Source organism: Elephas maximus, chromosome 1, assembly GCF_024166365.1.
Source record: "Elephas maximus indicus isolate mEleMax1 chromosome 1, mEleMax1 primary haplotype, whole genome shotgun sequence".
Lineage (NCBI taxonomy): Eukaryota > Metazoa > Chordata > Mammalia > Proboscidea > Elephantidae > Elephas > Elephas maximus.
Window position 1 is genome coordinate 89,808,233 of NC_064819.1, and position 56,846 is coordinate 89,865,078.

At 43.6% G+C, this 56,846-nt stretch overlaps 3 protein-coding genes across 3 annotated transcripts; 2 read left to right on the forward strand and 1 right to left on the reverse strand.

Moving 5' to 3' along the window:
• The first annotated feature begins 1,123 nt into the window (after nt 1-1,123).
• TRIM40 (tripartite motif containing 40) lies at nt 1,124-12,465 on the forward strand. The gene is given in 6 exon segments (XM_049886308.1): nt 1,124-1,462; nt 10,706-10,801; nt 11,464-11,688; nt 11,990-12,012; nt 12,188-12,419; nt 12,421-12,465. Coding segments are annotated over 6 exon segments (960 nt in total).
• A 4,391-nt stretch (nt 12,466-16,856) lies between these two features.
• TRIM10 (tripartite motif containing 10) lies at nt 16,857-25,960 on the reverse strand. The gene is made up of 7 exons (XM_049879147.1): nt 25,343-25,960; nt 23,827-23,922; nt 22,964-23,194; nt 22,206-22,228; nt 21,679-21,794; nt 19,828-19,860; nt 16,857-18,622 (listed from the first exon to the last, which is right to left on the reverse strand). Exons 1-7 carry the CDS (start codon nt 25,769-25,771, stop codon nt 18,105-18,107), a joined length of 1,446 nt encoding a protein of 481 aa, XP_049735104.1. The 5' UTR covers nt 25,772-25,960; the 3' UTR covers nt 16,857-18,104.
• A 2,466-nt stretch (nt 25,961-28,426) lies between these two features.
• On the forward strand, nt 28,427-36,274 carry TRIM15 (tripartite motif containing 15). The gene is made up of 7 exons (XM_049879280.1): nt 28,427-28,807; nt 30,811-30,906; nt 31,907-32,137; nt 32,880-32,902; nt 34,231-34,346; nt 34,709-34,741; nt 35,573-36,274. Exons 1-7 carry the CDS (start codon nt 28,427-28,429, stop codon nt 36,181-36,183), a joined length of 1,491 nt encoding a protein of 496 aa, XP_049735237.1. The 3' UTR covers nt 36,184-36,274.
• The last annotated feature ends 20,572 nt before the right edge of the window (nt 36,275-56,846 follow it).

Here is a 56,846-nt window from a genome sequence, read left to right on the forward strand (position 1 = left end):
CGCCAAGACTTTCCTCCTCCCCATGAGCAAGCAAGCCACACCCTGCCCTAACCAAAGTCCACCTCACTCTCCAGCTACTTTAGCCAGTCCAGTCAATGGGAAGTTTTATTTTCCTGGTAATTCAGTGCTTCTCGGAGAGGGTGGGCCTCTTCACCTGTCCCCCAGTTTTTTACTGACATGTGAGCATATATGACTAGCACAGTTTAAAAGAACCATTCACCTGCTGGCCATCTCCCCAGGTCTGAAGCCTGTGAAAATGGCCTGAAATTGCGGCAACAGAAATGGAGGTAGGATACTAAGTGAGATTTTCACGGGGAAACTAGGCAAGATGTGTAAGGTGAGGGAATGGGAGTGACTGGCCGGTCTTTATGGGAAGTAGGGGGTACTTTCTTCTTTGGATCATCTTTGGAGGTGGTTTGAAAAGCAGGGACAAGGTGGCTTCATCCTCTACACACATCTCTGGTTTGCTCTATGTCCTGTTCTCTTTTCCTTTCCCTCTCATTGTGAAATTCATGCAGCCCTGGAAAGAATGTTGGTTGGGAAAATGACTAGCTAACAGAGATGCTGATGCAAATGTTTGGTAGTAATAATTGATAGCAATTAGCCAAATTCTCAGAGTGTGACTACAAGCCATCTAGTATCACAGTTTGGGAGAGGACACTTGAAACTCCTTCCAAATTCTCTCGACAGAGAGCAAATCAGAGAAGCCTTTCAACTTGTAGGTTTATGATACTCTGACATTTGAATTTCGAGCTGTAAAAATACGAAAACTCTTGAACAGAAAATACCATTGATTTTTAATCAACTGCTTCCTCCAGATCTATGAAAAATGAAGAGTAATTTCAAGTTTAGCAAATACAAGGAAACCAGAGGGCACATTTCAAGGCTGATGAGATATTTTTGAAACTTGTACAGAATTGGGGTTTGGATGGACCATGCTACGGCTCCATTGATGGAGAGTGGGCAGTTGCCTGAAGTTAGCAGACTGAGCCATGTCCTCTCAGCTGCTCCAGGGCTGCCTCCTTCCAGTTGAGCTATCTTATCCGGGACTGTCTGGTGTGGTGAGGTCCCAGCGGGGAAGGAGGCCCTGCAGGCAGGAGGCTGGTGGGGTGGGGTGGAGGCCATGGTTCCTTTGCAGGAGGACAGTCGAGAGGAGGGCCTTTGCTCCATCTGCCAGGAGCACTTGAAGGAGGCAGTGAGGACTGACTGTGGACACCTCTTCTGTCGAGTGTGCTTGGCCCTTTACCTGAAGGACTGCGCCCTAAAAGCTGTCTGCCCTGTCTGCCGGGCCCCCTGTTCTGAGAAGGTGCTGGGGGAAGGCTACATCTGCCAGAGCCACCAGGAGAGGGTGAGCTTGTTCTGCGAAGAGAGCTGCCTTCTTCTGTGTGTGAAATGCCAGGAATGCCCTGAACACCAGTCTCATCGGGAGTTGGCCATTGAAGAGGCCATCAGTCACTACAAGGTAAGGCCAGGTCATTGTGGCCATCACCCTTCCACCACCTCCCTGAGTTATCCCCTTCTAACCCTGCTCATTATGCCTGGCACATCATAGAGGCTCAAAAACTGGTACCTTTCTTTGTTTCTTCTGCTTTACCCCATTTTGGACTCTTGTCTTTGCTTTTCTGTATTAATATGAGTCTATTTAAAAAGGGGATAATGTCACTGTGAGGAATTCCTAGGTAGCACTAACGGTTAGGCGCTCGACTACTATCCGAAAGGTTGGCAGTTTGAATCCACCGAGAGGCACACTTGGAAGACAGGCCTGGTGATCTGCTTCCAAAAGGCCACAGCCTTGAAAACTCTATGGAGCAGTTCTACTCTGCACACATGGGATTGCCATGAGTTGAAATCTTCTCGACAGCAACCAACAATGACGTCGGATTCCCAGGAAAAATGGTTATTCTTGTTTGCTCATCTGTAGAATAAAGGAGTTGGACTAGATAATGCAAAACCCTATCAGTTCTGAAACATTCCAAAAATTCCATAGCTTCTATAGATTTTATTTTAAAAGTTCAGGGGCGGGGGGGAAAAAACCCCTATCTATATGAAAACTACATGGCTCTCTGGTTGATAGCACTAGTAATTTGGTTAGAAATATAATCAGGTTATGCCTAAACTTATAATTATCCTGCAAATACACTGAAGCTTGGAAATTAGTACATGACTCTTTCTCTTCTCCACTTCCTCTGCTTTTTCTTTCCTTCCTCTCTTCCCCTTTCCCTCCCTCTTTTCCTCTCTTCATTCCTTTCTTCTTATTATGATTATTTTTATCCTATTTTACTTACTTTTTTGTCATAAAAGTTACATACTCTTGATAATAAATTCAGACAACACTGAAGGGCATAAAGTTAAAACTAGAAATCTTTCTCTTTGCTTCCTTCAATTCGCAGTCCTGAGGGAAAGCTAACATTGTTAAATTTTTGTGTATCCTTCTAGAAAACTTAATGTATGTATACACTCTTAAAACAACAACCACACAAAAGGAGTATATCTTTCGCAATGTGTTTTCATGTTGGATAGGTCTTATAACCCTCACGATACTCTTATTTTTTTTTTAGAATTTTTGTGGCTACTTGTACACATTTATTTTGCCAATTAGCTATAGAGTTATTTCTTACCTTCCAATCTATTTAGTATTCAACTGGATGGAAAATTGACATATTTTCACTATGGTGTCTTCCTATCCAATAATGAGGTATGGATTTCTAAAGTCTTCTTTTAAATGCTTGACTTTATGAGATCATGTTATGATACAGAATGGGAAACTGAAGAGTCCGGATTGGGGATGACTATAAAAACAGTAGAGAAACACTTTAGAAACATCTTTCCCCCTTCCCACAGGGGGGAAGGGTTTCCCACCCACTGTTGAGGCCAGAGATACTTAAGGAACCACACTGTTTCCCAGGCCTGGAGTGGAGAAATCCATTCACTCATTCAATGTTTACTCAGGTCCGTACTTTGTATAGGATGTTGTGCTAGGCATTGTAGAAAATACAAAGGTGATTCATAATCCTTATCCTTAGGTGTACCTTTAGACTTGACAGAATTATTATCATTATCCTGTTTTATGACAGGGAACCTAAAACAAACAAATAACAATGACATTTGCTCATTTAAGAAAGATTTAATAAATTCCTTTTGTGTGTTAGGAACTGTAATATGTGCGAGGAATACAGTGATGAACAAGACGGATGCCATCCCTACTGCCCGGGAGTTTACAGTTTAGTAAGGGAGACAAATAAGAAATCAGATAAACCACAAGTTTTTTTATGAGCTAGGAAGAAAACAAACAAGGGTCTGAGATGGAGAATAATAAGCAAAGTATGGAGTCCCTGGGTGGTGCAAACAGTTAACACGTTTGGCCACTAACTGAAAGGTTGGAGGTTCGAGTCCAGCCAGATGTGCCTTGGAAGAAAATCTTGGCAATCTACTTCCAAAATATCAGCCATTGAAAACCCTGTGGAGCACAGTTCTATTGTGGCACACATGGAGTTGCCATTAGTCAGAACTGACTCCACAGCAATTGGTAATTTTTATGTTTAAATAGTATGGTCAGTGAGGGCCTTTTGGAGGAAATGACATTGAAATTGAGACCTAAAGGAAGAGAAGCTGACCAAGGCAAAGACTGGGAGAAGGGAGAGCACATGCAGAAGCCTCAAGATGGGAAAAATCTTGATACATTTGAAGAATTTATAATTAGAGTTCGAATTGACAGGATTCATTGGTAGGTTTGAAGCGGGTCACGGGAACGAGAGAAATCAAAGATGACTGCATGAATTTCTGGTTTGAAAAACTGGATGGATGATGTGAAAGTTAAGAACAGGGGAGAACAGGTTTGAATGAAACATCATGAGTTTCATTTAGGACAAGTTGAGTCCAAGTTGAGACACGTCTAAGTAGGATCTTTGATAGACCGTTGGATAGCAAGTCTGGATCTACAAAGAGAGTCTAGAGCAGTATTCCCAGCACTTAAGAGAGGAGCCATCAGAATAAAGATGATATTTAAATCCAAGGGAATTAGACTCCTCAGGAAAGAGTCTAGAGAGAAAAGAAAAAAGAAAGGCTGTTATCTAGATTAAAGGAGGAACAAGCAAAGGAAACTTACAATGAGTCACCAGAAAGGCAGGAGAAAAACCAGGGGCATGGCATCTCACATGCTAAGTGAGAAGAGTGTTTTGAGGAAGGATGATAGATAGTCTTGAATGATGCTGGGCAGTTTATGGTGGCAGAGAAGTAAACACTGGGTGGGGGTGTCTATTTTAACAGTAGGAACAAAATGTGTCTGCAAGTGCAGGCAGTTTTGGAGGTGGCTTGGATGATAGACTTTATGTCATCAATAATATGGTTCAAGATGCTGCTTGAAGAGGGCCAAGAAAAAGGTGATGGTAGAGTTTATCCAACAATAAGGAGTTGCCTGAAAAGGTACTATAGACAGGGAGAAGCAAGAGGTTGAGGGTATTTTCAAAGGAGTGATTATAAGTCAACCCTGAAACACAAGGTAGGCCAGGAGGGACTTGCGTTCTTCTAGATGTTGATAGCACAATTTTGAAATACAGTTTTCTTCTGGTTTTTCGCCATTTCTCTGTTTCTTTGAATTCAGTTCACCCAGATGTAGCTTGTGTCCTTTTCAAAGGAATTACGTAATCTCTGACTGCACTCCAGACTGAAAAAATTTGCAATGCTACAAAATCTTATTTGTACACCTGTTTCTCCACTGCCTTACCAATGTTGGGATCTATCATTTAATACATTTTGCTATTTTAATTAGTGCATAAGAATGACTTAAACTGTTTTACTTTGCTTGATAATGAATGCTGCTGGTGAGGCTTTTATCTATACGAAGACTCTTTGTCTATATTTTCCCCTAGGATCAGGGCATAAATTCTACATGATTGCATCAAAGTAATTTATCTTTTGGATAATAAGCTATATTAGTTATGTTTAACCTACTTTTTAAAATTACCTTGTTTCTTTTCTTTTTTATTGCATTTTGGTGCAAATACTTTTGAAATTTATATCTAATCTCATTCTATTCTTTTGAAAAATATAATCTCCATGTTTTAAATACTGGCATTTGTCTAATATATTATGTTGTACAATTTTATTTTTAAAGGTTTATTAATTTCTGACTTAACTGGAATCTAACATATTGTGTTGTGTGAAAGATTGATTCCATGTTAATTTTTCTTTATTCTGGTACCCGGTTGTCCCCCAAATATTTCTATAGTAAGTGAGTTCTTTCTACATCTATGTGTTGTTTCTGGTTGGCATAATTTAAGTTCTTATAATAGTGGAATATTTTTAAACTCTCTCCTCCCTAGTAGCATAGTGGTTAAGTGCTTGGTTGTTAACCAAAAGGTCAGCAGTTCGAGCCTGTCTGGTGCTCTGTGGGAGAAAAACATGACAGTCTGCTTCCGTAAAGGTTTACAGCATTGGAAACCCAATGGGGCAGTTCTACTCTGTCCTGTAGGGTACCTACGAGTCAGAATCGACTCGACGGCAGTGGGTTTGGTTTTGTTTTAGTCCCTTGATTATTTTTTCTGTTCTAAAGTTGTTATTACATAGCTTTATGGTTTATGTTTAAATCTAGCAGCATCTTTGCAATTTAGTATTTTTTTTGTAACCTAATGTTCTTGCCCACTGTTTTTTCAGAGGAAAGTATCTACGCAATTTTCCTAAGTTTTATAAAGCATTTTGGCATTGCATTAAATTTGTTAATTAATTTAAGAATTATGACTTCTGGGAGCTTATTTAGTCTTCTCAACCAGCAGCCAGATATATCACTAAGCATTTTTCTTTATGTTTCTGAATCAGATGTTAAACTGTGTTTATTCGTACCTCACGTGCCTTGACTCTTACTGAGGGTAGTTATATGTTTTATAAGGTTAGCTTTTTGGTAATTGGTACTTTCAAATTCAAATGAGAGTCTTTGCCGAGCTCATATATCTTTTAAGTTAATTTCCTGACATTTTTAGATGCATAATCATGTGGACGTTATCAGATTTAGTGATCAACACCATTTTTTTCCTCATAAGATGTAATAACGGATGACATATTACTCTTCTCTGTTTTGGAAGACCGTTCTATAAGGAGCGTGCTTTTTGAAAGTTTGTGTGTGTGTGCGTGATTGTATCAGAGCAAGGTGCCTTTTTGTCTATTAACCATTTTTTCTTTTACATATTTTGTTGGCAAGCTGTTTGAGACTGAATTTCAATGTTGCTAGGTTCTCACATTTCACCACTATTTAAAGCCTTTTTTTTTTTGTTTTTTTTGCTGTGAAGTCACATTTTATCTGATATCTGATAGGATCACAAGCTTTTAAAAATATCCATTAAGATAAGACAGGATTTAATATATATAGAGACCATTGCCTATATTTCAATTTGCCCTTTTTTACCCTAAGGAAGATTCCTGGTAGATAAACTTTTGTCGATTTTGCTTTTTAATTCTAATGAGTGCCTTTTGCATATGATATGTGTCCACTAAATATTATTTTAATAAATGAAGTATGAATAAGTAAATTTTTAAAATGCAGGACTTTAACCTATTTGTTTTGAATATTGTGAACGACACATATGTATTATCTTCAGTTGTTCCACACATTTATCTTTATGGCTGTTATCTTTGCGCTCTTCTTTCATTTATACAGTGCCTATAGTTGACTTTAAACTCTTTATTAAATTTTAAACGACGCCAGAAGACAGAACCAGGGCTCTTTGAACCGTAGCTGAAGAACGGGCCTGATTTTGACAGGCAGAAATAGGTGGAGGGCATTCCTGGCAGAGGAAGTAAAAGATAAGTAAGGCATGAGGAGGTGTGGCTGCATGGGGTGTGCTCAGGGAAGCAGAAAGCCACCCTGTTTGGCTAGAGTGTAGAAGGCATTTAGAGAAGTAGAGAGAGGTAACAGTGGAAATGTAAATTCGGGTTAGGTCATGAAGAGCCTGGGATGTTGGGTTAAGGAGTTTGGATTTATCTTAGTTAAAGAGGAGCCATTTTGAAGAGATAAAAGAAGAAATATGATTGACATTTCAAACTGGATGACCGGCCAAATGGTGGGTCCAATGACGGAAATATGGAGGTCAAGAGGGGTGGGTTGCAAGAGAGGGTGGGGAAGGTGTTGGTAAGTTTGATTTCTCCACATTAATTCTGAACTGCCAACAAGGCAATAGGAGATACTTAGCTCTCAGTTGGAAAAGTGAGATTGGCTATTAGGAAAAAGAACTGGCGTGGGAATTATGATAGAATCTGAAGTCACCAGGGTTGACAGCTAAGGACACAGTCTGGAGATAAAAACAAATTAAGTAGATAATTAGGGGAAGACCTCCATTTATGGGAACAACAAAGCAGCCAAGGAGCAGTGGTGGGAGGGACAAGGTCAAGGAAGCAGGAAGGAGAGGAATAAGGGAAGGGTTACATCAAGAAAAGGATGCCTGAGAAGAAGGCATCACCACATTTTATCACTGGAGATCACTCATGACCTTGAAGAGAGAGGTTTCAGAAGAGTGATGAGAAACAACCCAGATGGATGAGGAAATGAAGAGGAGATGAGGATGTAAAGACAGTGAGAACAGACTACTCCTTCTAGAAGTTCAAGGGAAGAGAGTGAGAGAGAAAGTAGTAGACTGATGGAACAGCAAGATGAAGTCTTTTTGTTTGAGCTTTGTGACACCTGAACTCTTGTGTTCACACAAACATTTCCCCAGCCCAACCAGACTGCCACCTTCACCAAGAAGACCATGAGTAAAATCTATGTTGCCCATTTACCACCTCCCATTCCTTCTAGGAGTTTTAGGTTTTTAAATATATATATATATACATATATATATTTATATATATATATATATATTACACATATTGCAATTCTTTTTGCACTTAACAATGTGCAAACCTCTGGTAATTAACACCTCAGACTTCTTTCCATTTGCTTTATTCATTTTTAACAGAGCATGCTACATTAGAATATACTAAAATTTTGTTATTAATATCACTGTTGATGAACACTTAAATTGTTTATAATTTTCTCCTACCACAAACATTACTGCAATGAACCCTTCTGTGAGCTTTTTATTCCTTCTCTGCTGGCATGTGTCTGCAGGTAACACCCAGTGAGTGGAGACAATTTTTTAATAACTTCCTAGTGACATCATTGTCTCCTCTGCTTACTTAAACTTTTTGTTTGCCCGAATGCCTTTGGTGACCTCTCACCCACAGTCCCTTCACCTGGATTTCATCAACAGAATCTCAGGGCCAGAAAGGTGACTTTCAAAGTCATTTTCTCCAACCCCATCCTCTACCTGCTCATCTCCAGTGATACAGTAGTCTTCTTTTCCTAAGGCAATACGTTAGTTTACCAGAGAGAATGAAGCAAATGACAAAAATCGAAAGCATTTCCCATAAATAGCTAACAACAACAAAATTTCCTCAAACACCTTGTTTGCTTTTTTTATCTCAAGTGGGAAAGATTTAGTTAATCAAGCACACACTCTTCAGCTAATATCACTTCCTTATATTTAGTCCATATATCCCTTTCTTTTATTTACTCCATTTTATCACCATCCCTCACTTCATTCCCCCCTCCCATATGCAGCCATTCTAAAGTGTTTATTGTATTTTTATGTTTGGACAGTTTGGTAAAACTCAGATTGCTGTATTATGTGTTTGTATATTTAGTTTACAAAGTGACATTGTGTTATAGGCCTCATTCCATTTCTTGCTTTTCCACCTTGGATCATATTTTTAAGATCAATCTATATTTTGTGTGTCATACAGTCTATTGTTTCTGACAGCCTCACAGTATTCCATAGTGGGCATCTGGCACATTTGACTTATCCATTTCCCCCTTAATAGACGTTAGATAACTCCAACCCATTGATACCACAAACATCTCCTTACGACTCAAGTGAGGAATTCTCTTGGATGTTTATCCAGAAACAGAGTCCCTGAGTGGTGCAAATGGTTAATATGCTTGGCTGCTAACCCAAAAGTTGAAGGTTCAATTCCACCCAGAGGTGCCTCAGAAGAAAGACTTGGTAATCTTCCAAAAATATCAGCCATTAAAAACCCTGTGGAGCACAGTTCTACTCTGATACACATGGGGTTGCCATGAGTCAGAGTTGACTCTATGGCTTCCGTCTTTTTTGTTTGTTTGCTTTTTAACCCAGAAACAGGACCACTGGGTCAGAAAGGAAAGGGCACTAAAGTGGTCTAGACCCTCACCAGAATGGTTGTGCCAGTGTACACCTAACCACCATGTGTTAGGATTCTTACATCCCCATCCCACCCCCATACCAGGCATTATCCATGTGTACAATTTTTATCCATCTGTGAAGCATGTCAAATAATATTTCATAGTTGTGTTAATTTCCATTTCTCTAATCATCAATGAGTTTGGTCATTGATTCACATGCCATTTGTGTCCCCTCTTCTGTAACTTGACTTTATATTCTTCATGGTTTTTCTGTAGGCTTTCCTTTCTGTATTCTACATATACTTCTCTTGTTGGTTTTGACATTGCAGCTATCATTTCCCAATCTGCCATTTCTGTTAATTTTGTCCATGGTGTCATCATTAAACAGGGTACTTAATTCTGATGTACTCAAATTAAACAACTCCCTCATGGTTTGTGCTTTTGAGTGTTTGTTTAAGGCATATTTCCCTACTCCTGGGTCATAAATTTATTCTCTAACATTATATTAACTTTATAGTTTTATCTTTCATGATTAGGTCTTTAATCCATCTGTCATCTACTTTCACATATGGTTCTAGACAGGGATCCAGTTCTATTTTTCTCTATTGTTGTAAGCCAGTTTTCTCAACACCATTTTCTACAGATTCTGCCCCTTCCTGCTGACTTACATAATATCCTTTCTTTTTAAATTCCTTTATAAACATGGGTCTGTCCTTGAACTCTCTCTTCTTTTTAGTTTTCTATTTGTTCTTGCGCCATTGCCATACAGTTTTTATTACTATGGCTTTGTATGCTTTATATGGCAGAGCAAGTTCATTTTGTAACTAATCTAATAAGATTTCAAGAGGGATGTTTCCAGAGCCTTGTGTTGACATCCTCCTCCAGCCTTTCTTCCACATTGATTCATTAGTAACAGCTTATGCTGATATCATTACCAGCTTTGTTTATCTTTGCTTCCCTCATAATTTATCAAAAATCATTCTTTATATCCTTAGCTTCAGGGAACCAGTGACCCATGCAGACACTCATTAAGATTTAGAGAGAGGGCACATGCCTGCATGGGCTGCAGGTCTGCATCTAATAGAGGGCTCTTCTACCTCCCAGCCAGGAGCCTGTAGGAGTGGACCAGAGCCTTTGCATTGCCTCTTAAGGCAATTCTCTCCAGCCTGACTTCATTTGCTAATGTAAATGTAAAGCAATAAGAATTTCCAGGAGATCAGTATATAATTTTTAAATATTTGGAGACAAGCACCCTGAAGTCAAGTAGAAATGCTTCTGTTATTTTTTGTGGTTCAGGCTTAAAAAAAAAACCCATTGCTTTCCGCCCATCGTTACCCATTTAATAAATTCTCACGTTCCTTACCTCAAGCATGATGCTTCAAGGGCTGCCTATTTTTAGGCAGAATTATACTTTAGTCTCATCCTGGGATCAGGACCCCACTGTGTTCCATTGAGCTCCTTGCAGTGAGTGACACTCCACATCCCAAGTCTGACAGGTGGGCCTGTCTGTCTCTTTAGGAACGACTCAGCCGCCGGTGCAGGAAGCTCAGAAAGGACCTCGGGGAACTTCAGCGGCTCAAAGCTCAGGAGGAGGACAAGCAGCAAATTCCACAGGTAAGTTTCTCAGATTCGTGGGAAGAACAACCTCAGAGTGCCCTTGGGGGCCCTTTTTTCCATAGGTCATCTGTCTCTGTCTTGGAAGCAGCCTGATGTGGTAGGAAAGGTCTCTAACGAGGTTGAAGACCTACCTAGATGCGGGGCTCAGCCTTGGGGATTGCTAGTTGAGTGACCTGGGCTAGTTAAGCCCTCTGACCTTCATGTGACTTACATGTTAAATGAAAATCAATCCTTCTCCACCTGGCTCACTGTGAGCATCAAAGAAGACGGGTGTCTCATCAATTAAAAATTACTCCACAAACCATAGGTCTCCATCTGTCTCTGACCGTCTACCTTTTTCTTTTTCTTGCTCATTGTTTGGACCTTCTTCTCACCCTATGACTCAAAGGGTCCTAACAGCAGGCAGGAAGAGTATATAATTGAGTGGTGTGTATATGTGTGTGTTCCCACCATGGTATAACACGGCATCTGTGGATGTTCATAACAGTGTGAGGTAGAAGGAGAGACATCCCTGCATTTAGGAGAAACACACCTGCCTCTGCAATACCTGACACACAGGCCATGCCATGAGAGGAAGTGGACTGAGTAAAATTCAGGCTATTCAGAGACTTGGAAGTGCCAGGAAAGAGACATCTGACATTGACTCTTAGGGTCTGGAGTTTCGGGTAGACTGTAGGAATCACAGGCTGGAGGCTGAGCTGGAAAGCCAGCACCAAGCCAGTTAACAGTTGAATGCCCTTCCTCAGCAGCAGCTGGACCAGCTAGAGGACAAGCCAGCAGAGAAGGCCAGAATCTTAGACATCTCCAGGGCAATAACACAGCACAGCAACCTGATCACTGATCTGGAGAGGATGGCCAAGCAGCTGGGGGCCAACATGCTGAAGGTGCATGCCCTGAGGCACCTCCCAAAGACCAGGGTTCTCCCAGAATAGTAAACACACTTCCTGCAACACCCCTTTGGGAGGCATCAGTGGGAGAGGCTTCTTCCATGATGTATGTGGACAGGGGCTTGTCCAAGGTCACACAGTATTCCTCCAGCAGAGTGGGGTACAGAAGAGGGGTGCTATCCCCCCACCCAGTTCTCAGGGTGACACTCAAGACAACTTCCAAGAGTGAGTTGGGGAGGGAGTTTGGAGGTGACAGGAACCTGAAAACCAATTGTGATTCTTACTTTCTCTCTCCTAGGACATCAGAGACTTATTGAACAGGTATGATTAGTTCCTTCTTCCCTCCCCCTGTGCACACACACAATCTGTTCAAAGACATGTGCACGTGCTTTATCAAGGTCAAGGAAATCCACTGATCTGGTAACTTTCGTATCTTCATGTTAGATGGCCAGTGGAAGACTCAACAGAATATACTGAGAGATCTCTTTGTCTCTAGGAGTGCTCCACAGAAATTAGAGGGTATTTACCCTGAGTCGGAGAAAAGAGCCAATGGATCACCTCCTCATCCATCCTCAGCAGCTCTGACCTGCTCATCCCTGGGCCAGCTCATCTCAGACTCACCTCGGCCTCCTCTCTCTCCTTCCCCCACCCTGCCTAGCTCCCCATTAGGTCTACTTGGTGCTTCTTCAGGCCTGTCATCTCCTGAACATGTCCCCCTTTCAGCATCCCCACAGCCACGACCTGACACTTAACCCTCTGACACTCGGACAGTAGCCACAGCCTCTTTCCTAAGCCTGGCTCATGCTGGTGATTCCCCCTGCAGAGGTTGGGACCCCTGATCTCTAGGGCCATTTGTGAGATCTCTGTCTGTGAACTGACTGTGGTGTGTATCTCTCACAATCTCATATTAAAACAGGAATTCCCAGATATCTGGATAGCAGGAGCTCACCAGTGGTGGTGCCACCTCAGCACATGTTGGGAGGAATACTCCTTCTGAGCTCTTGTAGCACCTGTTGTCTGTTCCACTCAGTTGGCACTTAATTTATTATTGTTGAGAAACTCTAGGGTGCCCCCATGATCCTTGCCTCCTGGTGTTCATGGTCTTGTATAATCCCCTCCCCTTGAATTTGGGCAGGACTTGCTTCCAACCAATGTTGTTGTTGTTGGTTGTCGTCGAGTCGATTCTGACTCATGATGACCCCATTTCTGCAGAGTAGAACTGCACTTCAAAGGATTTTCAAGGCTGTGACTTTTTGGAAGCACACTGCCAGGCCTGTCTTCTGAGGGAAACTCTGGGTGGGTCTGAATTGCCAATCTTTTGTCTAGTAGTCAAGTGCTTAACCATTTGTGCCACTGAGGAACTCTGTTTAGAATACAGCGACATAATTCGGTTATGTTATATGGGAAGGGTAATGGAATGTACCTCCTGTGATTGTGTTACGTTAAATGACTCCATCTTGCTAGCCGACTCACTCTAGAAACTCTCCTTGCTGGTTTGATGAAGTAATTGGCTATGTGTCAAGGACCTGCTGGCAGCCTCTGGGAACTAGAGCAGCCTCCAGCCTCTAGTCAACAAGAAGCTGGGGCCCTCAGTCTTGCAGCCACAAGGAAATGAATTCTGCCAACAACCTAAGTGATTTTGGAAGCAAATTCTTCCCCATTTGAGCCCCCAGATGAGAATCCAGACCAACCAACTCCTTGTTTGGTGACACCCTAAACAGAGGACCCAGCTAAGTCATGCTCAAACTTCTGACCCACAGAAACTGTGAGATAATAAATGTGTCTTGTTTTAAGCTGTTAAATTTGAGGTAATTTTTACACAGCAGTGAATAATATAATTGTATATTAATTATTTATGCATATGTCCTATTTCTTTGGACGAGCAGGGAATGTATCCTATCTTTGTGTCTCCCGGGTCTTGGACAGTACCTGGATCACAGTTGGTGTCCAATAAAATTTATAAAATGGATGTGTGAATGAATTAATAAAAAGTATAAAGGCCTCTGTTGATCCTCAGTGTTTAAGAAAGGGAGCCATTAATGTGTAGCCAGTTAGCCAATATTTGTTGAGCCCTTGCTAATATATTCAATGCTAGTCTAGTCACTGAGGGATATAAAGAATAAAACATAGCCACAAGTAAAATCCCAGAGTCAGACTTGAGTTTAAGTTCCAGTTCTGACACCTAATACTTTTCTGAGCTTGGGCAAGTTACTTAGCCTTTCTGAACCTCAGTATTACCCATTTAAAATGGGAATAATGATACCTGTGGCCTGGGGTTGTTGTAAGAATTAAATGTTATTATAAATGGGGATAATGGTACCTGTGGCCTGCAGTTGTTGAAAGAATTAAATGTTATTATACATGCTAGGTGCAGGGCCTAACAGACTGTAAACATTTAAACATGTTAATTTCACTTTCTTATTCCATTTCCTCATCCAGAAGCTTATAATCTAGCTGCTGTGGAGCCAGAACAAACACAAAGGGAATAAAAGAGTGCGGGTGGGCTAAATTAAGTGGTATAGATGCTACGTGCTGTGAGCATTCAGGGGAGAAATGAGTGAAACTGGGAAAGCTTTGTAGGGGAGGTGGAGATTTGGTAGGCGCGAGAGAAAGGTGAGAACATTTCAGGTCAGAATAACTAAACAAATGGAAGTTTGGAGGCAGGAATAAGCCACAGCATGTTTGTGGGAGTATGAGGAGGCTGATCTGGTTAGTCTGGAATGTTCAGGAATGGGGAAGACTGAGAGTCAAGCAGAGGGTTAGATGGATGACTCCAGGACATAGGGAGCCATCAAGGTTTTGAGGCAGGGTAAAGGGACCAAGCGGTGTTTGAGGAAAACCAGTCTGGCCCCTTGTGCAGGATGGACTGGAGGTGGGTGACTGTGGGCAGGGGGCGGGGGGTGGAGGAACAGCTTAGTAGTGTAGATGTTCAAAAAAGAAAGGTGTAGTTAGTAGGCAGGAAGCTGTGGGTATCAGAAACATGAGACTCAAAATCTAAGAACAAGACATTCAGCTGGAAGTGAACACCCTGAAGGTGGCAGCTAACGATTCCCTCATCCTAGATGGGGTTAATGTCACACAGAGAACTTGTCCAGAAGTATCCTGCCAGGAGTGGGAGGAAAATGATGAGTTCAGAGGGTCTCTCTATCCCAGAGAGAAGTCAGTTACATTGAGGTGACTGCCAGGTCCTCTGGCCTCTTCTGAAGTGGCCACAGATGCCTGGACCAGGGCTGGGCATCTGGCCCAGAGCAGCCTAACTACAGGCTGGGCAGCAGAGACTATGCCCTGCCAAGAAAGACAGTATCAGATTCTCTCGGAAATTCAAAATGGCTGTACGATGAATGTGTCATTAATAGGTAGGTACAGCAGAAGGAGAGGGAGTCAGAACTGCACTCACGGCAGCGTACTGGAGTATACACCGCCCATGCTGCTGAGTGGGTGATTCTGTCTCTAGAGCTTCCTTAGACCTCGAGCCCTCTTCCTGCCAGTTCTTGAACACACAAAGGCAGTGTTGCTTAACGGCCATGAGCTCGTACTTGGAAGCCAAACCACCTAAAATCAAATTCTTGCTCTGCTTTTATAATCTGTTGATTTGAGATCACTCAACCTCCACATCTCAGTTCCCTCATACATAAAAATTAATAATAGCATCTACTTCATAGGATTGTTGCAAACATAAAGTGAATATATAAAATATTTATTAGAATGTCTGACCAAAGTGAGAGGTATATATGTTTGTTATCATTATTAGCATTTTGTGACTCTCCAGCCCTTCTTGTGTGTCCAGGTTGTGTGCCACCCTCCCCCCATAGCCTCCCAAGTTGCTGTTGTTAGCTGCCATTGAGTCGGCCCCCAACTCATGGTGACCTCATGCACAACGGAACAAAATGCTGCCTGGTGATTGGTTGTAGATTGGACCTATGATCCATAGGGTTTTCACTGGCTGATTTTTGGAAGTATGTAGATTGCCAGGCCTTTCTTACTAGTCCATCTTAGTCTGGAAGCTCCTCTGAAACCTGTTCAGCATCATAGCAACAGATTATGATTGATGGCTTTGCGTGAGGTGCATTGGCTGGGAATTGAACTCCTGTCTCCCGCATGGTAGGCGAAAATTCTACCACTGAACCACCACTGCCCTCACAGCTTCTTCCCATGAGGCCTGGCAAAATGGTGGAAAGTCCTTTTTTCCTTATTTCCATGTCTGTTCTTATAATAAACTTTCCCATATTTGAACTAACTTGAGTGGGTCTCTATTCTTTGTAATAGAAGGAGCTGCTACAACGTAAGCTGTGAAAAAAATTAGATGAAAGTTGTGGATGTTAGAGCAAATGCATGACACTCCTTTGGAGTCTTGGAAAAGGAGTTAGAGGCATCAGGGCCCCAATCATCAGAAACTGGAGTCCTAACTCTGGGGCAAGCAGAGCAGGGAGGTTCACGGAGCTGCCTTATCTTTAAGTCATTGTGTTTTAGGATCCATCCACTTCTTCTGCTCTGGCTCCACACTCCAGGAGCAAGTAAACATCAAGTGCTGAAAGGCCAAGATGAGTATTTTCTCTCACCAGCTGTTTTATTTTCTCAGCGTAAAAAATAAAAATTGTCTTTCTGAATCCAAGTCACTTGTGGGGAGTGTGACCAGCATTAAAGTATTTATCAGGACCCACCCAGGGGCCGATTTCCAAACAAAGCCATTCAGTGTAGCGGTTAAGAGCTCTTCAGTTGGGCATGGATTAAAATCTTTGGCTGATCAAATAGCCAAAACTCACTAGTCCTCAGCTTTGTCACCTTTGAAATGGGGATAATAATAGGATCTATTTTTTATCTCATAGAATTACCAAGATTAAATGACATAAGGCATGTAAAGGGCTTAACCTGGCACATAATAAGCACATAAATCATGATAGCTATCAAAATGATGGTGATAATGGCAGTGATAATAATGATATTGATGATCATTAATTCAAATTTTTGAATCTGCGCATATGAGGACCAGGTAGCCCTTCATAGGCCCCTGGCAGGCTGGGATCTTCATACACATTTACTTTAGAGCCCCAAAGACCAACATAAAACTAGTAAGAACAAACAGAAAAATACAATTTACTTTTTGGTGGAATCCCAGACACATTTTGAGTTAATTTTCATATATGGTATAAAGTAGGGGTCCCATATGTCACTCTTTGTCCAGTTCCAGAGCAGTCTCAACTCCTTGGACTAAAAGTCAAAGCTCATCCAATTTATCACCCTGCCCCTACCTGGAATTCTTTTACCCAGCACAAGTGTGCAGATGGTGCCATTTCTGCTCCCGCAATTGAGCTATTTATGGCTCATTCCTTTCCACCATCTCATTTCTTAACCTCAGATGGAGATCTAAGGATTTTTCCCAGGGGCTGAGTGTGGTCCTACACAGAGGTGAGTGGTGGTGGTAGTAAATTAAATGGAGAACAGCCCTTCGGTTATGGTTTATGGCCATACCTCCTCCTGCCCTCCTCCCCAGAAGGCCCTCCATCTTCATCTCAGCCAGAACTGATCCCACCAGGAGAAGGGAGACAGTTAGTGGTGTCAGGAATGGGAGTGGCCTCACATCTTCAGATAATGCAGCTATGCTCTCCTGAAGACCATGAAGATGACCCGGTGTCCCAGGAGTCACAGGTCATCCAGCCAGTTCTCCTCTGTTCTCTCTTCCTAAGATGCTTCCTCATCTCTTTTCCTCATTCACTCTACTCATCCTCTAAACTCACATCTCTGGAAAGCCTTCTCTGACCCACACCCACCCTCCGTACTGGGTTATGCCCCCTCCTCTGAGCTTCCATAACACCCAGTTCATTCCCCTAGCATAGCGCCCATCACACTGTGCTGTAATTTCCTCCTATCTCACTGTCTCTTCCTGCAAGCTCCTTCAGAGACAGTTTTTTTTTTTTTTCATTTTCTTTTTTTTAATCACTAGTGGCTATGATACTGCTCGGAATATAATGGTCACACAATAAATGTTTCTTGAGGGTATGAAGGAATGAACCTCAATATTTTTGGAAGACACTAAGATGAAGAGAGGTGAGGTTCCTTGCTTAAGATCACACAATTGATTGATGACAAGGCTTGGTCTGGAACCCAGGTATTCTGGCTCCAAATTCAGTACTTCCTCTATACAGCTACTTCTGTGTCTGGTGGAGATGGTGGTGAGGAGGACTGGAAGTGGCCTGAGTCCCCAGATACCCTGACCACTCACTGGGCATTGGGAGAAGGGTTTGAACACTGGGTTGAAGATCATCTCACCTTGTCCTTTGCCAAAATCCTAACTCCCAGCTCATCATTTAAAGCAGTAATTTCTATTCCAAGTCTTCCAGGGGACCCAGCCAAGGGTCAAGTCCACGTGGAACTCTATTTAAGCCTTGTACTTAAAGGAAGGTAATACCACCCTCTCAGGAGCTCAGGCAGAAGTTGGACCCTCGGCCCCAGAGCCCAAAGAAGGGAAAGACCTTCCCAGTGAAGGAGGCCGTGAAGGTGTAGATGGGCTCATGAGTGACATCATTGGTGAAGGTCACCCAGCCCACCTCGTAGTCCAGAGACACCCGCACCTGCCGGGGCTGCTCCTCTAGGGCCAGCCGTGTGGGGAAGGAGCCCAGAGCCGAGACAAAGCCCCAAGCCAGCCTCACCGCCCACACCCCCTCCTCTGGTCGCAGCCGCAGCTCCCCCTTCCGCCGCACATCCTCACTCACCACACCCACAGTACAGCTGCCCCCGTGGGCCAAGTCTATGCTCACCACCCATGTGTGTCTCCCCCCTGTGAAGCCTCTATGGGCCAGGACACAGGTGGCGCGGTCAAAACGCTGGGGGTTGTCTGGTGAGTTCTGCCATTTGTAGGAGAACCGAGCCCGCTGGTGGTCCTCAGACAAGAGGAGTTTGGGGTGAGAAGTCTGGGGGTCTAGAGAAACGTGAGCTGTGGGGAAAACCAAAGGGACAGAGACATCAGCAGGCATGTTATTACCTTCAAGGAAGACCTAAAAACTTCATTGGCATGCACCTGCTAGTGTTATTATTACCCACAACCTGAGTAGTGCTTATGCAGACCAACAGCCTGGGCATCACCTAGGAACATGTTAGAAATGCAGAATCTCAGGCTCCACCCCAGACCCACTGAATCATAATCTTCATTTTAACAAGGTCCCCAGGTGATATGTGTGCATGTTAAAGTCTGAGAAGGCTGCCTTAGAAGACACAGAGAGCTCGGATATCCATGCTGTCACTTGATTCTGTGCAGTCTTCTGGAAAGAGGTTCTGCTCACCTTAAAATGGTTGACTTCCAAAGCTGTAGGTGCCTGCTCTGATCTCCTCCTCCCTGCTGACACACCACATCCTTCCCTTCTCATATCTCAAGGGCTGCAGACATTCTTCCTTTAGACCAAACTTCCTAATTCGTCACTTCTTACCTCCCAGAGACCCTTCTGACCTGTTTATACACAGTCTTTGCTCCCAGCAGACTTTCTGGCTTACCCACAGGTTACTCATTCTGCCTCAGGTATTCTAACACCATCATAGTCTGAGGACCACATTTTAACACCAAAAACATCTACATACCCTGCCTCATGTAACTTTTAGTACCCACAAATTGAGAAAAATCCATAAATTCAGATATATACATGGGTTAGAGGACCCTTCCAACAACTCCATGACTCACAAGGGTCTTCGGTTGATAGACAGGGAGCAACATCCTTGAATAGGGTCCATTCTGTTCATTCCTTTCCCATCCACAGGTCACACTCCTTCTATCATTTATGAAACTACATCTGAGAGGGAGTATGGGGTCCCGACAGCACTAAGAATGCGATTGTCAACCCCAGACCAACGTTTCTCTCATCCAGGAAGACTTCTCTGATAGACCTTATCCCATTCTGATTTAATCTTTCAACTTTTTCAACATATTCAGATTCAGAAAGTCAGCTTCATGCCAGGTATGCAGTATGTGGGCATGCCTGTCCTCTCTTCATGGTTCTACAGACAGTCTTACAAAGGCATATTAATATATATATTAACATCACACACACACACACACATTACACTGTCCAGTGCAGAACCCTGCAAAATTGTCTCTCTTTTTCAATTTTGGACACCTCACTCACTCCTATCCTGACATACGCTGCTTACCTGGCTCATAGTCCAACTCGAAGCAGAGTTTTTCTGTAAAGAGGATATAAATCAGGATGAGATTTCATTAGTCTCACAAAACCATAGAACGTTTAGTGATGAGGCAACCCAGCCCAGGAGATGGCAAGGGACAAAGAGAAGAATCAAAGCTGGAACCCACTAGACCAGTGGGCTCCCACTAAACTTGAGCATGCATCAGAATCACCTGGAGTACTTGCTAAAACACAAGCATTTCTGATTCTGTGTGTCTGGGTGGGGCTGAGAATCTGTGCTTCTAAGCAGTTCCCTAGGGAATGCTGATGTAGCCTGAGTCACACCTGGAGAATCACTGCGCCAGCTCTGAGCTGGCAGAGACCACCCCTGTCTTGCTTACCTCTGTATCCTCAGTGTCCAGCACAGTGCCCCAGACATAATAAATGCTTCAGAAACCTCTGCTTACTGAATGGATGTTGTTGTTAGGTGTCGTTGAGTCGGTTCCAACTCATAGCGAGCCAGTGTACAACAGAACGAAATTCTGCTGGGTCCCTGGGTCATCCTCACAATTGTTGCTATGTTTGAGGCCACTATTGCAGCCACTGTGTCAATCTATCTCATCGAATGGTCTTCCTCTTTTTTGCTGACCCTCTGCTTTACCGAGCATGATGTGCTACTCCAGGGACTGATCCATCTTGATAACATGTCCAAAGCGTGTGAGGCGAAATCTCACTAACCTCGCTTCTAAGGGGCATTCTGACTGTACTTCCAAGACAGATTTATTCATTCTTCTGGCAGTCCACAGTATATTCCATATTCTTTGCCAATACCATAATTCAAATGTATCAATTCTTCTTCAGTCTTCCTCATTCATTGTCCAACTTTCCCATGCATATGAGGTAATTGAAAATACTATGGCTTGGGTCAGGCGCACCTTAGTTCTCAAAGTGACATCTTTGATTTTAACATCTTGAAGGGGTCCTTTGCAACAGATTTGCCCAATGCAATACATCATTTGATTTCTTGACTGCTGCTTCCACGGGCATTGATTGTGGATCCAAGTAAAATGGGTGGATCCAAACCCACTGCTGCTGAGTTGATTCCAACTCACAGTGACCCTATAGGGTGGATAACCCTAAAGGGTGGATAGGTGGGCTAATTTATCTCTCATTCTTCTTGGGAATAGTTTTGGGGGTAGTCAAAGTGCAAGCTTTGATTACAATAAGATTTCCTTCACTACCAGGCCACTGGGAGTAATGGCAGAAGTGGGCTTCTGGGGCAAGTTCTTCTAGATACTTCTGTGGGTGGGTCATTTTGAAACAGGAAGCACCATCCATGATGTCAGTGCAGCAGGGAGGGTATTGGCAGAGTGCCACATCCTGACTCCCATTTCAAACCCTCTACACCTTCTCCTGCAACCGCTCCCTGTTCTGGAAAAGAAGGGCACAGTCCCTACAGGGCAACTCTACTCTGAGAACCAGGCTAACAGGGAGAAAGTAAGGGAAAGAGGGAGGAGGAAACAGTCAGCCACTACAAGATCAAGATAAATACTGTCACTGGCTATTGACTGACCATGTTGATTATGAAAACCTTGTCATGTATTATAAATGTAGATTTTTTAAATTATTAAGAATGGCAAATTTTCTTTCCAGAAATCTTTACCTTTGTTATCTCTCTTCGTTGTTACATCATCCTGATTGGCAGATTTAATTTTTTTTTAATCTGCAAATAAGGAAACCAAGGCACAAAGAGGTAGCCTCACCAAAGCTCACGTAGTACCACTCAGCAGTGGGACATTGAGGCCATTCCTAAACTTGGGCTTCATTCTATGCTCAAGTGGGCTTCATGCCCACCTGTGGAGGCCTAGGGTCCTCTTACCCAGAAATGTCTTCATCTCCCTCTGTAGTGGGAGGGCCTGCTGGGGGAAGTTCCGAATTCTCTGGCCCAGCTCAGGCGACACAGCCTCTGGTTTCCGGCACTTTCTGGTTTCACATCTAGGGACACAGAAATGGTGGGGTCCATCCATAAGCCACCCACAGATCAACAGGTAATGGCTGTGTTCATTAGTCTGCTGGTTCATACGCTCTGAGACAAAGGGGGACCTGGAGAAGATCCTTACTGTCAATGTCTCCAGACTCAGCTGGTGGCCTTCTCCTAATTGAGCATGGATGTGCCAGTTCCCACAGGTAGACATACTTCCACTAGAATGGACCCATTGCCTATTCTGAGGTGCTCTGTGGGGGTGTGTATGGCTGTACACAAGAATGCGTTTGGGTATGTGAAAGCTTACGTGTGAATTTATGGCCTTAAAGTGAGAATGCTATATATTTGCATGGCAATAACTAGGCACATGTGTATATATATATTTATGCAGGAAAAGAGAAGAGAAGAATTGTATCACTTACCTTATTAGAGTGCTTCTGATATCCTAGGGGAGAGAGAGAAAGAGAGCAGGGATTCAGTTTCTACCTCTCCCACTTTCTGTAACTAGAAGAGACAAAATACCACATTCCCAGCCCTGGGCAGAAAAAGGACACCATATTGACAGAGTCATAAGTTGTAGAGCTTTGGACTCTTCCCAGGAATCATTGAGTCTAACCCCTTGATTTCATAGACCTAGAATGGTGATGTGACCAGCACCTGCTAGTTAGAGGCAAAGGTAAATCTCACACTGAGGGGTCATGTTTCAGTCCCCACATCTTGTCTTTCTGATCCCTTGTGGGGACCCCAATATCTATTCCTCCTCCAGTGCGAAGGAGTGAAATTAGACTGGAAGAACTTCCTGACACACTGTGGTTACAGAGAATAGTATGCATTGAAAATAGCCCCTGACATTTGTTTGCATAGCACTCAGAGTGTTTCAAAGTGCTACTTTCACTTCCATTTTACTGTAGGATTCTCACAGTTTCCCTATGAGGTAGTTAAGGAAAGCATTATTCCTATTTGATGGGTGGTGGGATGGAGAGACAGAGACCACGGAAAAAAGTGGCTGGGGAGCTCTTAGTGAAGCATGGACTAGAATTCAGACCTCTGGCCCTGTGACCCATATTCCATTTGGGGTACAGAGATGGTTGAGTAAAGGAGAGGTGGCTTGGAAAAGTCCAGATCAATAAGTCATATCGGAGCAAGGGAAAGCACAGGTGGGGGTGGGTTTAGGTCTCACCGTCAGGAGTTCCCTTGATGACCTCTCATTCTTCTCCTCCAGCTCTGCAATCAGAGTACTGAACCGGCAGATTTCATCAGTGACCAGAAAATCAAACTCTTCTCGTTGCTTCAAGATGTCCCCGTCCAGCCTCTCCAGCTGGGCTAAGAGGATGTTCTGTTGTTCCTCCAGGAACTGGCTCAGATGTGCAAACTCGGAAACTACCTTTTGTCTCTTGGTGGCCACTTGAGTCTGAGGAGGGAGAAGAAGACCCCAGAAGGAAGTTAGTTACCCTCCTCTCCCTCCTCCTCATCGTCTTCTTTTTTGTTTTCCTCCTCTTCCTTTTTCTTCTTTTTCCTTAATTCACTCCCCTCTCTCTCCTGGCCCAGATTCACATCCCCCAGGGGCAATGGTAGAATAAGAGTCCTCCCCTGGTCCCAGATAGATTTGGAACTGCTGACTGTTTTCCTTTCCCCCTACCATCCCATTTCTGGGAGACAGACTGTCTGGCATTGACTCAGCACCATCTTCTAGAACTTCTAAGGGGATAGGACGTAGAGAAGGGGTAGGGGGAGGTGGTGGGGACACCTTTTATGAAGTACGCACTATACGCACAGAGCTAAGCTACTTTACAGGTATATCCTCATTTAATCCTTACAGCAATTCAATGCAGTGACCACTTTTAATCTCCATTTTACAGATAAGCAAACTGAAGTTAGAGAGTTGCTTGAAGTTACATGCCTAGTTAGTGTCAGAGTCAGGATTCAAACTGAGAATGACTCAAAGCCCTATATACTCTTTTGCCTCAGTTTTCAGGGAGACAATGGGCCCTGGGGAAGAGATGGAGTCAAGGAAAGTGGTCCAGAGAAGGAGTGGCGACTTACAAGGAGGACTTGTATCCTTTGGTTTTCTCTTGACTGGATCCCTTGAATCTCCTCTCTCTCTTTCCTTAGGCACACAAGACATTTCTGTATTTGTTCCTGGGGATAAGGAGCATAAAATATTTAAGATGGAAAAAAGTCATTTGTTAAGGGGTATCATTTCATTCAACCCTCTGTCTCCAAGAAGAAAATGGCCCAAGGAAGACAGCCACTCCCTTAGCTGACAATGCCTGGGCCTTAATCATCCTTGATAGTATACTCTCTTTAGGTCTTGTTCCTCTTGCTTTGTCCTTCAAGAATTTTGACCAGGGCTCTTCCTCTTTGTCATGTGCCAGCAGAGGCTATGACTCAGTTTTCCCACTTGAGCTTTCCTTTCTCCAGGTTAAACACCCTAGTTTTTGTTTGCCTTTGGTAAGTGGTTATCTGAGACCTGTCTTGAGCTTTTGAACATGTGATAACCATCTCAAAATTATCCCAAGTTTCTCATATGACCACATATGAAACAGGTCCACATAACAACCCTCCCTTGTGAATGGAATCATTTATCTGTATGATTCTGAAGGGAAGATACTTGAGTAATATAAAAACAATCAATGAATTGCTTTAAAAAATTGTTTGGTCTACAGTAGAGTTAGGAACATAAATGGCCAGGTACATACACATAAATGTACTTTCAAAATACATCTAGAACTCTCAAATGCTAATTAACTATTTAACACATCCACACACACCCAGATGCCCACTTGTACTAAAACACAACACGCAAATAAAAAAGTACATACTTATTTAATAACAGATAAAATTATACACCACATATATTTACCCAACCTACACATGTAAACAATAATTTATTCATGAAAACGAGCACTCAATTACACTTACACACTCAAATACACACATACCCAGACCCCTAACATGCTGTACACACTCATAAACATGCAAACATTAACACATATACACATCATTCATACAACCATTCCCTGAAAACAAACCCAGACACACTCAGACACATCTGCCTGATACATCACCAAAACGCACATTCATATTGTGTTCATTCGTTCATTCAAGTACTTAAAGAACAACCAAACCAGTTGCCATGGTGTGGATTCCAATTCATGGCAACTCCCTGTGTTTCAGAGTAGAACTGTGTTCCATAGGGTTTTAAAGGCTGTGATCTTTTGGAAGCAGATCACCAGGCCTTTCTTCAGAGGTACCTCTGGGTGGGTTCCATCTGTTAGTAGCCCAGTGCTTAATCCACCACCCAGAGACTCCCAACAAGTACTTGTTGAGCTTCCATTATGTGTTGGCCAAAAGTAAACAACAGAACACACTCAAAAACACAAAACATAAACACACCATTGTCCATGACTGGGCTTATTGCCTGGGTGATCATTTAAATAGGGAGAAAGAAACTGGCTTCAGGGTGGCCCAAATAATCCACAAATCTGCCCTGATTCTCTTAGTTCAGCCCAATTGCAGAAGGCCCACCCTGGGAAGCCCCGGCTCGGCTCCTTCCTACCCTGTATGGCCCCGCAGCGTCCTCCAGGAAGCGCACGGTGTGGGCCCGGTGCTCCCCGGCCTCCCGGCACATCACGCACAGATGCATCTCGTCATCCTCGCAGAAGAAGTAGATCTTCTCCCCGTGCTCCTGGCAGGCGTCCTCCTCTGCCAAGCCGGGCGAGGACACCATCTTGAGGCGTTCAATATTGTCCACCACGCTGGCCAGCTGCCAGTTGGGCCGGAAGCCCCCTGGGCGGAAGGGCTCCTTGCAGAGCGGGCAGGTGGGGGGCTCCTCCGGGTCCTGGCCTGGGATCTCGCAGTAGCGGGTGAGGCAGCAGCGGCAGAAATTGTGGCCACAGTCGATGGTGACTGGCTCCCTCAGGGTGCCTTGGCAGATGGGGCAGTTGACCTCATCGACCAGGCTGGTGACGGAGGCGGCTGCCGCCATGTTGGTGCTGCCATGCGGAGTCAGGATTCAAACTTGATCCTCAAGGTCGCCCTCCCTGCTTGGCTGAGGGAGGAGGGCTGGAAAAGCAGCGAGGACTCACACCACACACTCACACAGCTGCCTGTGCACATGGCCAGACACAGGTGCATCTCAAATACGCACCAGCACCCACACAGCCACACACATGGGTATGGTCACAGGGAAGGCCACCCACAAGGACAAAGCTCCCATTTGCCTCCCTTGCAGCTGGTGTTGTTTGGTCCTGGTCTTTTAAAGGAAGAGACAAACACCCGCCAACAGTAGAAGATAGAAAAACAGCAGAGAAAGGTGAGGAAGAAGGGGTCACAGCTTTCCAGGGTGGCCTCATAGACCTGGGCCCATGGCCTGGGGCTCACTGGTCCTTTTCGTTAGAGACACTCACGGTAGCAGGGAAGTGGCGATATCTCAACTGTCTGCTGTTGAAAGAGATATTTCTTCTTTTGGGGGACAGCAGGGAGAAGGGAGAATGGGTCCCGGAGTGGTGATGCCACCCAGCCTCCCTGCAATATGACCAGCTGTCTTGAGGGAGATTGGGGTATCAGCCAGCGCAGGGCTCTCTCGTCAGTATGGGCACTCAGATAAGGTCCTAGTGCCAGGCAACTTCAACGGTGATGCCCCAACTGGCCTATCACAGTCTCTAAATGAGGTTGAGATGTATCCTGGGTGGAGAAGGTGAAAGAAGAAAAATAGTAACAGCATGTATTTATGATGACTGTGACACCGATATAATGAACTTAATCAGATGATCTTACTTGTCCCTCCTGCCAGCTCTATAAAGTAGATGCTATTAGGATCTCCGTTTTATAAATGAGGAAGCTGAGGCTCAGCGAGGTTATTTAACTTGCCCAAGGTTACAGAGCAGGAAGGTGGGTGCCAGTAATTTTCAGGCAAGTCTGTGCATCTCCAGTGCTGTCCAGTAGAAAGATAATGTGAGCCAGATATGCAATTTAAAATGTTCAAGTGGCCACATTTTAAAAAGAAACAGGTGAAATTAATTTTAATAATTATTTTGCTTAGGCCAATATATCCAAAATATTATCATTTCAACAGGTAATCAGCATGAAAATTATTAATGAGTTTTTACATTCTTTTTCATTTGTGCTAAGTTTTTGAAATCCAGGGTGTATTTTACGCTTACAGCACATCTCACATTGGTCTCCCCACCTTTCAACGCTCAGTAGCCACATGTGGCTGGTGGCTCACGTTTTAAACAGCACAGTCCCAGAACTGCCCTCTTGGCAAGACTGTAGGTAGAGTGTCGTCCCTGTTACCATCAAGTTGACCCCAGCTCATGATGTCCCCATGTGTGTCAGGGTAGAACTGTGCTCCATAAGGTTTTCAATGGCTGATTTTTTTGAAAGTCGATTGCCAGGCCTTTCTTCAGAGATGCCTCTGGGTGGACTTGAACCTCCAGCCTTTCACTTAGCAGCCAAGTATGTTAACTATTATCACCACAGTAGTTGGAATGAAAAGGGAGAGAAAACGATGTGCCAGGCTGATCATTTAGTGGGGAACTGGAAGGAGGTATGTTTTTCTCCATGGATCCGGGGTGGCAGGTGAGTGAAGAACCGTGCTGGAAGTGGCGAGTGGATGAAGACCATTGTCGTGGCTTGGAGTGTGATGCCAGCACAGGGATTGAAGCAAGGAGATTTGGATTGTCTCCAGCCTTGGTGCTTTCTAGTTCTGTGGCCTTGGAAACATCACTTTACCTTTCAGTTTACATGTCTTTCTCTGTAAAATGAAGGTAATGATACCTGCTCCAAGGTTGCTGTCAGACTTGTATATAAAAAAACAAACCCACTGCCATCAAGTCAATTCCAACTCATAGCAACCCTATAGTAATATGAAAACACTAAGCCCTAGATAAACGTGGTTGAATCTGTTTGTCTTTTGACTAATTGAGTCTTCTAAACTTTATTAGCATGAATCTATTGCATTATGGTTCCTTGCCTTTGTCTACCGGCAGTTTAGATAAAATCGAAGTCCAATGTGACCCAAACTCTTGTGAGGACAGTGGCGCCTGGGGAGATGAGATGAGGCAAGGAAAGAAGGGCAGAGTAGAGCATCCAGTGAGCAACTCTGAGTACCCCCAGAGTCTCTGGAAGTCAGTCACACCTACTGCAGCTTGGACTTTGCTGCCGTGGGCACGCCTCATTGCCAGAAGTTTATGGCTCTCACCTGCTCAATCTGACAGGAACTGTCCACTCCTTAATCCTTCCCACCCAACTGTGGTAAAGGGAGGGATTCCAGGAAACCTCTTCTCCTTGTGGCCTCACGTCATGCTTTGCTCCCCACCCCTGGGACCGGAAGGAGCCATTATAAAACTGCACGGAAATCAGGCTCCCTTGGCTGCCATTGGTAATGCTGGGTAATTCTAAATACCCTGGAATTTGGACCCACTTAGCTGATGGGTGGTGGCCCAGGAAGGGTGGGCCTTGAGAAGGCACAAGAGGTAGAGCCAGGTGCTTTCCCGTCCTGACGTTCCTGCCTTTCTCTCTTGGCCTCTTATTCCTTTCCTTTGGAGATGCATTTAAAAGTGAGTCAATTTCAGGGAAAGTGAATTCCTGTGGGGAAGGAGCCAGAGGCCTGAAGGGACGGGCTAGGCAAGGAACTGTGATGTCCTCAACCCCCTCCCTGCAGACACTCCGAGAGGGGGCCACCTGTCCTGCCTGCACAGGGCCCCTGAAGGATGCAGTGACTGCCACCTGTGGACACACCTTCTGCCGGCCCTGCCTCCCTGTGCCCTTCCAGATGGGGGCCCACCCCTCCAGCAGGGTTCTGCTCTGCCCCCTCTGCCAGCAGAAGGAGCAGCCAGAGAACCTCATGGTCCCTTTGCCCCTGGGCCCTCTGGGAGAAACCTACTGTGAGGAGCATGGCGAGAAGATTTATTTCTTCTGTGAGAACGATGCGGAGTTCCTCTGTGTGTTCTGCAGGGAGGGTCCCTCCCACCAGGCCCACTCTGTGGGGCTCCTTGACGAGGCCATTCAACCCTACCGGGTAAGCAGTGTGACTTTACCTCGGACATGTTTGGTGCAGGTCAGTGTCCTGCCGGGGGGTGCAGGGAACCGGGTGGGGATCGGGGTGAAGAGAATCCCGAGACTGTAGATATATTTTTATTAGCTGCTGTGGAGTCGGCCCCCAGCTCATAGAAACCCCATGTGTTACAGAGCAGAACTGTCCATAGGGTTTTCCCAGCTGTGATCTTTATGAAAGCAGATCGCCAGACCATTCACCTACAGAGCTGCTGAATGGGTTTGAACCTCCAACCTTTAGGTTGGTAGCTGATTGCAAATGGCACACACTACCCAGGCTCCCCCCTAGACTGTAGGGACACTCAAGAAACTCCCAGGCTGATGGGGGGACATGGTTCCACTTGGACATGTGGGAGTTCATGGTCTTAGGGAGAAATTCAGTCCCAGCCCTGAGAGGACTCCCATCGTGATGGAGCTGATTCAGCCACTTTCCTGTGGGCCCCACAGTGACGCAAAGAATTTCAGCCCTGACTGCACTCACTATGGAAAGAGAGTCCAGTGCAGAACACAAGCCTCTGCAGGCTATGAGCAGGATGCACGTGGTCTTCCCACATTCACCTGAGATACAGGATTTACCCAAACCACTGGGGCTCAGAGGAAAGTGAGGGAAGATGAAGGGTAACCTGTAATCACTGCTCATCTTTGAGAGAAAGAGAGGCACGGCAGCAGCCCAGTATTACAAGAATTTCCCATCTGGTCTTGGGACATTATTCATTTCTCTTTGCCTCTCAGATCTTTCTCTTGTTATCCAGTCACCAGGTCTTGAAGTGGTTTCCTTAGAAACATCTCTTAATGTTTCTCTCTTGAATCTTTAACTTTGCCTTATCGCCACAAAAAAAAAAAAAGCTTGTTGTCATTGAGTTGATTCCAACTCGTGGCGACCCCATGTGTTACAGAATAGAACTGCTCCATAGGGTTTTCTTGGCTGTGATCTTTATGGGAGCAGAATACCAGGCCTTTCTTTCATAGTGCCACTGGGCAGATTCGAACCACTAACCTTTAAGGTTAGTAGTCCATCACAAACCAACCACTGATAAATCCAGGCCCACAGCATCCCTCACCCAGACTTTGTATAATCTCTAATGTGCTCTCTGTCTCCCTTCTCAGCCTTTCCAAGCACCCTCCAATCTGCTGTGAGGCAGAGCTTCCAGCTAGTCCTGTCACTCCCCTGTTTAAAATCCTTCCGTGGATTCGTAATGTCCAAAGAAGGCCCAAAATCTTTAACAAGGCATTCAAGCTCTTCGCACTTGGGTTACTGCTTTCCTTTGCAGTCTCATCTCTTAGCTGCCCTCCCCAAGGCACCACGTGCCCAGCCACACTGAGCTGTACTTGCTGTTTCCTTACTTACCTGTGGGACTCTTTCTTGCTTCTAGTGCTTTCCGTATGTAGTTCCTTCCTCCTAGAATGCTCTTCTCTCCCTCTCTTATCCAACTTCAAATTTATCTTCGCAGGTCCCCTTTACGTGCTTTCTGCTTTCTAAAACCTTCCCTCAGCCCTACAGGCAGAATTGTCACCTCCTCTGCCTCCCATCTCACTGAGTGCTCACCTCTATGATTGCATTCGTCTTTTTGTATTTTAACCACTTATGATTGACTCCTTCCTCAGATGATGATCTCTTTAGGGACAAGGACTGGGCCTTTTTCACTTCAAATCCCCCAGCACCTAACAGTGTGCCTGGAACTTGGTACTCAAAACCAAACATGTTCCCATTAATTCCAACTCATGGCTACCTCATGTGTTACAGAGTAGAACTGTTTCATGGCTGTAATATTTATAGAAGCAGATCACCAGGACGAGGCCTTTCTTCCAGGGTACTGCTGCGTGGTTGGAACCACCAACCTTTCAGTTAGTAGCCAAGAGCAAACCATTTGTACCACCCAGGGACCTTCTGGAAATTGGTAGATGGTTAATATTTGTAAGTTGGATTATTAATTCAGCCACCTCTTCTGCCCGTTATTCTCCCCATAGGAACGTCTCAGGAGTCGGTTGGAAGCTCTGAGCATGGAGAGAGATGAGATTGAAGACATAAAGTGTCGGGAAGACCAGAAGCTCCAAGTGCTTCTGGTAAAAGCCACGTTGTTGGCCACCTTCTCCCTGAGGAAGTTTCCTAACAGATCTGGGGAAGCCTGTTGTCTGGTATTTTTGCCAGACTGGGAAGAACTGGCAAACTCTTTTTATTCACCTCGGAGCAGGAAAATTGTTCTGACATCTTCTAATTTAAGACAAGTCATATCACCCTTTTTTTACAGAGCAGAAAACTGAGCTTCAGAGAAATGATGCTCTGCAGGCTACACGGCCAAACCCAAGTTCATGATGAAATGACTAGAACCCGGGTCTCTTGACGCTTAGCCAATTGCTCTTCTCATCCCAGCCTGCCTGCAAGCATCACCTTTGGATGGGAAGCTGGGGACCAGAAAGTGTATATTAGTTCCTGAGTCCTAGTGCTGACCACAAGACTGACCCTGAGGACAGTGGGCTAATAGTGTGGTTATTTATGGGCCCCTCCCACTTCTTTTTTCAAGCTGCAAAATTATCAGGAAGAAGTCCACAGTGAAGGAATTTCTGGTGCCTTGACTAGGGAGACAGAGTTTGGGGACAGGAAGATCTCTCCAGGACCCCCTAACTCCCATGAAAGTATGCCCTGCAATGGCCACCTTAGTGGCTAAAACAAACACCATGCCCTCTGCTGCTAAGCTGTGTTGGCTCTAACCACAACTTCCTTTCACCTCAATTTCTCTGTAAGAAATTAATATAATAAGGGAAGGTATGGTAGGACTAGGATGGTATCATCAATGTAGAAGGATTTTTGAAAAATTTGGTATGACCCTGAGAGCATAGAATGGCATTATTATTAGAAACTCTCGGTAGGAGAATAGCACAGCCCTCATCATTGATGAGTAATCCTGAGACCCACCTACTTCTATCATAGTATTATTGGGAGAATGAGTCTTGAAACTAGTTACTTGCTACCCTTCTTAATCTATATGAAATATGTAGGTGATCCTCCTGGAACCCAGCTCTGTGACCACCTCCCTAATCATGTCTGTCTTTCTAACCCTCGCAGACTCAGATCGAAACCAAGAAGCACCAGGTGGAAGCAGCTTTTGAGAAGCTGCAGCAGGAGCTGGGGGAACAGCAGCGACTCCTGTTGGCCGGGCTGAGGGAGCTGGAGCGGCAGATCTGGAAGGAGCGGGATGAGTACATCGCAAAGGTCTCAGAGGAGGTGGCCCGGCTTGGAGGTCACATCAAGGAGCTGGAGGAAAAGTGTCAGCAGCCAGCAAGTGAGCTGCTGAAAGTGAGAAACACCCCACCACTTTATGGGATGGGAGAGGGATTCCACAGAAAGGGAACCCTGGGCTGTGGGCTGGAAGATGCTGGGGAGAAGGAAAGGGAAGTAGAAATTACCTTTAATGGGAGGGACTGATGGTTATCTGGTTCCTTTGGCCCAGAGAGATTAAGGAGATACAGACCTGGAGAGGCTGGGTGACTCGACCAAGTCACATACTGTGGTCATGTCACAGGCTTGGAGTCAGACAGTCTTGGGTTTGAGTGTCAGCTCTCCCAGTTGTGTGACTTTGGCAAGACTCTTAACCCCTCTAAACAGGGGGGTAATAATAATACTTTCATCATAGGACTGTTGCAAAGATGATAAGAAAAGGTCTATGTAAAATGCTTAGCCTGGTCCCTGGCACACAGCAAGAACTCAATAAACCGTTGTGATGATCATTATTCATATTACCCATTTTCACAGCAGGTCTGGCTGATAACTGAAACCCTGGCCTCTGCTCTCTACAATCTTAATCGTTGGAGTTAGAACACACTCAGGATAAGGCTGAGACAGAGAAACCAGCAAAATGAACTGACTACAGAGTCCCAAATTAGTTAGGAAGCATGATGTAAAAGAACTATCTAATGAGTAGGTAATTAAACAGGTAGAACTCTCTGAAGCCGATATTTTAAGAAAGGAAGGACGTGCAGAATCCCTAAGGGGAAGGATGTGTGGAAACTAAGTGCATGTTCTTGTCTTTCTTTTGTAGGATGTCAGAGTCAACCACAGCAGGTAGGGTCCACCCCCTAGTCCTTGGTCCTATATGCATTGAGACTGAAGGGGCAAACTCATGGCCCGCACACAGAGATGGGGGCACTCTGATAGCCAACTATCTCATTCACTTCCACAAAAACACCCAAACTCACTAAAGGTTTGTGTTCTAAAGGGTCATTCTTAAGCTGACTATTTGGTATTTGGGACCCATTCCCCCCTCTAGAAATGAAGTTGTAAATAATACTCATGTTTTTAAGTTGGCCCTGAAACACTGATTTCATTTATGAAATTATTAGTATTCAAGTCCTTGTCTAACACATTTGAAATGTTACTCTAAGGGGGAAATGGAGCCCTAGTGGTGCAGAGGTTAAGAGTTTGGCTGCTAACCAAAAGGTCAGCAGTTCAAATCCACCAGTTGCTCCTGGGAAATCCCATGGGGGCAGTTCTACTCTGTCCTATAGGGCCACTATGAGTTGGAATTGACTTGACGGCAACAGGTTTGGTTTGGGGTTTTGGTATGGTATACATGGAACCTGGGAGAAATGGTCTCCATTCATCTCTCCCACTCAGTGCCCTCTTTTTCCGCCCAGGAACTTGGGAGCATTGTAAATATATGTTACTTTCCTCCCTGCTGTAAGCATTAGCAGTCAGCCCTGGGGTGAGGAAAGTCATAATGACTAGGAATACTTGTCATATGCCGTATGCCCATTCACGTGGACAGGGCGTTAAATCCAGGTGTCCTTGAATCAGGAATGTCTCTAAACATGCTTTTCAAAGAATCTTAGACATTTAGATCTAGAAGGGCCTGAGAGGTCTTCTAATTTGATGAAGAAATGGAGGCCTAGAGGGTGCAGTGTTTGCTCAGGTTCACACGGCCAGTGGCTTATGAAGAGCTGAGCTGGGACCAGAACCTGGGCCTTTTTTTTACACAACGTGTGTCTTCTTTCATCTGTTTTTCTTCCCACCTGTGCGGTTTCTCCTTATACAGAACAGAGCTCGTGTTATTAACGTAAGGCTGTTTTTCAAATTATGCCATATTGCCCTCTAGAGGCCAATAGGGATAATGATCTTTGCCCCTTTAGGTCACACAGGCCTAAATGTTCTCTTGTAGAACCTGCATCAATTCTTGATCAATAGCTACCGTTAGTTCCTCTTAGGTCTAACGGAAATGCCTCTTGGTTTAATAGCTATACATTTCCAGCAAAGGTAAAGAGATGATGCTCAATCTAATCATCCGCCACAGCCCCCAAGACCATTCTTTAGTCTGAGTTTACCCTCACTTGGTCGGTAACGCCCAAACCTTATTTTTGGAATTTGGACCTAACAGGTTACCAACCTGTCTGCAGGTGTGAGATGAAGACTTTTGTGAGTCCAGAGGCCATTTCTCCTGACCTTGTCAACAAGATTCGCAATCTCCACAGAAAAATACTCCCTCTCCCAGGGATGATAAGAAAGTTCTCAGGTAAAAGGGAAGGAGCCACAGCTTTCCCCATCCCCATTAGCTGCCCTTCTGCTTTCCATCCATCCCTACATGCCCTGCCTTCAAAACCCAGCTCAAGACATCTCCCTCAGGTAAGCCTTCCCTTAGTGATCCCACACCACTCAGGGGACCATTCCCTATAGCATCTCCTCCACTCCACAAGGGCAGGAGCTCTGTGTCCTAACATTGGACTGACTGTTCAGGAAGGTGAGGCCCTGTTCTTTCCCATTAGAACCTAGAAGACACCTTCTCCTGTCCCTATCCTCACCCTGTACCTAGGACACAGTGCCCTCGGGGGTGTCTGTAAGGAACAAGTTACAGATCTTTCTTTCTGCTTCCCTCAGAAAACTTGGTGCTTCATCTGGAAACAGATTCAGGTAAACAGTTGGAGGGGGAGGGGTTGAGAGCCATTCATTCGTTCATCCATTCATTAATTCATCCATTCAACTCAAGGCAGCAAACGGCAGTTATATACATGAACTCTGAAGCCCCTTTGTGTGGGTTCTCTATTCTAACTCTTCCTAGCTAGGAAATACTGGACAAGTTATTTAACCCATTGGTCCCAATTTTTTTTTAACCTATAAAATTGAAAAAATATATAGTAGCTATCCCATAAGTAGCTGTGAGGAATAAATAAGCTTAGGATAGTATCTGGCACATAGCAAGTGCTCAATAAATGTTAGAGATTTGTATAGATATTATCATTCAGAAATATTGATCAAGCCCTTGTTTTATGCCTAGTACTGTGCCGGATTCTTTGTTGAATTGAATATTGTACAATTTTCAAAAGATAAAAAAGCTTTTTACTTTTAAATGGTTGCGCAATTTCGAAACTGCTTTCACAAGCATTGTCTCATTCTGGTGCTTACATCAGTGCTTCTCAGATTTAACATGCGGACAAATCACCTGGAGATTTTGTTAAGCACAAGTTCTGAATCAGTATGTCTGGGATGGGGTCACAAATTCTGCGTTTCCAACATGCTCCCAAGCAATGCGATCTGGAAAAGGTCTTACAGCACTATTTGTGGGGCAGGGTGAAAAGCTGTGGTCCTATGTCCTCATGTGACAAAAGGCGAAACAGATTTGGAGAAGCCGGGCCAACGGCCAGCTGAACGAGGTCAATGCACTTTCTGCCTCCCATGAGCACTGTCGTCCGCAATACGGACATTTGCGGTTGCCGATTGATGCCGATTCTCTCCTTCCTCTAGGGGGCGTCACCCTGGACCCTCAGACCGCCAGCCGGAGTCTGGTCCTCTCAGAGGACAGGAAGTCAGTGAGGTACACCCGGCAGAAGCAGAACCTGCCCGACAGCCCACTGCGCTTCGAGGGGCTCCCAGTGGCGCTTGGTTCCCCGGGCTTCTCCTCGGGCCGCCACTGCTGGCAGGTGGATGTGCAGCTGGCGGACGGCGGCGGCTGCATGGTGGGAGTGGCCCGGGAGACGGTGAGGAGGAAGGGGGACATGGGCCTGAGCGCCGAGGAGGGCGTCTGGGCCGTGATCCTCTCGCACCAGCAGTGCTGGGCCAGCACCTACCCGGGCACCGACCTGCCGCTGGGCGAGATCCCGCGCCGCGTGGGTGTCTCCCTGGACTATGAGGCGGGCCGGGTGACCCTCCACAATGCCGAGACGCGGGCTCCCATCTTCACCTTCGCCGCCTCTTTCTCGGGCAAAGTCTTTCCTTTATTTGCCGTCTGGAAAAAAGGCTCCTGCCTTACTTTGAAAGGGTCCAAGGAGTGGTGTAGCGAAGAAAGCAGAGCCCTGGGATCCAGCTCTGGCCCTGTCCAGCCGCGTGACTTTGGGAGCCTCCTTGTCCCCAAGTGAAGCTGGAGGACAGCTGATCTCAGAGTCACGTGCAGCTTTGTTTTGGTTTTTATTTTACTTCATGTCCTTGAAATCTCTGACATCTGGGTCCTCCCTGTGATGCCTTGGCCTTTTCTGCACCTCTGGGTGGGGAGCTAGAGGCAGGCTAGGCTGTGCCTAGGACACCAGAAAAGCCAGGAGCCAGCGAGTTGTTGGGCAAAGTAAATCTAAATTATAAAACAAAACAAAGAAACAAAAAAAGCCGTCAAAATAATCACCATGGGAGAAATCAGAACTTAGTTGGACTTGCACTAATGTTAAAGTTACTGTTTATATTTTTATGGAGATAACCTCATGGAGGGCTTAGGGCCTTTTCATCTAGCCCTGGTTGGACTTTGGTCCCCTTCCTAATTCCCTTCAGGTCATTTCTCTAGATTTGTGGAAAATGTCCTAATAAAGTGTGCAACCCAAACAGATTTTCTGCGTTTCACGTGTCTAATCAGCGCTGATGGGGCTGTAGGAAAGGCCTAAACCCAGTGGAATCTCTCCATGGTAACAATTTGGTGCTGAGGTGGGTGGGAGCAGGAGAAGGTGCAGAGGGAATGGGTCCTAACCCCTCTGTGATCAAGACACCATTCTATCCTCCCTTTATTATTATTTTTAAATAATTTTTGTTGTTGCTGAAAATACACACAGCAAAACATATACCAACTCAACAATTTCAACATGTACAATTCAGCGACATTGATTACATTCTTCAAGTTGTGCAACTATTCTCACCCTCCTTTTCCAAATTTTTCCTCCACCATTTGTTAGCATAAATTCACTGTCCCCTAACCTTCCTATTTAACCTTTTGAGTTACTGTTGTCAATTTGATCCCTTATAGATAGTTCTAAAAGAGCACAATGCTCAAGGCAGACATTCTTTCTAATTAAACTAACTATTGGTTGGTTTAAAGAAGACATCAGGGGATATTTTTGGTTTAAGGTTTAAAAATTATCTCAGGGCAATAGTTTCTGGGGTTCATACAGTATGAATGCCTTCAGAAAGTTTGAATTCCGTGAGAATTTTAAATTCTGTTCTGCATTTCTCCCTCCCTGTCTTTTGATCAGGATTCTTCTATAGAATTTTTAATCAAAACTTTCCATAATCCTGGCTGGGCACCAGTCAGTTCTTCTGGTCTCAAGGCAAAGGAGGCAGCTGTCCAGGGAGGCAATTAGCCACACATTCCATTTCCTCCTGACTCTCCTTTTTCCTCTGTTGCTCTAGGCGAATAGAAACCAATTGTTGTTCCTTGGATGGCCACAGGCAAGCTTTTAAAACCCCAGGTAATATGCAACAAATTAGGAGGTAGAATCCTGTCCTTTCTTTTACTCAGGCTTTCCTGATGAAGTGGAACAATCACCAGACCCATTATTGAATAAAATGAGGCTTTTGTTCAGGCCTAACTTCCCAAATATTTATTATTATTATTATTTGGGCACAGAAACAGACCGCGTTAAAATATGAAACACTGCAACAGTAATGGTCCCCCACTAGCCCTTTCTGGTTCTAGCTCTCCTCTTGGTTTAACACTCATATTCCCACCCTCCCACCCTAGTCCCTGAAGAAATCTACCTTCATCACCAATCGAGCTCCCCTCTAGTGTAAGACAATACTGTATGTACAAGAGCACCTTTTTTTGTCTTATGAACCCCGTTACTGAAGCCTAGGTTCAGATGTTTTAAATATACCCTAAGTGCTTGTACCATATGTGAATCTCATTACAGAATAGTAATACAAATGATGGTAATGTAAATACCAAATCCAAAACCAAGCCCATTGCTGTCAAGTCGATTCTGACTCATAGCAATCCCATGTGTGTCAGAGTAGAACCGTGCTCCGTAGTGTTTTCAGTGGTTAACTTTTCGGAAGTAGATTGCCAGGCTTTTCTTTCCTGGTGCTGTTGGAAGGGTAGATTCAAACTGCCAACCTCTCAGGTAGTAGCCAAGCTCAAACCGTTTGTGCCGCCCAGGAGCCTATGTGATGTAAATAATTACCCCAATTTACCTCTTGGGTAAATAGAAGTCCTTGATATAAAAGAAGCCAAAGAACTTGGGATTTCTTTTGTCTTCCCATGGGGTGGGCAGAATCACCCCATGTCTGATCCAGAAAGAAGCCAAATTTCTGATAGTCTAACCTATTATTAGTAGTAGTTGTAGTATACTACTATAAAAGTAGTATACTATACTACTATAAAAGTACTATACTATACTACTATAAAAGTAGTATACCGTTGTGGTTGAAAAAGTTCAAACGTTTTTAAAGAGTATAGATGAAAACCCCCTCTCTTCACACTCAACACTTCCTCATGCCATTCCCCGTAGATAACTAATGATATCAATTTTTCATGTATTCTGCCAAAGTCTTGTATACAAGTGTATAGCTTTATTTTTTTCGCACAAATGAGATTATACCATTTTGCAACCTCTCCCCCAAAAGAAAACCTATACGTAATACATGCTAGTTGTAAAACTTTCCAATCATCACAGAGAGTGCAAAGTTAAAAGTGCTTTAAAAAGGACACATCTTCATTTGAACCTTACAACAAACTTATAAGATACAAAGGCCTTATTTTATTTTTCTCATTCTGTGGTTAAGTAAACTGGCACACAATTAAATGACCTTGTCTAACAAGTTTCACAGCTGGTCTTTGTGACCTGCTAGAAGTAGACTTTAGAGGTCCTGACACTCCCTTAGTCTGGTGATCTTCCCACCATGCATCTGAACAGACAGACTTTGATGCGGCCTTGTTTCCTGTATAAGCATTGAACCAGAGACAGGCAGAGCTCTTTTCGTTGAATATGAAATGGAAACCAACAACTAACCAAATAAACAACAAAAACAACCTACACTGTATACCCAAGTTTCTAATGCTTCTAATTTTAGAGTAGTCTTTCAAGTCCTCCCAAAGGCCTGGTGATCTACTTCCAAAAAAAAAAATCATCCATTGAAAACTCTGTGGAGCACAGTTCTACTCTGACACACATGGGGTGGCCATGAGTCAACTGGAGGGTAACTGGTAAATAACTTAGGGTGTTGATATGTTCATTTGGAGGCTTTGGGCCAAAATTAAATTGCCCTGCATAATTTAGAGCCTAAGAGGAAGGGTTGGGAGTGCCCAAGACCAAAGGATGAGGATTGGGAGCTGCCTGAATGAAAAGCAGGGGAAATTAATCCATTTAGCAGCCCAGCTGGAAAGTCTAAGGACATCTGTGTTGCCCTGTTTGTTCATTCCCATTTCCCCTCAATGGACAGCTACTTTCTAACGTTTATCATCTGTCCTAGGATACATAGGATCTTTAAATATACAAATAGTACAGTGCTGATTCTGTTTCTTAATTTTTTTTAATCTGCCACCATGATTTTAAGATCTAGTTATGTTGCTGTATATATATCTAGTTTATAGCTTCTAATTGTTGAATACCATTCTCTAGCACGCATCTACCACCTTGTCAAATTTTCTGATATCAAACTGCCATTGCCTTCCTGAGATAAATTCTTCATGATAATGATGTATCATTTCTTAATAGTCCACTGTTGGGTTGTTACAGAAATTTAGATTTTTTAAAATTAACTTCAACTTACCCAGATCCTTCTTGGCTGTGCTGCCAATATCTACAACAGTGCTTCTCAAACTTTAGTGTGCTTAGAGGTCATGTGAGGGTCTTGTCAAAATGCAGATTCTGATTTCAGAAGGTATGGGGAAGGGGCTGAGATTTTGCATTTCTAAAAAGCTTCCAGGGTTTTGGGGGGCGGGATGCCAGGGCTGCTGGTCCTGGCCCACATTTTGACTAAGGTTCTGTGTCACAGCTCTCATCCTTCAACTTTTACTGTGGATTTCCAAATTCCCAAGAAAGGCTTTTGATTGACTCAGCACTTCCTTTTGTGCCGGAACAAAAGTCACTGGCCAGTGTGTGTCTAAATAATCTTTGATATGATATTTATCTACCTCTATAACTGGTTTTTTTTTTTTATACCTGGTACAGTGCACAGACCTTTGGGTTGGTTATCAAGATAGTTTGACACTAGCAAGTGGCCATCTAAGATGCATCAATTGATCTCAACCCACCTGGAGCAAAGTAGAATGAAGAACACCAAAGACACAATGTAATTGTGAGCCCAAGAGACAGAAAGGGCCACATAACCCAGAGACTACATCAGCCCGAGGCCAGAACTAGATGGTGCCTGGCTATAACCAATGACTGCTCTGACAGGGAACATAACAGAGGATCCCTGATGGAGTGGGAGAACAGTGGGATGCAGATCTCAAATTCTCATGAAAAGACCAGAATTAATGGTCTTACTGAGACTGGAGGGAAGCCAGAGGTCATGGCCCCCGGGACCCTTTGATAGCCCAAGACTGGAACCACTCCTGAAGCCAACTCTTCAGACAGGGATTAGATTGGACTATAAGGCACAAATGATACTGATAAGGAGTGAGTTTCTTGGCTCAGGTAGACACATGAGACCATGTGGGCAGCTCCTGTCTGGAGGTGAGATGAGAAGGCAGAGGGGGACAGGAGCTTGCTGAATGGACATGGGGAATACAGGGTGGAGAGGAGGAGTGTGCTGTCTTATTAGGGGGAGAGCAACTAGGGTTACATAGCAAGGTCTGTATAAGTTTTTGTATGAGAGACTGACTTGATTTGTAAACTTTCACTTAACGCACACACACAAAAATGTTTTTTAAAAGATAATGAAGATCAAAGACCACAGCATTCAGTATGGACTGCACCTCAATATAAGGAAAACAAAAATCCTCACAACTGGAACAATGAGCAACATCATGATAAATGGAGAAAAGACTGAAGTTGTCAAGGATTTCATTTTACTTGGATCCACAATCAACAGCCATGGAAGCAGCAGGCAAGAAATTAAAAGATGCATTGCATTGGGCAAAACTGCTGCAAAACACCCCTTCAAAGTGTTGAAGAGCAAAGATGTCACCCTGAAGACTAAGGTGCGCCTGACCCAAGCCATGGTATTTTCAATTGCATCATATGCATGTGAAAGCTGGACAATGAATAAGGAAGACCGAAGAAGAATTGACACCTTTGAATTGTGGTGTTGGCGAAGAATATTGAATATACCATGGGCTGCCAAAAGAACAAACAAATCTGTCTTGGAAGAAGTGCAGCCAGAATGCTCCTTAGAAGCAAGGATGGCAAGGCTGTGTCTTACATACTTTGGACATGTTGTCAGGAGGAATGAGTCCCTGGAGAAGGACATCATGCTTGGCAGAGTACAGGGTCAGCAGAAAATGGGAAGACCCTCAAAGAGGTGGATTGACACAGTGGCTGCAACAATGAGCTGAAGCATAACAACGATTGTAAGGATGGCTCAGGACCAGGCAGTGTTTTGCTCTGTTGTCCGCAGGGTCGCTATGAGTTGGAGCTGACTTGACGGCACTTAACAATGATAAAAAACTTTGGTGAAGGTTAAGACAGTACACAGTACTGCAGAACTCAGCACAACTTGACCAAAGCAAGGTCATGGAAGCATCATAGACACATCCAAATTCCCTAAGGACCGAATTACTAGGCTGAGGGCTGGGGACCATGGTCTCAGGGAACATCTAGCTGGATTGGCATAACATTGTTTATAAAGAAAATATTCTACACCCTACTTTGGTGAGTAGCATCTGGGGTCTTAAAAGCTTGTGTGCACAATTGGACTAAACCAAAAGCAAAGAAGTTTCCTGAATAAACTGGATGCTTCGAAGGTCAGCGTACCAGGGGTAGGGGTCTGGGGACCATGGTTTCAGGAGACATGTAAGTCAACCAGCATAATAAAATCTATTAAGAAAACATTCTGCATCCCACTTTGAAGAGTGGCGTCTGGGGTCTTAAACACTAGCAAGCAGCCATCTAAGATGCATCAATTGGTCTCAACCCACCTAGATCAAAGGAGAATGAAGAACACCAAGGACACAAGGTAATTATGAGCCCAAGAGACAGAAAGGGCCACGTGAACCAGAGACTACATCATCCTGAGACCAGAGGAACTAGATGGTGCCCGGCTACAACTGATGACTGCCATGACAGGGAACACAATAGAGAACCCCTGAGGGAGCAGGAGAGCAGTAGGATGCAGACCCCAAATTCTCATAAGACCAGACTTAATGGTCTGACTGAGACTAGAAGGACCCCGGTGTTGATGGCTCCCAGACCTTCTGTTGGCCCAGGACAGGAACCATTCCCGAAGCTAACTCAGCAGACGTGGATTGGACTGGACAATGGGTTGGAGAGGGATGCTGGTGAGGAGTGAGTTTCTTGGATCAGGTGGACACTTGAGACTACGTTGGCATCTCCTGCGTGGAGGGGAGGTGAGAGGGTGGAGGGGGCTAGAAGCTGGCGAAATGGACACGAAAAGAGAGAGTGGAGGGAGAGAGCGGGCTGTCTCATTAGGGGGAGAGTAATTGGGAGTGTGTAGCAAGGTGTATATGGGTTTTTGTGTGAGAGACTGACTTAATTTGTAAACTTTCACTTAAAGCACAATAAAAATTATTAAAAAAAAAAAAAAAGCTTGTGTGCAGCTATCTAAGATACCTTGCTCCCTTTCTGGAGCAAGGGAGAATGAAGAAAACTGAAGACAGAAGGGAAAGATTAGCCCAAAGGACGAATGGAGGCCAATTACCACAGCCTCCGCCAGACTGATAGAGCATAAGTAGATGGTGCTTGGATACCACTACTGACTGCTCTGACAGATATCACAATAGAGTGTCCCAGACGGAGCTGGAGAAAAATGTAAAACAACATTCAAACTCATAAAAAACAAAACAAAAAAAAGACCAGACTTACTGGTCTGACTGACAGAGACTGGAAAAATCCTGGCCCCCAGACACGCTTTTAATTCAGGACTAAAGTCACTCCTAATCTTCAGCCAAAGATTAGAGAGACAGGTCCACAAAACAAACAATAATACACGTAGCTCAATCACGTATACAAGACTAAATGGGCACATCAGCCCAAGAGCAATGACAAGAAGGCAGGAGGGCACAGGAAAGCTGGATGAATGGAAATGGGGAATCCAAGATGGAGAAGGGGAGAGTGTTGACATGTCGTGGGGCTGGCAACCAATGTCACAAAACAATATGTGTATTAATTATTTAATGAGAAACTAATTTGTTCTGTAAACCTTCATCTATAACACAATAAAAATAAATAAATAAATAAATAAAATTTAGGTGATTTGGAAGGATAACCAGAATGGGAAAAATTACAGTTCAAAGCCCGGGAATGGAGATTTAGAAGACGTGTAGTGAGCTCTTTCAAGAGTCCGACTCTGCTCAAAATCCAGTGGGCAAGAGATTTGGTTGCTATGCAATGTGTACGCTGCCCTTGTTTTCTAAGAGGGAAATTTAGTTTCCAGCAGGGCTTTGACCCATAATTTTTCCCATTCTGATTATCATTCCAGTTCACGAAAATTTTGGTGAAAATTCTGGTCTGTTCTGGTTTCACTTCCTTGGCCATAACTGAACTGGGAAGAGCCAGTTTGAAGTCCTGGTTCCAACCACCAACCTCTCAGATAGCAGCCAAGTGCTTAACCGCTGTACCACCAGGGCTCCTTTTGTGTGACCTTAGGGAGTTTATTTACTCTCCCTGAGTGCTTAGGCTCCTGGTCTGAAAATTGGGAACAAAAATAGTACCTACCTTAGGATTGTTAAGAGGAGTAAATGAGATAGTATATGTAAAACTGTTTGGCACTGCGGTGCAATGGACCACTTTCTTGTAGCCTTTCTAGCCATGGTCTTGTAACTGCCATCCAAGTGATTGGGTAGAACTGTGTGATAGGGTAATTGTGCCCCACCAAAGGGATTAGTCAGTTTTGTCATCCCACTGGGCTTAAAATGAGCCACCTCGGGCGGGGGGAGAGAGAGGTTCCCACCACCACCAAGGAAAAACAGCCAGGAGCAGAGAGTGCATCTTTTGGACCTGGGATCCCAGCACTGAGAAGCTCCTGGACCCCGGAGACAGAGAGCGAGCTGTAACACTGGAGGCAGCCAAAAGTGGTGTCAAAGACCCAGCAGCAGAGACCAGGCAGCAGAGACCAGCAAGAGGAGATTTTGGGGTGGGCTTCTCGGCCCAAGGAGAGAGACAGCTGAGTGTCTTTGGGCAGAGGCCTAGGGGCGAAGGAGAAGTGAGCCTGTGGGCATGCCTGATAAGAGGCTGTCCTGAGTATTCTTGAGCCTGAAATGTAACGGTTACATCCCTAATACACCCCATAATTGTGACTATTGTCTGTGAATTCTGTATGGCCACTGCAACGAATTATCGAACCTAGCAGAGTTTTTTTTTTTAGCAGAGAAGTAGAGACAGCCGAAGGAGGGATGGTTGGTGTCAGAATTGATAAAGATGGCAGGGAGAGGAGACATGTTTGACCTCTGCCTCACAGGAATCAGCCTTGGGCTGTTGATCTTGATTCTCCTTTCCTCTTGTGAAGTTAGCCATTTTTATAGGCACATTGCCTGGCACAGTGCAAGCACTCAACAGTGATAATGATGATGATGAGGACAACTTAAGATCTTGGAGTTGGGAAGAGTCTGAAGGGAAGACCAGAACCAGTCCTCTTCTTTTATGCAGACATCTAATGATATCTATTTTACCATTAAGGCAATGAAAAATCAGAAATTTTAAATAATGAAGAGAAATAGACTAGATCTGTGCCTCTTGGAGCAGTTCTCACTTGCCCTCACAATAGTCTTCCTTAGGATTTAAACAAAAATTCTACTGCTGCCTTTCTTTATATAAAAAACACATGACTAAAAATAAAAATACGTGACTAAATTTGTGATTTTTGCCTGCTGTTCCCACAATGGAAACCCTGGTGGCGTAGTGGTTAAGTGCTACGGCTGCTAACCAAAGGGTCGGCGGTTCAAACCTGCCAGGTGCTCCTTGGAAACTCTATGGGGCAGTTCCACTCTGTCCTATAGGGTCGCTATGAGTCGGAATCGACTCGACTGCACTGGGTTTGGTTTTGGTTTGGTTCCCACTACCCAGCCACCACCATGAACTCCCTATCAGACCTCCACCCATGGTGTGTGTCTCTTCACTGTAGGTAATACTTCCCTACCTCCCAGTCATGGGTTTCCCCTCCCCTCCCCTCCTCTCCTCTGTGGCCTTGAAGCTACCTTCTCTAGGCCCTGGGGACATGTTTGCACTTGCCCACTCTAAATCTCACAGCTGAGCACACATTTCTTATCCTGAAGTGCTGATAAGCATTCTTGACATTAACTTACGTTCATCATGTTATTCAACCATCTCCCTTATCCATTTCCAAATTTTTCCGTCACCCTTAACAGAAGCTCAGGGTTCCCTTAAGCACTGACTGATAAACATTCAGTGGGGGAAACCCCTGGGATATAGCCCCCACAAAGCTCCATCTTTAGCTTTAGAGGTAGGTTCCAGAACTTCTCACCACAGTGAGCACAGCACTCTTCTGCCCTCCGTACACCTCTTTCCCCAATGCACCAGCCTCCTGCATTCTACACTATACCATTCAGCTACTGGGTACTTCCTTGGGTTCTAGATTACTGCCAAGGACAGTGGTGATGAAGTCCTGGTAGAAATATGTTCACAGACAATGGCAATGGCTTCAATAGTGATACAAGCTGTTAGGCCACTTTGTATTTTACCTTAAATTTAGAGGCATATTTGGCAAAGAGGTAGAGCATCTTATCTCCTATAATTCCTAGATTATGGAGAAGTATTCATAATATACTAAATGAAAAAGCAGTTTACAAAGCAGTGGTGCCACATCCATTTTCTGAAACATCTCAATTGGTATTCCATCAATTCCTGGAGCCGTGTTTTTTTGCCAATGCCTTCACTGCAGCTTGGACTTCTTCCTTCAATACCGTCGATCCTTTACCACATGCTACCTCTTGAAATGGTTGAATGTAGACAATGATCTTCAAACACATTGTAACAAAATTAAAAATAAATATAATTTAAAAAACCTGGGTGGTGCAAATCGTTTGCACTGACTACTGACCTAAAGTTTGATGGTTCAAATCCACCAAAGGCCTGGTCATCTGCTTCCATGTTAAGATAACAGCCAAGAAAACCCTGTGGAGCAGCTCTACTCTGTCACACACGGAGTCACCATGAATCAGAATCAAATCGGCTGCAATGTGTTTGGTTTTTTTCGTGGTTTTATAAAACATAAAAACACACTTCTAAATTATTCATGGATTAAACATGAATTCATTTTAAATTTTTTAAAATATTGGAACTGAAAGATAATGAAAACATCAAGTGTTTGATACAGCTAAAGCAGTTGTATCAGTTACAACTAAGAACAATAATAACAAATTACCCCCAAATTTAGCAGCTTAAGACAACAATTCTACTCGACAACAGTGGGTAGAGGGTAAGACAACAAACATTTATTATCTCACAATTTCTGTGGATCAGGAATCCAGGGATGACTCACCTGGGTGGCTCTGGCTGAGGGTCTCTCTGAGATTGTGGTTAAGAAAAATACCAAACCAAACCCATTGTTGTGGAGTTGATTGTGACACATAGTAACCCTAGAGGCAGAGTAAAACTGCCCCGTAGGGTTTCCAGGGCTGCTCTTTATGGAAGCAGACTGCACATCTTTCTCCTGTGGAGTGGCTGGTGGTTCAAACTGCAGACCTTTTGGTTAGCAGCCGAGCACTTAACCACTGCTCCACCATCACTGCAGTTATGTGAAGCTGGAGGATCTGCTTCCAAGCTCACTTAGTTGTTGGCAGGCTTTAGTTCATCATGGACTATTTATTAGACTGAGGGCCTCAGCTCTCCTCCACCTGCGCCTCTCCAAATGGTTGTCTGAATGTCCTCAAGACATGGCAGCTGGCTTCCCCTGGAGTAAATAGAGAGAGAAGAGGGTGGAGGATGAAGAGGAAAGAGGGAGAAAGAGAAAGGGAGAGGGGAGGAGAGCAGAGAAAGAGTGAAGAGGAGTCCCAAAGTCCTTTTATGACTTAGTCTCAGAGTTACATACCTTCACTTCCACCTTATTCTATTTGGTTGGAACTAGTCACTAAATCCAGTTCGTACTCAAAACCAAACCAAACCCACTACCGTCAAGTCGATTCCAACTCATAGCAACTTTATAAGGGCAGAGTAGAACGGCCCCGTAGGGGCTGTAAAGCTTTACCAGAGCAAATTGCCATATGTTTCTCCCACAGAACGGCTGTGGGGTTTGAACCACCAACTTTTCAGTTAGCAGCCGAGCTCTCTAACCACAGCATCAACAGGGCTCCATGCTCAAGGAGAGGGGAACTAAGCTCCACCTCTTGAAGGGAAGACTGTCAAACAATCTGTGGACATAGTATTACTACCACAGTATTACTTGAATGGAAATGTATAGTCTTAAATGCATATATTAGAGAAAAAATAAACACTAAAATTAAAGTATGGGTCAGAATCCCCTCAAGGGCACACAACAACAACAACTCAGTGAGCTAAAAAAAAAAAAAAAAAGTGATAGTGTGAACCTAAAGAAAGTAAGAGGGAGGAAGGAAGTGAAATAAAAGCAAAAATAAATGAAATAGAAATGAATGAAATAATAAAAATTTTCAACAACACTGAAAGTTTGTTCTTTGAAAAGACTACTAAAATGGTAAACCTTCAGCACGATTGATCAAGAAAAAAGAAAATCACAAATAAACTATATTAAAATGAAAAACAGGGCAAAACTACATTGAGAAGAACTTTATGCCAGCAACTTTGAAAACAGAAACTTAATGGACAATTTTCTATAAAATGTTACTTACCAAAACTGACTCTCAATGACATGGAAAACTTGAATAGATTTATAATCATTTATTAGAAAAACAAGAAATTACAACTTTAAGTCCTCTTTCTCTTCCTCCAACAAAAATAATCTTAAATTCACTTGGATTCTACAAAAACAAACAAACAAAAAAACAGATAAGCCCCACCACAAAAAAAGTATCACTGGAAACACAGAAGGCGTGTTTTCCAAGTGATTTTATTAGCCTGACGTAAGCTTGATACTAAAACTAGTGGTAGAGAAGGAAAATCTTTAGGCCAATTTTCCTTATGAATATAGCTATAAAAATTATAAATAAAATAATAAATGGAATCCAGAGAAAAGTTTAAAACATGATAGAGTTTATCCCAGGAATGCAAAATTGGTTTAACATTAAAAAAAATCCATTAATGTCATTTATAAGATTAACAGATTAAAGGAAGGAAAAAACATGATTTTTTCAATAGACCTAGACAAAGCGCTTGATTTAATTCAATATCCATTCCTAAAAAAAAAACTCTTAACAAACTAGAAATTGAATTTTCCTAACTTACAGAGAATATACTACAAAATCATACATCAAACATCAAATTTAACATACTTAATAATTCTATCTAAAAAAATAGAAGCATCCCTTTAAAATCAGAAACAAGACAAAGATACTTTCACTGCTTCTATTCAACCTGCACTGGAGGTCCTAGGTAATTAAAGAAAGAGAAGTATACGCACTGAGATAAAAGACACACATCTATCACAATCTGTCATCATTTCATCATTCAACCTGCTTTTATTCAAAACTGCTCCTGACCCCTCCAGGAAGATTCTCCAGGAATCTCCAATCTCTCAAGTCCATGAGTTATTTGGGCTGGGCACCAGTCCATCATTTTTACAAGCCAAACACACTCTCTAAGCTACCTCTCTACTCCATTCTCTTTACCATACCCCTGAGAAGACTACCTGAATAATCACCATTTTTTTTTTATCTCATCAAATTTATTGTTATGGACTTTGAATTTAACGCAGATGCCACAAGCCAGGCTTAAGGATCTCCCTCCTTTCCACTCATAGAGATATGTTCCCTATTTTCACCAACAGCCTCACCCCAGTAGTGCCCCGTTTTCCTCTTTACCTTCCTCCATTACCCATTCCCAAAAGTTGGCTTGCTGTCACTATCACTACTCAAAAGAGATAATTAAGGGGAGTTGATGGAGGGACTATTTACAAAAGCGTGTGTAGGGTTAAGGAAACCAAGAAGGAATGGTGAAGCCATCCTGAGCTAGTAAGAGTTATTATCATCCTCAGTCCTGAAGGGGTAAGGGTGGAGGCAGTATTGGAACCTAGAGAGAGCTTAGCTGTAGCTCTAGGAAAGAGCTGTTTCTTCAGTTTCTTTTGCTGGCTCCTCCTCTACCTGGCCCATAGATGCTGGAGTACTCCAGGGATCAGTATGGGCTCCATTCTAGATATGATTTTCACTTACCCCACAGCTTTAAATGACATCTGTGTATTTTTCACTACCAAATTTCTAGTTTCAACCCCAACTCTTATAGCCAACTATCTGCTTTAATTCTCCATTTAGATGTCCAACAGACTTCTCAAACTTAATTTGAGCAAAATAGAACTCTTGACTTCTACCATGCCTGCTTCCAAACCTGTTTTCCAGTCATCCTTAACTTTCACCTTTGACCCCTTGATAAAACCCAAAATCTAAAAATTATCCATGATTTCTCTTTTCCTGACTGTCTCTGACCCATTCAGCAAATCCCATTGACTCTGCTCTCAAAACCTATTCTAAATTTGTTCACCTCTCTCCATCTCTCCTCCTACCATCACAGTCAAAACCACCATTATCTCTCTCACATGGTTTATTGCAGAAGCCTCCTCCCTAGAATCTCTGCTTCCTCTCAGCCCCTTCAATCATTTCAGCAGCCAAAGATTTTTATTTTTTAAGTAATATTTTTTTCTGCATTGCACTTATTTTCAAACATACTGTTATGGATTGAACTGTGTTCCCCCAAAATATGTGCTATAAATCTTAACCTCTATGCCTGTGGTTATAATCCTACTTGGGAATGGGTTGTCTTTGTTATGTTAATAAGACAGGATTTGTGTAGGGTGTGCCCTAAGTCAATCTCTTTTTTGATATAAAAGAGACTAAACAAGCAAGCCAGAGAAGCAGAGATGCGGGAAGAGATCTGAGCTATAGGAAGACTACCCAGAAGCAGAAGCTCAAAAGATATAATGACCTTCCCCCAGAGCCAATAGACAGCATAAGCCTTACCCTAGAGCTGACACCATAAATTCAGATTCCTAGCCTCCTAGACTGTGAGGAAATAAATTTCTGTTTATTAAAGCCATACATTTGTGGTATTTCTGTTATAGCAGCATTAGATAACAAGACAGAATTTGGTACCAGGAGTGGTGTGCTGCACTAACAAATATCTACAATGAAGTGGTTTTGGAATTGGGTAGTAGGCAAAGGCAGTAAGAGTTTTAACGTGCCTAATAGTAATAGTAATAGCCTAGATTACCTTGCAAAGACTGTTGGTAGAATTATGGATGTTAAAGGCATTCTGGTGAGGGCTCAGAAGGAAGTGAGGAGTGCTATAAAGAAAGTCTCTGTCATCTTAAGAGAATATATATGGCTCCAGCAACAGGATGTTGCTAGAAATGTGGATGTTAAATGTGCTTCCGGTGAGGCTTTAAAAGAAAATGATGAACATGTGATTAAACAACGGAGGAAGGGTGATGATTTTTATGCAGTGGCAAAGGACTTGTCTGTATTATGTTCAAATGTTTGGTGGAGGGGAGAACTTTTAAGTGACGAACTTCAATATCTGACTGATATTTCTAAGCAAAATCTTAAAGGGGCCACATGGTTTCTCCTTGCAGCTTGTAGTAAAACGCAAGAGGAAAGAGATGGACTTAAAAATGAACTGTGCAAAATGAAAACAAAATTTAAAGATTTGGAAAATTCTGTTGTACAAACTAAAGACACGTGTGCTACGATTTTCACCAAGGGCATGGCTGCACAATCTTTTGTTAGAGAAACTAAGCCTGTGACTGATCTAACAAAATACCACAAGAGAAAACGCATCAGCTTAGACTGAAGGGGTCAGAGAAAGAACGAAAGGAAAGAACATTGTCTGCCTCTTGGACTTCTACAGGCAGAAAACAGGCCAAAGGTGTTATATCTGTTGTCCTCCAAGAAAAGGAAAGTACCATCCCTGGAACAGCTAGGAGATTAGTGGAACTGTAGGAGGAAGCACAGGAATCAGAGTCTTCTCAAAGGGTGGGGCCATGGTCTCCTGGATCTCAAAGGGTGGGGTTACAGCCTCCTAGGTTTCAGAGTTGGATCTTCGCCAGCTCTGTTCTGGAGTGTGGGGCTGACATTAAGGTGTGCCAGGGGGATAGGGCCACCACCCAAACCTGAGGGGATGGGCTGCCATGCCCAAGCAGAAGAAAAATGGGACCTGCTGGGGCCAATGGGGTCGGGTTGCCACTCAGAGGGACTAGGAGAATGGAGCCACCCAAAGCAGAGGAAACAGAGGTGCCATTCTAGTGGGCCTGGAAGGCAGAGTTTAAGCACAGGGCTGAGAGGCTTCCACCCAGAACCCAGACAGCATGGCTAACACCCAGAGTCTGGAGAGCAAGGCCATTGCCCAGGTGGTCTAAGAGAGGATTATTTTCAATCCTTGAGAGCTAACATAAATTGTTCTGCTGGGTTTTAGACTGGCTTGGTGCCTGTTATCCCTTCTTTCCCTCCAATTTCTCGCATTTTTAATGGAAATGTCTACCTTGAGCCTGTTCCACCACTGTATCTTGGAAGTAGATAACTCATCATTTAGATTTCACAGGTTCGCAGATGAACAGAAATTTTTTCTCAGGATGGAATATGCCTAAAGTCTCAAGCATATTTGATCTAGATGATTCAGAGGGTAAGATTTTGGACTTGGAGGTGATTTAAGATTCTTCAGGTGATGCAATGGGATGAATGGTTTTACATGTGGCAAGGACATGAATTTGGGGGGCCAAAGGGTGGAATGTTTTAAATTGAATTGTATCCCCCCAAAAATATATGACATAAATCCTAACCCCTATATCTGTGGTTATAATTCCATTTAGGAATTTTTTTTGTTATGTTAATGAGACAGGATTAATGCAGAATGTGTCTTAAGTCAGTCTTTTTCCAGATATAAAAGAGATTAGGGGAACCCTGGTGGCCTAGTGGTTAAGAACTACGGCTGCTAACCAAAAGATTGGCAGTTCAAATCCACCAGATGCTCCTTGGAAACTCTATGAGACAGTTCTACTCTGCCCTATAGGGTCGCTATGAGTTGGAATCGACTCCACAGCACACAACAACAAAAGGGATTAAACAAGCAAGCAAGAGAAGAGAGAAATGGAGAAAGAGAGATTCCAAGTCATCTGAAGATTGCCCAGAAACAGAAGATAGGAAGAGACAAGGACCTTCCTCCAGAGCTGACAAAGAGAGAAAGCATTCCCCTAGAGTCAGAGCCCTGAATTTGGACCTCTAGCCTCCTAAACTATGAGAAAATAAATTTCTGTTTGCTAAAGCCACCCACGTGTGGTATTTCTGTTATAGGAGCACTAGATAACCAAGATTACCCCCACATGTCTGTGGGTTTGTCTTACTATAGGGGCTTGCATGTTGCTGTGATGCTGGGAGCTATGCTACTGGTATTCAGATACCAGCAGGGTCACCCATGGCAGACAGGTTTCACCTGAGCTTCCAGACTAAGACAGATTAGGAAGAAGTACCTGGCAGTCTACTTCTGAAAAGAATCAGCCAGTGAAAACTTTATGAATAGCAGCAGAACATTGTCTGATACAGTGCCGGTATATGAGCCCCCCAGGTTTGAAGTCACTCAAAAGACAACTGGGGAGGAGCTGCCTCCTCAAAGTAGAGTCGAGCTTAATGATGTGGATGGAGTCAAGCTTTCAGGACCTTCATTTGCTGATATGGCATGACTCAAAATGAGAAGAAACAGCTGCAAACATCTATTAATAATTGGAACATGGAATCCACAAAGTATGAATCTAGGAAAATTGGAAATCATCAAAAAAATGAAATGCAATGCATAAACATTGATATCCTAGGCATTAGTGAGCTGAAATGAACTAGTATTGGCCATTCTGAATCAGACAAACAAATGCTTTACTATGCCGGGTGTTTAGTCATCTAGTGCTGCCACAACAGAAATACAAGTGGATGGCTTTAACAACGAGAAATTTATTTCCTCACAGTAAAGTAGGCTAAAGTCCAAATTCAAGGCGTCAGCTCCAGGGGAGGGCTTTCTCTCTCTGTTAGCTCTGAAAGAAGGTCCTTGTCCTCAACCTCCCATGGTCAAGGAGCTTCTCAGGTGCAGAAGCCCCAGGTCCAAAGGACATGCTCTGCTCCTGGTGCTGCTTTCTTGGCTGTATGAGGTCCCCAACTCTCTTCTTGCTTCCCTTTCCTTTTATCTCTTGAGAGATAAAAGGGGGTGCAGGCCACACCCCATGGAAACTGACTTTACCTTGGATCAGGGAGGTGACCTGAGTACGGGTGGTGTTACATTCCTACCCTAATCCTCTCAACATAAAATTACAATCACAAAATGGAGGACAACCACACAATACAGGGGATCACAGCCTAACCAAGCTGATACACACATTTTTGGGGGGACATAATTCAATCCATGACACCAGGAATGACAATTTGAAGAGGAATGGCATTGTATTCATTATCAAAAAGAACATTTCAAGACCTATCCTGAAGTACAACACTGTCAGTGATAGGATAATATCCATCCATATGCCTACAAGGAAGACTAGTTAATATGACTATTATTCAAATTTTTGCTCCAACCACCAAGGCCAAAGATTAAGAAACTGAAGATTTTTTACCAACTTCTGCAGTCTGAAATTGATCAAACATGCAATCAAGATGCATTGATAATTACTGGAGACTGGAACGTGAAAGTGGGAAACAGAGAAGAAGGATCAGTAGTTAGAAAATAGAGCCTTGGTGATAGAAACCACACCAGAGATCACATGATAGAATTTTGCAAAACCAAAGACTTCATTGCAAATACTTTTTTTCATCAACATAAATGGCGGCTATACACATGGACCTCACCAGATGGAATACACAGGAATCAAGTTGACTATATCTGTGGAAAGAGACGATGGAAAAGTGCAATATCATCAGTTAGAACAAGGCCAGGGGCTGACTGCAGAACGGACCATCAATTGCTCATATGCAAGTTCAAGTTGAAACTGAAGAAAATTAGAACAAGTTGACGAGAGCCAAAGTATGACCTTGAGTATACAAAACCCAGTACCCAGTGCCCTCGAGTCGATTCCGACTCATAGCGACCCTGTAGGACAGAGTAGAACTTCCCCATAGAGTTTCCAAGGAGCTTGAGTTTCAAGGACCTTGAGTATATCCCACCCGAATTTAGAGACCATTTCAAGAATAGATTTGATGCGTTGAACACTAATGACCAAAGACCAGATGAGTTGTGGAATGACATCATGGATATCATACATGAAGAAAGCAAGAGGTCAATAAAAAGACAAGAAAGAAAGAAAAGATCAAAATGGATGTCAGAAGCGACTCTGAAACTTGTTCTTGAATGTCAAGTAGCTAAGGCAAAAGGAAGAAATGATGAAGTAAAAGAAATGACAGAAGATTTCAAAGGGTGGCTCGAGAAGACAAAGTATTATAATGACATGTGCAAAGAGCTGGAGATAGAAAACCAAAAGGGAAGAACATGCTCGGCATTTCTCAAGTTGAAAGAACTGAAGAAAAAATTCAAGCCTTGAGTTGCAATAGTGAAGGATTCTATGGGGAAAATAGTAAATGATGTGGGAAGCATCAAAAGAGATGGAAGGAATACACAGAGTCATTATACAAAAAAGGATTGGTCGACATTCAACCGTTTCAAGAGGTAGCATATGATCAGGAACCGATGGTACTGAAGGAAGAAGTCCAAGCTGCACTGAAGGCATTGGTGTAAAGCAAGGCTCTAGGAATTGATAGAATATTGATTGAGATGTTTTATCAAACAGTTGCAGCACTGGAGGTGCTCACTTGTCTATGCAAAGAAATTTGGAAGACAGCTTCCTGGCCAACCGACTGGAAGAGATCCGTATATATGCCTATTTCCAAGAAAGGTGATCCAACCAAATGCGGAAATTATCAAACAATATCATCAATATCACATTCATGTAAAATTTTGCTGACGGTCATTCAAAAGCACCTGCCGCAGTACAGAGATAGGGAACTGCCAGAATTTCAGGCTGGATTCAGAAGAGGACTTGGAACCAGGAGTATCATTGCTGATGTCAGATGGATCCTGGCTGGAAGCAGAGAATTCCAGAAGGGTGTTTACCTATGTTTTATTGACTATGCAACGGTATTCCACTATGTGGATCATAACAAATTATGGATAACATTGCGAAGAATGGGAATTCCAGAATACTTAATCATGCTTATGAGGAACCTGTACATAGATTAAGAGACAGTTGTTCAAACAGAACAAGGGAATACTGCGTGGTTTAAAGTCAGAAAAGGTGTGTGTCAGGGTTGTATCCTTCCACCACACCTATTCAATCTGTATGCTGGGCAAATAATCCAACAAGCTGGACTATATGAAGAAGAACGGGGCATGAGGATTGGAGGAAGACTCATTAACAACCTGCGTTATGCAGATGACACAACCTTGCTTGCTGAAAGTGAAGAGGACTTGAAGCATTTACTGATGAAGATCAAAGGCTACAGCCTTCAGTATGGAGTACACCTCAACATAAAGAAAACAAAAATCCTCACAACTGGACTAAAAAGCAACATTATGATAAACGGAGAAAACATTGAAGTTGTCAAGGATTTCATTTTACCTGGATCCACAATCAACACCTATGGAAACAGCAGTCAAGAAATCAAATGATGCACTGCATTGGGCAAATCTGCGACAAAGGACCTCTTTAAAGTGTTGAAAAGCAAAGATGTCACCCTGAAGGCTAAAGTGCGACTGACCCAAGTCATGGTATTTTCAATTGCATCATACGCATGTGAAAGCTAGACAATGAATAAGCAAGACCGAAGAAGAACTGACACCTTTGAATTCTGGTGTTGGTGGAGAATATTGAATATACCATGGACTGCCAAAAGAATGAACAAATCTGTCTTGGAAGAAGTACAACCAGAATACTCCTTAGAAGCAAGGATGGTGAGACTGCATTTTACATACTTTGGACATGTTGTCAGGAAGGATCAGTCCCTGGAGAAGAACAGCATGCTTGGTGAAGTGCAGGGTTCAGTGGAAAAGAGGAAGACCCTCCTTTAGATGAAGTGACACAGTGGCTGCAACAATGGGCTTAAGTATAACAACAATAGTGAGCATGGTGCAGGATTGAGCAGTGTTTCGTTCTGTGGTACATAGGGTCATATGAGTCGGAAGCAACTCGATGGCACCTAACACCACCACCAACAGATAAAGGAGAATCATACTGCATATTTTGTATTTGCTATGCTTATTTTTATTCCCTGTCTCTCCTTCTAAAATGTAGGCTGCTTGAGGGAAGGGATTTTTTATAAACCAATGCCTGCCAAATGATGAGAACTATGCCTGGCACAGAACAGATGCTCAGTCAATATTTGATTTATTGGGTTGAATCTTTACTCTTTTGCTTGTAATGCTTCAATAGCTTCCCACCGCACTTAGAAAAGAATTCAAACTTCTTAGCATGGTCCACAAGTCCCCATGTAAATTCTGTCTCTGCTTATTGCTCCACTATCATCTCTACCTCTCTCCCACAGCCGTACTCAAGTCACACTGTCCTCCTGTACCTAGCTTTGAAGTTCCTGTTGGTTGATGTGTTT

What these genes read in the sequence shown, in the direction of transcription:
- TRIM10 (XM_049879147.1), bottom strand. Translation starts at nt 25,771, where the DNA reads ATGGCGGCAGCCGCCTCCGTCACCAGCCTGGTCGATGAGGTCAACTGC. An exon ending in ACGCTGCGGGGCCATACAGG is followed by an intron (nt 23,923 to 25,342) that starts GTAGGAAGGAGC and finishes CCTTATCCCCAG; the next exon opens with GAACAAATACAGAAATGTCT. An exon ending in ATCAGAAGCACTCTAATAAG is followed by an intron (nt 21,795 to 22,205) that starts GTAAGTGATACA and finishes CTGTGTCCCTAG; the next exon opens with ATGTGAAACCAGAAAGTGCC.
- TRIM15 (XM_049879280.1), top strand. Translation starts at nt 28,427, where the DNA reads ATGTCCTCAACCCCCTCCCTGCAGACACTCCGAGAGGGGGCCACCTGT. An exon ending in AGGCCATTCAACCCTACCGG is followed by an intron (nt 28,808 to 30,810) that starts GTAAGCAGTGTG and finishes TTCTCCCCATAG; the next exon opens with GAACGTCTCAGGAGTCGGTT. An exon ending in GTCAGAGTCAACCACAGCAG is followed by an intron (nt 32,903 to 34,230) that starts GTAGGGTCCACC and finishes ACCTGTCTGCAG; the next exon opens with GTGTGAGATGAAGACTTTTG.